Genomic DNA, 67,874 nt, shown 5'->3' on the forward strand with positions numbered 1-67,874 from the left:
ACGGCTGCGAGCTCGTGGCCGGCCTGGGATACACAGTGAGGCCCTGTCTCAAAACCAAGACAGCGTGAAAAGGTGCAATAACGACCCGTTTCTGGCTGGCTGGTCCGCCGTGGCCGGTGGACTGCGACCCTGGCCACCGAGTCAGAAACACCGGTAACCAGAGGTGCAAGCACGCAGCCAGGCCGGGCTCCTCCGGGCCACGCAACCGAGGCGTCCAAAAGCCCCGCCTTGCTGCAGAGCGGAGCGGAGCGGAGCGGTCCCGGGAGCGGTGGGGATGGCGGGAGGGGGGCGGGCGCTCAGCCGCCCCGTGGGCGGGGCCTCCCGGGCGGGGTCAAGGGTCAGAAGGCGGAGGCGTGCCCAAGATGGCGGCCTCCATGTGCGACGTGTTCTCCTTCTGCGTGGGCGTGGCGGGCGGTGCCCGCGGCTCCGTGGAAGTCCGTTTCGTGAGCAGCGCCAAGGTGGGGCGGGCGGGCGCGCGGGCGGCGCGGGGCGCGGGCGGGCGGGAGGCGGCCGCCCGGGTGCGGTCCCGGCCTCGGGGCAGGCGCAGGCGGTCTCCCGGCTGCCCCGGGGTGGCGGGGGTGGGGAGGGAGCAGGCACGGAGCGGCCTGCCGCCCCGGAGGGAGGGAGGGAGGGAGGCACTCGCTGAGTGCCGCTGCGAAGGGTTTTTAACTGGGGAGGGACTTGATTTCGTGATTTGTTTCAGCGTGCTTTGCTTTTGCTTTGTTTTGGAGCCAGGGTCTCACTGTGTAGCTCTGGCTGTTCTGGAACTCACTGTGTAGACTGGGCTGACCTTTGCCTCTCCAGTGCTGGGATTGAAGGCACGTGCCACTGTGCCCGGCTCTATCGTCGTGTTTTATTCGTTCCTTGTAGAGTAGAAAATGCACATGAATAAAGATAAAGATCACTCTGTTGTACTTGTACGCGCATGTGTATATTAAAGTTACATATTTTTAGGAGCTACCTCTGTGGTTTGAAATGAGGTCTTGATGTAGTCCAGGCTGGTCTTGAACTCATTCCCTGCTATTACCTCCCAAGAGCTGGGTTACAACCTGGTAGTGGCTGAAGCACACCGGCTACCCTGTCCCAGTACATGTTTTCAGTACATCTTTCATACCATTTAGCCCGTTTCTACTTGTTTAAAGACCTGATTGATAATGTTTCATGGGAGAACCGTACTTCACTCAACCAAATCCTTTTTTATAGCTCCTTTATGTCATATATTATTTATCACCCCTGAGAGCAAAGGTCTCTTCACTGCTGGGTTTCAGTGCAGAGAGATTTGTTCTCTCCAGCACTGCTTTTTCCTGCCTTTGCCAGTTGGCATATGCAAGATGGTATTGCTTAGTCTTAATTTTCACTCCTAAGGGTGACAGTTACGTTGAATTAATAGTAACAATAATGATGATAATAATGTGCATAACCTTGGTCCTTGGCCAAGGATGTTAGCCTTGTAGTCATGTGCTGCCACCATCTCTGTCCAGGTTTCCGTCCTAAACTTGTCTTGCTGTCTTTTCTGTCCCATAGGCTTTGGGAGCGCTCTTCTCCTTGGGTGGGAAGTCAGCTTCCCTACATCCTACGAATCTCCTGCCCCTCTCCTGCCTTCTCTTTCCTTCACTTCTCATTGGTTGTTTATTTCCTCCAATCTCCTTTCCCAGTTCTGTCCTAGCCTTCTCTTAGGACCCTAGCTGGTGACTGGGCTAGTGGCCCTGTCCTGTATTCCAGCACTCAGAAGTCTGAGGCAGGAGGACTGTTGTGAGTTCCAGGCCAGCCTGGGGTCCAGAGTAAAATCACATCTCAGACAACAACAGCGAAAACTCTTGTTCCACTGCCTACCCCCTGCCTTCTGCTGGGGAGACTCACCGTCCAGCGCAGACTTGTCTGCTGTGACAGCTGTAGCCATCTGGTGACCGAACTGTAACTTTTTTCTCCCAGTGTGCCATCTTCCCCAGGGTTACCATATAACACCAAAACCTGGCTTAGGGTAGAGTGGGCGTTACCTATTCTTTGAAAGTTTTAGAGAACTATCTCCTAGAGCATGATGGGAAGGGACAAGTGTGAGCATAGCTTTTAGCTGCTTCGCACCGCTTCTGTGGATGTTAATTGATTTCTAGATCTCTACGAATCGTTTTGCCAGAGACAAATCAGTGGGGACAGAAGCCTGACCTGAGGTTCAGTAGGTGCCAGTTGAAATCTTATACTGCTGTACACTAGCTAGATCCTGGTATGGCTTATTAATGTGGGGTTGCTTCCTTTTTGGATTATTTTGATTATTGTATTTTTCTAAAACAGTCACTTATGGAAGATAAGTGTTTTATTATTACTTGTGTGTATGGTATGCGTGTATGTGGACATGGATGCGTGTGTGCCACATCATGTGGAGGTCGGATGACAACTGAGTAGCTGGTTCTCTGTTTCCACTGTGGGATCTTCTGTGTCTGCCTTCTTTGGAGCTAGGGTTATAGGCGTTTTAGAGACACCTGGATTACTTCTGTGGGGACTGGGATCCAAACTCTGGTCCTCATGATTGTGGAACATCATTCAAGGAAAACGAGGTCTTATTTGCCCAGGCTAGCCCTGAACTACTGATCCTCCTGTTGTTCATGTGCTAGAATTATAGGCATGGGTCGCTATGGCAGGTTTGGAGCTGTATCTTATGTTCTCTGCCCTGTTAGGGAAAGGGACTGTTTGCCACACAGCTGATCCGGAAGGGAGAGACCATCTTCATTGAAAGACCCCTGGTGGCTTCACAGTTTCTCTGGAATGCACTTTATCGGTACCGAGGTAAGCTTATCTTGCCTGCTTCAGGTGGCAGTCGGGCCATCCATTTTGTGCATGGAAGAGAGCCTCACACATCTTCCGGCTAACCCTCTGGGTATTGGGAGGAAATGCTGTCTTTTCCTGGAGAACAGGACCTGAGAACCACACCTCTGCCTACCTTTGTGTTTGGGCCTGTGTACCTGCTATGGGAGGTGGACTCCAGAATGCTTCTTGGGGAGGATGCACTCTCAGATAGAACTTAAGCGTCTGCTCCCATAATATACACTTAGGTTCATCATACTGAAGGGCTCTGCACAAAATTAGATGTCCCTACCGGAAGGTGGCGCATAACCCATGCTCACTGAAGACTGAGTTAGGGGCCAGAGCAAGTGGGGTCCTTAGCTTTGCCAGCCATCGGCCTCTTCATACTTTTTAAGCTAGAGACAAACTAGAGGGAGCAGCAGTCTGAGGCAGGGGTCCCATGGACTGAGTCTGATAGAAAAGCGTGGGATCAGGAGGAGCTAGCCCTTGATGGAAGGGCCTTACTGTGCCTGGCTTCCCTGCAGCCTGTGACCACTGTCTTCGGGCACTGGAGAAGGCAGAGGAGAACGCACAGCGGCTGACTGGGAAACCAGGCCAGGTTCTCCCACACCCAGAGTTGTGCGGTGTGCGCAAGGACCTCCACCAGAGCTGCCCGCATTGCCAGGTGAGCACGCGGGGAAGGACAGGAAAAGGAGCAGGTCAGGGAGGCTTTAGCCTGGTCTTCACTGGCCAGACAAAGTCTCCACAGACCTGTGCATTCGTCAAGGCTCACAGTCCAGTGTGTAACGGTGAAAGGCCCGCCATTGTCCGCTTTTTTGCTGCCAGTGTCCGTCATCCAGAAAATAGGTCTGGAGGGGGTCAGAGAAGCTGAACGCCCTCTTCCCTTCGTGTAGAACAACCAGCTCAGGTTATCCACTGGGAGTTCTCGTTACAGTAAGAATGCAGTTAAATGAGGTGAGCACCCCAGGTCCTGGGGGCTGACCTGCACCCCGCCTAACAGGTGACGTACTGCAGTGCAGAGTGTCGGCTGGCAGCTGCGGAGCAATACCACCGAATCCTGTGCCCAGGCCCGTCCCAGGATGACCCCCGCCACCCCCTCAATAAGCTGCAGGAGGCATGGAGGTAGGGCCTCATCTTCCCCGTCCTTCATTGTAACCTCAGCTCAGCAGCTGTGGGAGCTTTCATGAGTTACATCCCCAAGATGCCTTCTCCATTGTTAAGTTTTCGGTTTTCAGCACCCGCCTTTCATCTGAGCAGCCAGCCCTACCATCTACAACCCTTTTCAGAGTCCTGGAGTCTACCAACCCTAAGGGATACAAAGTTGCCCAAGTACGGGCTTCCCCGGCTTTGCTGCCAGGGAGGGAACTTGTAGGCTACGTTTTCTCTTCCCCAGGAGTGTTCACTATCCTCCGGAGACTGCAAGTATAATGCTGATGGCTCGGATGGTGGCCACCGTGAAACAGGTGAGTCAGAGAAGCTCACTCCCCACCAACCCTGGCTCTCAGTCACCTGACCTTGCTTGGATGCCCTTGCTCCTGGGTTTTCCCGAAGGACAGCTGCTTGCCGTGTAGAGCCTCCAGTGCATGCTAACCAGGAAGCAGGCATAGGCTATGGACACTGAGATTGACTGATAGGCCAGCGTCTGTCACAGCTGAGAGATGCTGTGATGACCCCTTCTGTCTGTACTGTTCCTCCTCAGTGGCCCTCTGTTTTCTCAGCGTTCCGAGTCGGCAAGCCCCAGTCCAGTTAGGAAGTGGCTGTGTGGGTGGGGGCTGGGGTTGGAGGGGGAGAGGCTGGGGTTGGAGGGGGAGAGGCTGGGGTTGGAGGGGGAGCGGGGCACAAGCGCTTGGATGGTGCTCGTTCCCTTGAGAGACATAAGCCCTTTGTCCCACATGGGCACATGGCCCTTGTGTGTCTTTGTCCTACAGGCCAAGGACAAGGACCACTGGGTCAGGCTTTTTTCCCAGTTCTGCAGCAAAACGGCCAATGAGGAGGAAGAAATTGTCCACAAACTCCTAGGGGACAAATTCAAGGTTGGTTTTTCTCCTGTGGTCTCTTCCCCCCTACCCTTCACGTAGCCTGGGGTGTCCATGGTTACCTTTAGGGGACTAATTCCACATTTGTTCTCGTCAGCTACAGTGGGGGTTAAAGCCTGGTCTTAAAAATCCCTTTAATAATGTGTTCCTGGCCCCATTTACCTTTGTAACCTAACACAGACCAGAGATTGAAAGTAGGGGAGAGGGGTTGCATGTCCTACCCTAGAGTGCTCGTCGGGTGCGCCATGTGGGAAGGCAAGCCTCCTGAGGGGCAGCAGTAGTAGGCACATCAGGGTTTCTGGAGAATGGAGGGCTGGGGGTCCTCAGGTCAGGGAGTGGCGTGAAATTCCTGTGGTGAGAATAAGACACAGGACTCAGCCTTCCTTCGGAGCTGACGAAGTGGGGAGGCTACTAGTGGCTAGAGACTGTCCAAGAGGGTGGGTTTACAGCCGTGGGAGGATGTGTCTCAAAGGGTTACACTAGAGCTAGAAAAAAGGAGGGCCAGGTGGTGGCACACGCCTTTAATCCTAGCACTCAGGAGGCAGAGTCAGGGGATCTTTGTGAGTTGGAGGCCAGCCTGGTCTACAGAGTGAATTCCAGGACAGCCAGGGCTGTTATACAGAGAAACCCTGTCTCAAACAAACGACCAACAACAAAGAATAAAGAAGGAGAAAGCCAAACTGATCAGAGGCTAAGCAAATCTAAGGGAAGCTCCAAGGGAGGGTGAAGATGGATGTTTTAAAGTCGGTGCTGTCTCAGCCTTGCTGGAACAAGTACTGGAAACAGGAAGAAACTTGGGGTTCACACCCTCACTTAGAGCTCTGAGACAGCTGGAAATAAGTGCTGCCTCAGTCCCCAGGAAAAAGGCTTAGGCTGCATAGCTGGCTTTTTTCTCACCTACCTGGTAGTTACTAAGGAGAAGTCTCCAGGGCTGCAAGCATCCCTCTGTTTCTCTTAAACCAGGGCCAGCTGGAACTTCTGCGTAGACTCTTCACAGAGGCCCTGTATGAGGAGACTCTCAGCCAGGTGAGTGCCGGAGGAAGGGACCTGAAGCCTTTCTTCCAGTGCTCCAGGCCTGGAGTTAAGTGAGGCCAGCTCTCAGAAGCTTCCCACTGCAGAGCTGGGTTAGGAAGAACAGCCCGACGCTCACTTCTCTCTTCCAACAGTGGTTCACACCAGATGGATTCCGGTCTCTCTTTGCTCTTGTTGGGACCAATGGTCAAGGGATTGGAACCAGGTTAGGAAAAAATGGTCTAGACCTGTTAGGTAATCCCTCGGGGTTCAGCTGGGAGGTTAGCGTAGGAAAGTAGCCACAGATACTTTCCAGGTGGGTGGGATTGGGTGTTGCACCGCCCTGGCCGGGAGGAATACGGCAGGGGAATCTGCTGCTCTTTTGGGAATCTGGGGCCCTTACTCTAGAAAGGGAACAGGGCAGGGAGCTGTGGCCTGGTCTGTTTCTGACTGGGCTGCTGGGACTTCCAGCTCCCTCAGCCAGTGGGTACATGCCTGTGACTCTCTGGAGCTGAAGCCGCAGGACCGGGAACAGCTGGACACCTTCATTGACCAGTTGTACAAGGACATTGAGGCAGGTTAGTGAGATGGGGCTGTGGCTTTCCCCATCTTTGGAGCTTCCCTAGTCAGGTAGCAGACCCAGCTCTTGCCAGGGAGCACTAAGCTTATGGAAGGGGACAAGAACCCCAATGTGCCCGCTGGAAGCTTCGGATCTCGCCCAGGACATGCCGGAGGCTCCATGCTGGGAGGAGGGAGGGGGAGCGCCAGATAAAAGGTAGTGGTGCCGGCAGAACAGCAAGGCTGGCCCCAGAGAAGCTTAGGTAAACTGCTAGAGCCTGGAGTAGTGCGGGACGGCCGAGCTGCTGTCTGCTCTTGTGAGTTCACTTTCCTTTTCCCACTGGCATCTTTACTGTCTTACAGCGACTGGCGAGTTCCTTAACTGTGAAGGATCCGGTCTCTTTGTGCTTCAAAGCTGCTGTGAGTCTCGGCACTGGGGAGGAATGGGCCCACGTGTTTCTGCCCTTACCAGGTGGTTTTTCCCGGTTTGCCCTTTGGGGGCTGACCAGGCCAAGTCGACAAGTGGGTTAGGCCTGTGTTTCTTTGGGCATTCTCTTGGCAATTATTGCCCTATCAGTTCCATCCATCCATGCATTCACTCCCTCCCTCCCTTTTCTTCCTTCATCCATTCATTGTTTTTGTTTGTTTCCGGTGTTACTGGGAGCCAAACCCAAGACTTCATCCCCAGCCTTGTGCTTGTGTTAGTAGATAGTTATGGTGGGCCGTGTGCATGCAAGTGTGATGCACTGAGCCCCGCTTCTTGCAAAGGGAGGCATAGGCATTGCACCACCAGTGCCCTATGGGATGCGGTTCAGAAGCACTGGGAGAGCCTGAGGCCCATAGGATCTTGGGAGGGGGCCAGAGTGTCTCCTTAGCACTTCCGTTTCCACATCCCAGTTTCTCACCTATTGCTCGCCTCACTACTAAATAACCTCTGCTCCCAGGTTTGGTGGTCAGGGGTTCCAAATCAGCAGACAGAAATAACTGGTTTATTGCTGATGTCCTTTTGTGAGACAATGGGGTGTATCTGAAAACGTGGTCAGTTTTATGGGCTGGGGGTGGAGCTGGCAGTGAAACAAGATACATTGTATCAGCACTGTGGTCTTCAGGATAGAGCACTAGGTACGAGGACAGGAAATGAGGTCTCACACCTGCTCTTCCCTGCAGTGTAAAACCACAAAGAAAGTGACCCGGGGCTGTAGTGTTGGTGGTTTTTTTTTTTTTTTTTTTTTTTTGTTTTGTTTTATAAAGTTTTGAGACAGGGTCTCCTGCAGCCCAGGTTGACCTTGAACTTGCCATGTAGCCAGGGATGATTTTTGAACTCTTGATCCCCCTGGCTCCACCTCCTAAGTGCTGAGACTACAGACATGTCATGCCCAGCTTTTTTTTGTTTTGTTTTGTTTTTTGAGACAGGGTCTCTTGAGTCCTGACTAGAGTGGAACTTATTCTGTAGTCCAGTCTGGCCTCAAACTTACAGCAAATCCACCTATCTGGCTCATGGAGGTTGAGATTACAGGTGTGAGCCACTATGCTTGGCTTGAGAATATTAATCCGGTTTCATTTATTTTTGTATATTTGCTTGTTGTACTACCTCACTGCTTTGTTTTGTTTTTAACTTTTATTTATATACACAGGCTATGGTACGCATATGGAGGCCTGAGTCAGTTCTGTCTGTACTAAGTGGATTCTAGGATCACACTCAGGTTGTTAGGCTTGAAGCAAGCACCTTTCCTGCTGAGTCGTCTGCCTGCCCCTATAATTGCATTTTTGTTTCATTGGTTTATTGGCCTCCCCCCAACATAAACAGGGTTTCTCTGTGTGTCTCTGGGTGTCTTGGAGCAGGCTCTGTAGACCAGGCTGGCCTCAAACTCAGAGATCTGCCTGCCTTTGCTCCCCAAGTGCTAGGATTAAAGGTATGTGCCATTACTGCCCAGCTAGAATTACCATTAAAAACAAACAAACAAACAAACAAAACCCTGCTTTTCATTGCTGGGCATGTACTTGTGAGTCAGAGGCAAGAACATCACAAATTCAAGGGCAGTCTGACCCTGATTCAAAACTAAGGGCTGAGGGTGTAGACCTGTTGTGGGATGCTTGCCTCGTATGTGCAAGATCTTGGGTTCTACATACACATACTTCACTTGTTATCTGTCTTTTGTGACCCAGGCAACCACAGTTGTGTCCCCAATGCAGAGACTTCCTTCCCAGAAAACAACTTCCTCTTGCATGTTACCGCCTTGGAAGATATTAAGCCAGGCGAGGTAAGAGGACTGGGCAGCAGGGGTGGGCCTAGGGCCTTGCAGTGTCTCTCCAGGGAGCAGCAGTAACTAGCCGGAGCCCCTTTGTTCGGCTGGTGGGAGTCACCACAGCCACCAGGGCGTGGGTCTTTGCCCATGAGGATGCTCTAATCCCTCCCACTTCTTCAGACATCTTCAGAAAGCCTCAGATTGAAGTAGAGCTGTGTGCCCAGGTGATTTCTTTGTGACTTGAGCCACAGGAGTTAGTGTAGATTGAGGGTCCTGGTTGGTGGCCACAGCCTATTGAAATTTTCTCCATATCATACCAAGATTAACCTCTGGTCCCATTAACAGAATTTGGCTACTGGCTGGTTTCCCTCAGGGTCTGAGGCCAACCTCCATCTTTGTCTGTCTCAGATCCAGGTGGGAGTCTTGCCTGCTGGAGCCATGGAAATGGCTCCGTGTTGAAGGCATTGAAGACTTAGCTTCTGGGCAAGGAACAGTGGTTGACAATAGATAAGGCGGCTGTTGGGGGAGCTCTTTTCCTGTCTGATGGAGGGCATCGGCAATCATAACTTCCTCTACCCACAGGAAATCTGTATCAGCTACTTAGACTGCTGTCAGCGGGAGCGTAGCCGCCACAGCCGCCACAAGATCCTCAGGTGCCATCCGGGGACATGGTTGGGCTCTGGGCTCCTCCATCCAGCAGCTGCCTGACTTGTCCCCCTTACTTTGAAGGGAGAACTACTTGTTCATCTGTTCCTGTCCCAAATGCCTGGCAGAGGCTGATGACCCCAGTGTGACCTCAGAAGAGGAGGAGGAGGAGGAAGGAGAGCCCGAAGATGCAGAGCTAGGGGATGAGATGACTGACGTGTGATGTTACCCTGCCTGGAAGGGGCCCTGCCCAGACCCTGCTGGAAAAGGGGATCTGTCCTCCACAGATGTTGGAGGGAACATCCCCTCCCCCTCGCACCCATTGCCTGCCTTCTCCCTTCTGGCATCCTGTCAGAGCTGAGGAGAGGCTGGACCCGAGCACCACCCCCACCAGACCTCAGGCCCTGAGCACTGCTGCTGAGCTGCTTGGGTCCTGTGCTATCAGCAAGCCTTGTAGACCTGACCTTCCCCTGCCATGCTGCACTGCAGCCGTGAGACTGGAACAGCTCCAGGCCTCGTAGTGTCTTCCTCTGGGCCCCGTGGCCCATGCTCACCCATCCACCTAAGGCTTGGCCCCTCGTGACCGGCTGTTACTTTGAGGGGGACAACAAAATGGCCAATCTGAAAGCAGACTGGTTTCCTTGACAGAAAGAGGTGATGCCATGCCTTACCTCTTCCTCTCGGCTCATCTGCCACAGCTGCAGCTGAAGTAATGGCCTGCCACTTGCCAGCAAGAGGCAAGAACAACGGTCTAGGCCTTCAGAACACTTCAAAAGACTGTGCCAGGCATGTTGGGTTGTTCCCATCGGACACTGGGGAGGTAGAGATTAACTGCTCTCCAGGGTCCAGATCACTGTGCCTTGCCTCTTAGGCTCAGGCAAGGTGGCTAGCCCTATACGGTCTTGAAGAGGCCCATCTTCATCAGGACTGTAGCGGTATCACAGATGAAAGATTGCACTCTTAATTGAGGATGCTCCACTCTTCCCTGGGACCAGCTGAAATGGTCCAGCAAAGGATCTGATCTCAGACATCCACCTTCAGGATATCCATAGAGGAACCCTGAAGGAACTGGACATATGCTTGGACATGAGCCATGACTTTGTTCCCTCCTGGCCACAGGGATGGGCATCTTGGAGATGACAGCCACTGCTCCCCATCTTTCCCTGAGAGGCCTGCACATGGCCCTGCTGGGGCCTCCCAGGGAGGACCAGTGCCTATGCTACAGGCTCTTTCCAAGGTGGAGCCAGGTGGAACGTGCCTGACTGGCCGCCTCATCTGTAGGGCATACTCTTCACAACAGCCAACACCTCTCTCTCCCTCTGGTCTCAATAAAATGTGGGTGGTGATGATAGGCCTCTGCAGCAGTGCTGTGTGGACTACTCTGAGCCTGCGGTAGTCAAGGCGGGTGCAGAGGGCACAGGTCAGCCCAGTGGGCGGCAGGGAATGCTCCAGGTTTCTCAGTGCTTATACTGTCAGCCATGCTGGTGTGTAAACATCACTAGAGCAGAGTGAGGGTCTCTGAGGTTGGGTCTCAGTTGCAGACTCTGGGTACAGGAGTCCTCTTCCCAGAGGGCTGGTCCTCGACAGCAGTCTGTACTAATCCTACTGGGCTTGTGCCGCCAATGGCCTTCTGTGAGACTCCCGTAAAAGCAGCAGTGTGATGTAGGACCAAACAACTGAGTCTCACCACACCCAAGCACTGTTAGTTTAGGACACGTACAAACCTCATGAGCTTTATTTAGCTTTATTGCTAAGATGTAGGGGACCTTAGGCCCAGAACACCAGTTCTTTAAAGCACTCCAGCAACAGCTACAGGGTCACTGTGAGGAGGTCCTGGCTGTGGGAGGCTGAGACTGCGGGAAACTGCAGACCACCAGGCTGCCTCCTCCGCACCATTTGCTCCGACTGGAGCCAGAGCCTTGGGTCTGGTTCTTGCCTCTTACTGGAGCATGAGAGGTCCTTCCCGGCCCTAGGGAAGGGAAAGCCAGTGGAGTGGCTTCTCTGTCCCCTCCCTGGCTCCACTTGTCCTCAGAGTCTCTCTCCAAACTCCAAACGGCAGGCTCATAGGTGTCCTCTTCCTGGTGAGTCGCCTGTAGCTGTTCTACCAGAGAGTCCAGGGAGGCTGCAGGAGCTCAAAGGTGGGGACACTGGTGACATTGACCGGGATAGAGATGACAGCCCATGGCAGCCCATGCTGTTCCAGAGAGCGCCGGATCATGTAGCTGGGAGGGCATGAAGGGCAGTCACTCTCTCAGCACCCCAACATTGCCCTCTGCCCCAGTTACTCTGGGAGTTTCCACAACCTGGGGACTTTCAAGACAGTGTCTGTGAGAGGGGACTGGCAATTGCCTTTGACCCCACCAAGTCATGCACCCAGTTTAGTGTGGACAGCCAGAAGCAAAGAGCCCTCACCCATCTCGGCCAAGCAGGAAGAGGGCAGGGATGTCAGCTGTGCGTTGAGTACTGTCCTGGATCATCTCCACGTAGAAACTGTCATTGTCAACTGCATTGTCCGAGATGATCACAGCCCGCCCGCCATGCTCCTGTACCACCCTGGTCTTGGAGAGGAAGGAGCAGCCCCTGGAAGAGGTGGTGTCATATGGGACCAAAAGAAAGGCAGGTGCTAGCTGCCCTTCCTCACATCCTCTCTGTGGGAGAATGAAGGGACCACAGAGAACTTGTATTGAGGGTCGACAGTACAGAGCAGAGAGTAGACAAGACATTTCGTAAAGACCTGTAAGGGATGAATTACTTAAAAATCGGCATTTTAAGGTACCGTGGGCTGTGATCAGAATCTGCCCTCCCCATGTGTCATGCCTGCCCACTCCTTACCCCCTTTCCACCAGAGCGATCTGGTCCTGGATGAAGAAGCCGTTGCTGAGTTCCCCGCAGGCCTCTGGAGGTTCGGCAGGAACGAGGTGAATCTGTTCATACCGTGTGTGCTGGGAAACATGTAGACATTTGGACAAGTGAGAGTGTAGGAAACCACGGCTTTGGAACAAGCTAACAATCCCATCTTTCTGGGGCCTCATGGCCAGTGAAGGAAGAAAATGGAGTGCTTTCCCTGTGGCTGGTTATAATCCAGGGACAGGAGTAGTAGCCAGGGCTGACAGAGAAAGCTGGTGCCTTGGCTTTTCAGGTAGTTTCCACCAATGAAGGCAGTCCCTCCCTGGTTTACAGTATGCAGCAGCTCCTGGAGGGCATGGCAGAATTCTGCTCCCTGCCCTGTCCCAGCATAAAAGTGGGATGAGGGTCACCATGGCTCAGTGATGGCTACAGGGGGGGGGGGTGTCAGAGATGTGAGCATCTTTGAACTTACAAATATACCGCCGAAGTCCTTGGCAGGTGTGGCTGTAAAGATGTAGCGAATGTCCCCAGGACTCAGCACTTGGAAGTACAAGTAGTCATGGATACGTAAGCCTAACAGAAAGAGTACAGAAGAAAAGCCTCTTAGGAACAAGCTGGTTCAGGTGTGGATCATGGGATACCCTATGTCTTCAACTGGGTGGACGGTGGTCTGGGCCCACCAACTTATTGGATCCTCGGGAACATGAAAAGTTGGTTAGTTACTTTTGAATCCGTGTTTCCCTATGTAGCCTGGCTGGCCTCAAACAGATCCAATTGCTTCTGCCCCCCCCCCCCCACGCTGGCCCCTCCCAACTAGTGTTGCAGTAAAAGGTGTGTACTACTCTGGCAAATCACACAGCCCAGGCTGGCTTTGAACTAGTTCCGTTTCCTTGCTGGGCCTTGAACCCTTTCTCCTGACTGCCTCTCATACAGGCATGCATCACCAGGCCCAGCTGGAGACCTGGTTTCTGCACTGGGCAGGACAGACTGGACACGGCAGGCGAGCCACAAAGGCCCAGCTCTTGGGTTAACATCCTCCCGTGCTCTGAAGACCTGAGTTTCAGAGTGGATAGGGAAGCCTCAAGTTTCTGACCAGAACTGACAAGTTAACTCTGGGCTCACGGCCATCTCCCAGTACAGTCATTGTCATCTCTTGTCCTGACTGAGCTTAACTGGTCTCCCTTCCATGACTCCTTTTTCAGAAGGGGTGCATGCACGTGTGTGTGTGTGTGTGTGTGTGTGTGTGTGTGTGTGTGTGTGTCCGTCCTGGTGCCTACGGAGTCTAGACAGAGGTATCAGCTCCCTGGAACTGAAGGGACACACAGTTGTGAGTGGGCCCTCTGGAAGATCCAGTACTGTGAACTGCTGAGCTATCTCTTCGTCTCCTCCTCTCCGCTGTCCTGCTTGAGGTCCTGCTGCCACCCACTCCCTGTCAGAGCCTTGGTGTCCCCTTCACTGACTACAGTGTACCCTGCTGCTCACTGCAGACCCGACTCCCACCCTGCTCCAACTTTGTCTCCGCTTCCCCAAGTTCAAGCTGTACTGGCTTTTCGGTGTTTTCAGCTTTTTGGGGTCTTCCTAAAAGTTTACCTGTCATTTCTCAGAAAGATGTTGCCTTGTCCCTCCCTATATCGGTTCAAAATGCACTTTCTTCTGGCTAATACTTCTTTAATTATGGTGTACTTATGATACTCTATGTTTCTTCCACTACAGTGTTGATTGTAAGTGTGAGACTTCACTCAGTGACGAGTCCCCAGTGCCCGCGCGCGACACTGAGGCTGCTCAGCAAAGGTTATTAAATGAAGGAACAACTGCCCAGCTATGCTGTCCTGAACAACAGAACAACCAGGGGTTTGCTAGGATACAGAAACTTCTCAGCATCGAAGTTTGATGTTTTCCTGGGATTTGAGTCCCCAGATTCCTTAAGCCCAGAGAGATGAATGTTGATGGATGGAAGTCTGTTAGTCAATTCAACCAGGTTATCACTATGTGTGTTGTTGCTACTGGCTGTGGTTATAGCTGTTCCTGTCTGTGGTTCAAATCACACCATCCAGACACAGCTCTGGGGTCTTGCAGTTTTTGTCCTGAGTGTAGGTACACTCCATCAGATGGATACACCCCCAAGGAAGCCTTCTAGATTAACACAAGGCAACCTTTTTAAAGAAGCAAGCTCGTCTGGCATTTGGTGTGCTCCTCTCTTCGGGTATATACATGTGTTCACTTAGCGCGTAGGTGTGTACATTTATGTGCGAGTTGTGTAAGTGGGTGCCCGTGCGTGTGAGCCCACGTGTGTGTTCCTGCCTATATGAACGCTAGCATTTCTCCATTCTGGATCTCTAGCTGTCACCTGGGTCGCCCTCAGTAGGAGGAGGGCTGGAGGATCTTGCTTCGACGTGGGGAGCCTCGGGCTGCCCCTACTCATGGCCCCGGGGACCCACACCCACCTACGACAGCCGTCTGGCCCCAGGACCTGGCCGGCCCAAACTCGCGGGGTCCCCAAGGTGACCCGTGGCCCCCGGCCCGAGCAGTGCGCACGCTGGCTCTCCAGCCCGCCCGCCCGCCCGACGCCGCTCACCGTGGACCGCGACGCACGCGGGCAGCCAGAGCACGAGACAGCACCAGCCCGTGGCGCCACGGCTCATCTCCAGGCCCGCTCCCGCCGCGCTCGCTGCTCGCCGCTCGCCAGCCGGACTTCACCCTGACAGCTGCCCCGGCCTCCGCCAGGCCCGCTCTCGGCGCGGGTTGGAGCGCGGAACCGAGGCCGGCGGCTGATTGGCTGGCGCGCCTGCTCGTGGGGCCGCACTTCCCGCCCCTGCGCCCCAGGCTACTTCCTATTGGCCAGGACGAGTGGGGCCGGGAGCCGATTCGCCGAAACTCCTGATCGCGGCCGCGGCTGGCGCCCGCCCCGCGCTCCCGTGTGTGTAGCGGCCGGGTCGGGTGCGCTCCCCGTCGGAGGCCGGCGGCCCGCTTCTCTGCGCCTTCCCGGGCCGCAGGGCGCAGCCTCGGCCGCCCTGACGGGTTTCCCGCGCCCGCGGGCTGCACACCTGGGACCCGGGACGCCTCAGCGCCACGGGGCTGCGTGGGTGCAGGGCCCGGCGTCCCGGGGCGGCTTTGCACCCCGCGTGGATCGCGCCGTCGGGGCGCGGGACCCGGCCGCCACGCCCTCCCAGCAAAAAGCGCGTGGAACTCGGTGACCCCCATAGCAAGTGCGAGTTCCTAGAGCGTCCCTGCACGGGGGGGGGGCGGGGGCGCGGCCTCCGGCTACTCTAGCCGGCCACTTTTATTTGTAGCTAACCATAGAGTGGCGGCGGAAGTGGTCCGTCCCTTTCCTCTCCCCCGGCCTACGTCCAGCCGGAAACTTCCGGGTGCTTCTCCGGCGCGGAGCATTGTGGGCCTGGGTGGGCGGTTCCGAGGCCGAGCACGGACGAGCGTAGCGGGCTCCCGAGGCGGCTTCCAAGATGATGGTGAGTGTGAGTGGCCCCCGGCGCATCCGCCGCCATCCGCGGCCGCAGCGCCCGCGCCGGCCTCCCTGCCTGTGGGCGGCCACGGCCCGGAGCCGGGGCGGTTGACGACCGCCGACTGGGGCTAGCGGCTCCACCGGGCCCGGAGACGACGGGGCCTCGCGGTGATTCGGGCCGGGGCCCTCCCTCCCTCCTTCGGCCGCTCTCCCCGTAGTGGAGATGTGGGTTCCCGGGACCGGGGGCACGCTCCGCCGCCCCGGCCGGGAGCGTGTAGACAGCGCCCAGGCGGCCTGAGGACCCTTGGGCCGGGCCGAGTGGCGCCCTGCAGGCATGGCACTGGCCGCTTGCGTCCCCAAGCCCGGCTGCCGCACACCGGGAACTGTTAGAACCCGTTCGTTCGTTCGTTCGTTCGCGCTGGGCTGGATAGCGGGACGGTTGCGGTGCACGGCAGCGGAGATGGCAGTCTCTGAACGGTGTGCCTGTAGCTGTCCCACATCACCGAGCACCGTCAGTTTCAGAATCCTGTGCACTCACTCGGCATCAGTTCACACGCTAATTTTTGCTTTTCAGCGTCAATCCTTTGTCTGGATTGCTTGCTCTTGCTGTATCCAATTCGCTTGTTTGCCTGCTAGGTATCTCCCTTTTTTAAAATGTGAGTCCACCATGCTGTCAACATACTGGTCTCGGGTAGTCTACAAGGCTTTAGTATATCTATTGTCTTTCTGGCATTAAGTTGTGTATCTTCTCTCTCTCACATACACACACAGACATACACAGAGAGCTGGTCTTGTACAGAACATTAAATCTAACGGTAGTGGCTTTGTTTTTATTGTTTCAGGTACTGGGGGTTGAACCTAAGACCTCATTTGCTTTTTCTACCCCTTAGCTATAGCTAGACTTTTTTTATTTCAAATTTTAATTAATTTTTTTTAAAGGTATGAATGCTCTGTCCCTGTATCCCTGCATGCCAGAAAAGGGCATCAGACCCCATTATAGACAGTTGTGAGCCACTATGTAGTTGCTGGGACCTCTGGAAGAACCGCTGAGCCATCTCTTCAGCCCCCTGAGACTTTTTTTTTTTTAACAGCAGACTCTCTTTTGTAGCTCAAGGCTTATCTGGAATTCCAGGTGTAGCCCACTGTGGAAATTAGTTTTGTCAGCTTGACACCAGGGAAGAGAGTCTCAATGAGAGATTGTCTAGATTAGGTTGGTCTCTGGGGAGTTGATTGTTTGGGTTGCTTTAATTGGTATGGGAAGACCCAGCCCACTATGGGTGACACCAATCCCTGAGCAAAGGGAGAAAGCGAGCTGAGCTCTAGCAGATGAACAGCATGCATGTGTTCATCTCTCTCTGTTCTTGAGCAGCTGCTTCGGCTTACTTGGCACCCCACCTCCACTAAGTCGCTGGCTATAACCTGGATTTGTAAACTAAAATAAAACCTTTTTGGAGCATCCCCCCCTTCCCCTTTGGAGGCATTTCTTTGTGTATCCCAGGCTGTCCTGTCCTGGATCTCTTCCTATTTTACATGACCAGTCTTAGTGGATTGATGTATATTTTTAAAGTATTTATTTCAAATCTTTTGTTTTGTTTTTTAGGTGTGTGTGTGAGTATGTATGTATGTATTCATTCTTTCATTCATTCATGTGGCTATCTCTGTGGCCAGAAGAAGGCATTGAATTCGCTCTTGGGGCTGGAGTTACAGATGGTTGTGGTATTGGGAATCAAACTCCCTGTCCTCAGAGAGAGCAGGAAGCCCTCCTAACAGCTGAGCCATTGCTCCAGCCTCAAATCTATTTACATTTTACTCCTGATACCTTTTCTTAGACCAATATGACTTCATTTATTACTATTTTTACCTTCTCTTCCATTTGAAAGTCTGTTTGTCTACAACTAGTCATTTACTTTGAACCTGGCAGTGGTGGTGCACTCCTTTAATCCTGCACCCAGGAGGCAGAGGCAGCCCTGGCCTATATATAGGGTGAGATCCAGGACAGCCAGGGCTATAGAGAGAAAGCCTGGCGGGTGGGTGAGGACATAAAGAAAAAATTGGTCTTTATTGGCTTATAGCTGTCTTGTAGATTCTGTGACTTGTGCATACAATTTTGAGGCCAGCACCTGGTACTGTTGTTTTCATTCACTAAAAGATAATGCTTCTCTAACCAAGTTAGGAAGCAGTGTGTGGTCCTGAGTGCATCTTCATTTCTGTCTCATTGGACTGCTAATGTCTTTCTTGAATAGTTTTCTTTTTAAACTTTTTTGTTTTTATTTTGGGGGGGGTTGTTTGTTTGTTTGTTTGTTTTTTCGAGACAGGGTTTCTCTGTATTACTTAGGAGCCTGTCTTGGAACTAGCTCTGTAGACCAGGCTGGCCTCCAACTCACAGAGATCTGCCTGCCTCTGCCTCCCAGGTGCTGGGACCAAAGGCGTGCAGGTGTGTGAATCACTTGCATGTCTGGTACCTATAGAGTCTAAAGGGATTACAGGTGGTTATGAGCTGTCTTTTAGATGCAAAATCAAACTCCAGTCTTCTGAAGAGCACACAGTACTTTTAATTGCTGAGCCATCTCCTTAACCCCAGGCAATTTCTTTTTGCTGACCACTATGCCTGTTGTGGATCCCCTGTCTGCCATGTTGGGCAGAAACCATGCTTTATTTAAACATGTCTGAGACTGATAAATATGTATACCATTTACCAGTCTAGACTCAATTATAGACCCTTTGGTTTTGCACATGTGAACTGTAGTGTTTTCAGGGTTTAGGGTTCCTTCTAAATGAAGTTCAGGGCCTGTTTGAGTGGGTCTGGGATGCAGCGAGGCAGGTTTCTGATCTACTGTCCCTGGTGGTTATGTTGCCATGTGTCTTGCCATTGACCTGTAGCTTATGTACCTGTGTTGCTCGCAGGGGATTTCGAGTATGGTTCAAAAAATGTTCACGAAATAACCTAACAAAAAATTGAATAGTATTCTGTTTCCTTGAAAATTATACTTTTAAAAATATGGTCTAGTAAGCCTAGCCTTTAAGAAAGGGAAAAGAAGAAGCTGGGAGCAGAGGCTCACCAAGGTCATCGTCTCCATCTGACCCTGCTGGAGTTGAGAGGCAGGGAGGAGATAGCCCATCCTCTACTACATAGAGTGAGACTCCCTGGCATAACAGGCACAGAAGGGTTCAACAACGGGGCGAAGGGGGTCTGCACTTAGCAAGGAACATTGAGACCTGTGGTGCCTGCCCGTTGAGGAGATGGGCTGCCGTGAAGAGGGAATTCTCAGCACAGAGAAGGAAAGCTAAGAGTACCCCACCCTCTCACTAAAAGCCGCCTGTGTGTCCAGCCCACACGGGACATCGATCAGGGAATCCACATGATTGCAGAAACTTGCAACTCTCTGAAGCCCCTGACTGATACTCTGTGACAGTGGGATCTCTGACTGCAGTGTGAACAGGGATCAGGAGACGTGGCGTGAATTGACTGGCCGTAGGTGTGTTGGGGACTTGGAGCTGGAGCAGGGTCTGTTCTGTGTAATTGTAAGCAACAGTAGCTGCCACTGCCTCATGACGGTGGTTGTAGTGGACTTGGAGGACTCGGTCTGAGCAGGTTTTATTTAGCACAGTGAATTCCTGCAGCTCGTGGTACAAAGTGTGCGCTCCTCCCTGTGTTGCTTGCTCAAGTTTGTCATGCTGCCCAAACAGCTATGGATATTTTTTTGACCGGTGTTCCTCTTTTCTTTTGCCTTAGTTTCCCATCCTGGGCATTACCCCGAGCCAGTTGGTAGACACGAAATCTTTTGCCTGGAAACTTATCTAGGCCCCCTGGGGTGTTTGCTGACCCTCTTGTTAGCTGCCTGTGTTAAAGACATCTGGCCTGACTGTCCTTGTTGGTGCAGGTGGGACTTTATTGCCGACTTGTAGCTTTGCTAAAGTTTTGAGCTTGCTAGCTTAGAGTTCTTTGCAGTTAGCGTTCACGATTGTTCTGGCTAGGTTTTTATAATGTATTTATTTTTGTTATTTTATGTGCATCAGTGTTTTGCCTGCATGTATTTCTGTGTGAGGCTGTCAGATCTTGAAGTTGTGAGTTGCCACATGGGTGCTGGGATTTGAACCTGGGTTCTCTGGAAGAAGTCAATGCTTTTAAACTGCTGCCATTTCTCTAGCCCCCAGTCCTGCCTATTCTTATGTCAGCTTGAGACAAGCTAGAGTCATTTGAGGGGGGGATCCCCAAGTGAGAAAGTACCTCCTTAAGAGTGGGCTGCAGGCAGTCCTGCAGGTTTTCTTCATGATCGACATAGAAAGGGTCAGCCCTTTATGGGCTGTGGTCTTGGGTTCGGTAAGAAAGCTGGATGAACAAGCCAATATGCTCATTTTTTTCATGGCATCTGCATCAGCTCCTGCTTCTGGGTTCCTGACCAAAACAAAACATGGCATGTGTCAATAGAAAGACTCAAATTAGGAAATGTTCTCCTCTTGTAGTCAGTTCTCTGAGTACGTTTGTAGTGCTGGTGGTCATGAGCTGCCTCTGTGGTTGTATTGAAATGTTTCTCCTTCAATTTTAGCCAGCTTTGCTCTGAGGGCTCTTTGAAATGTAGCCCATGCTTTGTTGGGTTTTTGGTTTACTGCTGCAAACAACCTTTGTAAGGATTTACTTATAATTGCATATGTTGTGTGTTTGTGTGTGGGTATATACATATGAGTGTGGGTGCCCGTGGAGGCCATGCAGCTTTAATGATAGGTGGGTGTGAGCCATGTGATATGGGTGCTGGAATCCAAGCTCGGGTCCTCTGTAAGAGCAGTGTGGTGCACTCCTGATTGCTGGGCCAGGGCCATTTATGCAGCTCCCACTCTCAACGTTTGATGCAGTTTCTTTGCTTTGTGAATTATTTGTTTCTCTTTCTTTTTGAGACAGGGTCTCATGTAGCCCAAGCAGGCCTAGAACATGAAATGATCATACTGCCTCAACCCAGTAGTGTATGCACCTCTGTGTCCTGTAACAGATTTTTTTTTTTTTTTTTTTTTTTTTTTCCTTTTCTGAGATGGTTTCTCTGTGTAGCCCTAGAACTCCCTTTATAGACCATTCTGGCCTCAAACTCACAGAGATCCTCCTGCATCTGCCTCTCCAGTGCTGGGATTAAAGGTATATGCCACCATCATCTGCCAGATATTTTTAAAAATGTATTGAGTGTTGTGTTAAACTATTCATTAATTCCAGACTTTATACACTTGCGTGTGTCTTGCCTCCTGTTGTTCCGGTAATGACTTAAGTTGAATCACAGTGTGTGCTTCCAGAGCATTTTAAGTAGGAATACAGCCTGAACTTGCTGTGGCTGATCTCAAGTGTGTATGATTAACTTCCTGCCCAACTCTTCAGCTTTATTCTGGGCATCATCTTTACTGGCCATACGATGTTCTAGCCAAAGGAGTTTCTCAGTTATTGTGGATTTAAGCTCATGGATTACTAGACTCCGGAATGTGACTCCTTTGCTCCTTATTTTTAGATGGGAACAGTCTTGTACTTTTCCTTCTCAGTATCTGAAGTGAGCAAGGGGACAGTGGCATTCAACATTTTTATTGCATTGTGTAAATTCCAGTTGAAGTTACTAACAAAGCGTGAATATGCTGAGATGGTGGTCCCCCCAATTACTCCTACATGCAGGGTTAGTCCGGTACTGAGAAGATGACCTGGTTCACCACTTACTCCTGAAGGCTCAGGTTTAGATATAGGGTGCTCTGGTTTGCCAGCTAGTCCAGTGTCCGAGCTATTTCTTGAACACTGGAGAAAAGATACCTATCCTGGTTAGGTTTCTGTTGCTGTTATTAACACCATAACTATATTAGTTACTGTTCTATTGCTGCAAAAAGACATCATGACCAAGGCAACTTATAGAAGAAAACATTTAATTGGAGGCTTGCTTACAGCTTCGGAGGATTAGTCCATCATCATCATGGTGAGGATCATGGCGGCAGGCATAGCCCTGGAGAAGTAGCTGTATCCTGATCCACAGGCAGTAAGCAGGAAGAGAGACGCTAGGCCTGGTTTGGACTTTTGACACATCTACTAGTCTTCCCCGGGCAGTTCCACTAACAGACAAAGCATTAAAACATGAGCCCACGGGGGGGGGGGGGGGGGGGCTTTCTCATGCAAACCACCACAATGATGGAAGCAACTTGAGGGTGGGGTTTCCTTCGCCTTCCAGTTTGCAGTCCACCATAAAGGGAAGACAGCACAGGAGCTGAAGCAGAGGATGTGGAGGGACATTGCAGACTATCTTGTTCCTCATGCCTTGCTCAGCCCGCTTCCTTAACAAGACCTGGGACCACCTGCTCATGGGCTGGCACCAGCCCCAGTGGCCTGGGCTCTCAATCAAGAAAATGCCCCAGAGACATTTAGGCCAGTCTGATGGTGGCTTCCCTCAGTTGCTATTGCTCTTCTCAACTGACCCTGGCTTGTGTTAGCAAAGAACTAAGCAGTGCAGCCTCGCAGTCTCGCAGCAGGCCTCTGAACAGGCAGCACTCTTATCTTCTCACTTACAGCTTCTACAGTAGTTACGTAAAGACTGCCCATGCAGGGATGGTGGCCCTTCTGGGCCAATGCTAAAGAGAGGCAAAAATTACTCTTGAGTCACATGGAGGCATTTGGGAGTGGGTATTAGAGGTGACAGCGTTTTGGTGTGAAGTCAGTGTGGAATTGGGAGTACCTTCCCTGCCCACTGTCCTGTGAGGAGCAAATAGCAGACGATGATGAAAAGCAGTCATTTGCTCTCTCTTCTCCAGCCCACACCAGTTATCCTGTTGAAAGAGGGGACTGATAGCTCCCAAGGCATCCCTCAGCTTGTGAGTAACATCAGTGCCTGCCAAGTGATTGCTGAGGCTGTAAGAACCACACTGGGTCCCCGTGGCATGGACAAGCTTATTGTGGATGGTCGAGGTAAGTCTTCATGGCTTCTTGGGATTTGCAGAGGAGAAGAAGTGTGCCTGGGGGATATTTGGGGTTAGGGTTGCCATCAGAAATCCCATTGATTGTAGGATCTTCTAAGGAATTAATTGCAGGATCCTGTGGGTATCTGTAGGAGAACCTGGGCTCAGGAGTCTATTGCTTTCTAGGAAAGTATGACTTAGAGACATAAATAGAACAAACTGGGGGCTAAGGGAGAAAGATGCCTCGGTGGTTAGGAGAGCCTGCTGTTCTTTAAGGTAACCTGAGTTTAGTTCTTAACACCTATGTCAGGCAGCTCATAGCTGCCTCTGAATTTCCAATCCCCTGAGGGAGCTGTGTGCATGCATGCATACATATACCCATACGTACATAATTAAAACTGGAAATAAAAAAACACTGCTATACTCTGGGTCCTCTCCCATTGTAACATGCTGCTAACACAGAAAGAAAAAAATGCCCATTAAGCTGAGAGATGGCTCAGAGGTTAACAGCACCGGCTGTTCTTCTAGAGGTCCTGAGTTCAATTCCCAGCAGCCACATGGTGGCTCACTACCATCTGTAATGAGATCTGGTGCCCTCTTCTGGCCTAAGTCTTTTTTTAAAGCTGTATTGTACTGTCATGAGATGTTATAATATCCATTGTGTCCAAACTATCTTAAGTGGTTACTCTTACTTTGAGACAGTGTAGCCCAGGCTATTCTCAAACTGAATGTTGTGCTATGTCCCAATTCCAAGAAAAGGTGTATGTAGAGTCCAGGTTCAGTAAATAGAATTAAGAAACAGGGTTTAATTGTTACTGTTTTCTCTCTTAAGGCAAAGCTACAATTTCTAATGATGGGGCCACAATTCTGAAACTCCTTGATGTTGTCCATCCTGCAGCAAAGACTTTAGTAGACATTGCCAAATCCCAAGATGCCGAGGTAAGAAAGTCGGTCATAGAAAATTAAATTTAAGTGGAGGCTGGAACACAGTGCCTCCTTCGGTGCTTCATACTTTCCACTGGAGATTTTATTTTGTTTATTTAGTTAAGTATTTCATACTTATAAAAATAGTTACAGTATAAAACTTTTTAAATTTTTTATTTTTGTTTTTTGAGATAGGGTCCCTCTGTAGTTCTGGCTCTCTTAGAGCTGGCTATTAGACAAAGTGTTTCTATCCTGCCGTTCTTCTCTGTCTTTCCCCAGTATTACCATCCTGTTCTCTCATGTTCTCCTCCTCACGTCCGTTCCCAACTCCCGTATCCCCTTCTACTCCTCACCAAGCTCCCAATTTATTCATTCCCTGAATAGCAGAAAACATGTGTTCTTGCCATCTTCTTCCAGGTTGGTGATGGCACCACCTCAGTGACCCTGCTGGCTGCTGAGTTTCTGAAGCAGGTGAAGCCCTACGTGGAGGAAGGCTTGCACCCTCAGATTATCATCCGAGCGTTCCGCACAGCCACCCAATTGGTATGGGCTACGTGGACTCACTTGACCTTACACCTAGGCTCCTTCACATTTCTGTTGGGAAATGCCTTTCCTGGGTATGAAGGGACCACACAGAGTACAGCTATGTGGACATTTCCAGACCTCTACCCTTCAGTAGCTGTTTGATGAGACTGACTAAGCCTCAGGTTGGCATCAGCCTGATAGACTATTTTGTAGACATAGGCTCTTTATAAATGAGAGCTGTTTTTAATTATTTAGAGTGTACAAAATAGGGACATATGTATTAAATACGATCTATATTTATTTACTTTTTCATGTAGCCTAAGCTGGCCTTGGATTTGTTTGTTCCTCCCACCGCCACCCGAGTGCAGGATTGCAAGTGTGTGCCAGTATACCTGGCTCAGAACAGTTTTCATGCTTTTTCTTTTTTTTTTTTTTTTTAAGGTTTGTGAGATAGGGTACAATTTGGTTTCTTAGCAGGTACCTCATAGTAGCTTGCGGTTTGTACTGTTGAGTTCTCATAGTGTGACTTGTGACGTGTCACTTAATCTCCGTGGGCCTTTCTCTCCTTTTCTGTTCTCCCAGTGCTGACACTGAAATCAGGTCACATGTAAGGAATGCTTTGGCAGGGGATTTGCTGGTTTAAAATACTGGTTTATATATTACTTATGACTTGCAATATACCAAGTGCTAAATGTTGTCCACTTGTAAACCAGAGTTTGACCTAACCTGGCAAGCCTGTCAGTTTCAAGTCCATTGACAGTCCCAGAGACAAGTCCTAGAAATACCCGATAATTCTTCAGAACACTATTCCTGCCCAATCTTTCTGAGAGTTTTCGAGGTGGCAGAGCTTTACGTTTTCCCAGGCAGCTACAGGCCCAGGAGAAACGCTTATGATCTTGCTTGCCGCTTTGGATCCACTCCACTGCCCTGTGTTTAATGTGAGATTCACTCAACTTGTGTTTTTGGCAGGCTGTTAACAAAATCAAAGAAATTGCTGTGACTGTGAAGAAACAAGATAAAGTGTAAGTTTCCCATGGGCTTTGTCAGAGTCGTGATAGCGTGTGGCCAAGCTGGTATGTCAGCATGTTGTAGTGTCTGTACGGGCAGGAGGCTCTTTGTTTCTTTCGGACCCTGGGCTGTGCAGCATGGAAGAGCCGGCACTGAGGCGGGTGGGGTGTGGGTGATTACATCGGCTGTCAGTTGCCAATAACCCACCCTAACGATAGAAAAGGAGAAAGATGAAGAGGGGTGGGTGTTGCATTTTGAGCTAAAGGGAAAGTAATGGGGTGGTGTGTATGTACCGCTGCTAAGGTAGGTTTTTATTTAAATGATGGGTTTGATACTTGCTGTTGTCAAATGTGCATTTCTGCCGTACTGTCTAATGGCTAACATGTAGAGTATTGTTTGGAATGTACCATTCCTGTGCTGTAAGCTCAACACCAGTTGTGCCCTGTGCTGCAGAGAGCAGAGGAAGATGCTGGAAAAGTGTGCAATGACAGCCCTGAGCTCCAAGCTGATCTCTCAGCAGAAGGCCTTCTTCGCCAAGACGGTGGTTGATGCTGTGATGATGCTTGATGAGTTGCTGCAGCTTAAAATGATTGGCATCAAGAAAGTTCAGGGTGGAGCCCTAGAGGTGAGCCTGTTGTGTCCTCCCTAGACAGCAACAACTTCATGTGGGAGCAGAGTTCACAGCGTGGGCAAGGGGCACGCAGGTAAGGCGGCCGGGCCGATGTGACCACTTAGTCCATGCTGCCTGCCGTCTTCGGGTTGTTTATCATCAGAGTGGGAGAGTGGACCTGGGCCATTCAGAACCCTTTTTCTCTGTATCGGTTTCAGGGTTTTTGGAAAGATTGGTTTGGATAAATTACTTGAGAATTCTCCAAAGATAAATCCTAGCGGTATTCAGCAGTCCACTCTTAAGGGCTACTGCCAAACTTCCCCTTGTATTAATTTCTCTTTATAGTTTAAACCATAACGGGAGCTTAAGATTAATTGTCCCATTACCCCTCTACCCCTTAGGTAGCCATTGTTGCCACTCACATAGAGTAACCTAGAACTCTGTATACACACTGTGTGTGCATGCATGCCATAATAATACCAGTGGTTGCTTCTGATGCATATTGGTGTTCTGTAGTGTGGTTTTGTTTTGTACATTTAGCACTTTTGTAGCAATTGGTCCATGTTAGCATTGATAACCCCTAACTTGTACTATCCAGTACATCCTTCTGTTGAACAATAGCCCTTTCCATGTCTGAACACTGAAAATAACAGCTAATGTAACAAAGAAATTGAATTTTAAATTGAATCTGTTTTTATTTAAATAGCAACATGTGATTGGTGTCTGCTGTATTGGACTGAATAGCTCTGATTTATTTTTAACACAGGGACAACTATCTGGAAACATTTTTTGACATTAGTTTATCTGTGCTGTTTTTGTGCTTTCCATATCTGGCCTACTGTACTTTTGTTTTTATTATTATTATTATTATTTTTTTTTTATCGTTGTGCTTCTTGTAGTCTGTAAGCCACTTGTCTAGGAAAACTCTCGCATCTTCTGGGTGGAGGGGATGAACGGGACCATGGATATGCTACTTAGTGTTGTAATGCTGCAGTGTGCCCCAGGCCTAATAACTTTATCTGGGACACTTCTGTTCCTGGAGTGTCCAGCATTTCATCAAATTCACGGAAAAACTCTGGTTTTTGTTTTTGTGTGTTGTTGATGTTGTTGTTGTTATTTGTTTATTTGTTTAAGATTACATGTGTGTGTGTGTGACCAGTCTGTCCTCAAACTCAGTCATCAGCTGCCTCTGACTCCCCGGAGCTGGGGTTAAAAGTTAAAAGTGTGCACGTACAGGTCCAGCCCTAAAACTCTTGTTTGGTTTGAGATAGGATCTCACTACTAGTTCAGCCTGGCCTCAGACTTGTAATTTTCCAGTCTCTGCTTCCTGGATGACTGGGATGATAGGCTTATAGCACTGTGCTTGGCCTTTGTGAAATTCCTAAAGTGGCTGATAAGATGGCTCCTTATCCATCTTAAGGTTGGGAACCTTAGTATCCCAACCCTGTACAAAAGATAACCAGGCTCCCTGCCAGCCATTCAGCTGAAGTGTGGTGCTTTGGTTCAGAGGAAAGGCTCTGTCTCAAAACATTAGGTAGAGAAAACTGGAAAACTGAGAGATGGCTCAGTGTGTAAATCACTTGCTTCACAAGCCTGGGGACTGGAGTCTGCTGGGTCACCACAGCCCATGTTAAGAGCCTGGTGGGTGTGGCAGTAAGGGTGAGTGTCAGCCATCTTCTATCTTGATTGCTTAGGATCCATCCTTTGTGTTGCAGGGTGACGTGACGTTCCTGTAACTATGTGAAGCCTGCACGCCTAGACCAAGGCTATAGCAGGGCCACAGTAACAGTAGTCACTGTTATCTTTCCTCCCATTTGTTTATTCTTATTCTCTGATCCCAACCCAGCTATAAAGCACAGCCCAGATACCCTTTACCATGCTTGTCTCTCTACAGATTGAATGATATCTCACCTTAAAGGGGCAACTAAAATACATTCTGTGTCATTTAAAGAAAGGTGGCTTTGTCCCAGAGTTTGCGGTGATGATGACAAGACTACCACAGTAGTGGGAAGTGGGGTTCACTCTTCTGGGCTCATGGATGGACTGGATTTCTGGCTGTAACCAAATCATTGCATGTCTCGTCTTTAACCAGGAGTCTCAGCTGGTGGCCGGTGTCGCATTCAAGAAGACTTTCTCTTATGCTGGGTTTGAAATGCAGCCCAAGAAGTATAAGGACCCCAAGATTGCCCTCTTAAATGTTGAGCTTGAGCTGAAAGCAGAGAAAGATAATGCTGAAATCAGAGTCCACACGGTGGAGGTAGGGACCCCATCAGGGGTGAGGAGACAGGGAACTTTCTGGGTCCCTGTGGGCACCCTGTCTTAGCTCTTCCATGCCCGTGCACGGCTGCATACTCGGCCCACTCATTTTCTCTTTGTTCTACTTGAAGTCCACCTGGGTAGTTTAAAAGTGAAAACATTGAGCATCTGTGCTCTACCTCTTAGGGATGGGCGCTCCAGCTTGCCTGAAGTTTTCGTTTTGTTACTCTCTTCATAATAAGGTTCACATGCACTGAGTAGGGCTCTACTGCTGAGTTTCATTCCCAGTCCCTTGCCCCTTTTTAACTTTCCTTAAGATGAAATTCCTCTGTGTAGCCCAGTTATCCTAGAACTTGCTCTGTGGACCAGGCTAACCTCAAATACAGAGGCTCTGCCTCTGCCTCTCGAGTGTTGGGATTAAAGGTGTATAGCCCCCCCCCCCTTTTTGAGACAGGGTCTTAATATGTAGCTCTGTCTGTCCTGGAATTTGATATGTAGACCAGGCTGGCCTCACAGATACTTGTCTACCTCTGCCTTGCTAGTGCTGGGATTAAAGGTATATACTATTTGCCTTGTTAAATTTCTTAGGCTGGACTTGAATTTGTAATCTTCTTACCTTGGTCCTGAGCGGCTGGGGTGACAAGCTTGCCTGTATTTGTGATTCTCCTTGATTAGACAGGTCTCTTTCCCTCTTGAACTGTGTTACTACCATTGTGGTTCCCAAGGCTGCCTTTAGGAAGCAATGTTTCCCAGCATAGAATGCCCTTCGTGGTAGGAGAGGACGTTTTGGGAAATCACTAGGCAAAGCTCACTCTTTGGAAATTACTCTGTTTATTTGTGTTTGAAAATGTTACGGGATTGCTTTTAATGGTCCTTGTATGTTTGGACTGCTGGCCCCTCTGAATTCCCAGATGTTTTCTGTGGGGGGAGGAGTTGGGTTAGCCTTAGCCTACCCTGTTCACCAACTTCCATACCCAAACACCTTCGTCTTTTTTGTGATCTCTAGGATTATCAGGCAATTGTTGATGCTGAGTGGAACATTCTTTATGACAAGTTAGAGAAGATCCATCAGTCTGGAGCCAAAGTCATCTTGTCCAAACTCCCCATTGGGGATGTGGCTACCCAGTACTTTGCTGATAGGGACATGTTCTGTGCTGGCCGTGTGCCTGAGGAGGATCTGAAGAGGACAATGATGGTAAGCAACCCTTCACGGCCCTGAGCTGATATAATTGTCAGATTGTCCCTGTATTAACTGTTTGTCAAGAAATGCTCCATTCCAGTGTCTGTATACCCAATAATGGACTTTTCTGACCTAGACAGGTCAGGAAGTAGATGCTACACAGCAGCACATTGGTCAGTGGGTCAGGCTCAGTGGGCATTGCTTACAGCCAAGGCTTTCTCTCTCGGTTTCTCAAGTGGGGCCAGTCCAAAGAACTGTTCCTGAACAGAGTTGCTAGACCTAGAGTACTAGACATCAGGTCTCTATCTTCTTTGAACTAGACCCTTTTGCCTTTTGTGTGTTTGGTACTGTTTTGATTGCATCTTTTTGCAGGGTAGTGGGGATCGTCTAGAGGTTAGGGTAAAGAAGCTTCTGTGGCAGCCTCAGCATGGAAACCATCCTATTGAGTGGGTGGCAGGAGGACAGTTAGCCTCACTGATTTTTTTTTTTTCCCTTGCTCCTCAGGCCTGTGGAGGCTCAATTCAGACGAGTGTGAATGCTCTGGTTCCAGATGTGCTAGGCCGCTGCCAGGTGTTTGAAGAGACCCAGATCGGAGGCGAGAGGTGAGTCTATGGCTCAGCTCCCAGGAACTGCATACGTCTGCCCAACCCCTTTTTTGTCAAGTTACGGTTGTGGTATGTGCCTTGTACTCTTCCTTTTTTCAAGGCGCTGTTGGGTGGAGGGGTAGATAGGGCTCAGGTATAGTGTTACAGAAGGGAAGTAGTTCTAGTCAGATCTTAGATCTAATTCCACAAGCTTTCGTGCTCCAATGGTATCACCCCAGCCCTGCCTCAAAAGTACTCCCAAGGTTAGGGTTGACAGCCTCAATGAAGAAGCTGCTTCTCTTGGGAGGGCTTGGCAGGGAGGCCAGGCAGCAAGAGGTCGGGCAGCAATTCATGTGTGCACCGTTGTTCCTGACATAGGTACAATTTCTTCACTGGCTGCCCCAAGGCCAAGACATGCACCATCATCCTCCGTGGTGGCGCGGAACAGTTTATGGAGGAGACGGAACGGTCCCTGCATGATGCTATCATGATTGTGAGGCGGGCCATTAAGGTACCAGGAGTCCCCTAACTCTAGAGCTGATAACTTGTTCTTCCTAGGTGACATGTTGGGCTTTGATTTTCCCCTGCATACCACAGACAGACTAAGTTCTCATTTATCCCACAAATCACGGAGAAGTAACTTCAGCCTCACATACAGGCAGGCCATGCTGTTGTCTTATTTATTTTTTTTTTTTTTTTTTTTTTTTTTTTTTTTTTGGTTTCTTTGTATCCCTGGCTGTCCTGGAACTCACAGAGACCCACCTGCCTCTGCCTCCTGAGTGCTGGGACCCTGCATAGGCCAAAACTAGTTAACAAACTGGGGCTGATCTATTCAGCGGTCCTCCTGAAGTCCCCACGCCCAAGCCATCTGTGGTTGACCTTGACAGTGACCTTTTAGCTGAGGTGGGCTGGGTGCTAGCTGTGTCTGGCTGAACACCTGGAGCTTGGGGTGGGGACAGAACAAGAGGTATTCATTCACTTTCTGGGAAGGAGGGTTTGCTGTGTGGCCCAACTTGAAGCCTGGGATTGAGCCCCGCTACATTGTGAGCCATTTGGTTTCTGCAGAATGACTCTGTGGTGGCTGGTGGTGGAGCCATTGAGATGGAGCTCTCCAAATACCTGCGGGATTACTCAAGGACCATTCCAGGGAAGCAGCAGCTGTTGATTGGGGCGTATGCCAAGGCGCTGGAAATTATTCCACGACAGCTGTGTGACAACGCTGGCTTTGACGCCACAAACATCCTTAACAAGCTTCGGGCTCGGCATGCACAGGTGATTCCCTGTTCTGGGGTTCAGGGATTGGATGGGTGAGGGTAGGCTCTTAGGTATGTGCTGTCTGGCAATGTGGTCACTGCTGGGTATAGTGGACAACTCCCTGGCATAGTGGCCAGGTCTGGGAACAGCAGCTCTCTGGAAGGGCCTGGGTGCTTATGATCAGCATGCCCAGAGTTGGAAGCAGGTGTTGGCAGGTGGGGAAAGGTGCCGTTTTCTTCAGGTTCTCTTGGGAAAGTGCCATCAATCCTAAATTCCTGGCAATTGAGACCTTTGGAAGGTGTGCAGGAAGAGGAGAAGTCGTTCTAAAGTGCCTTCCTCCCTCTCTTTCAGGGGGGCATGTGGTATGGGGTGGACATCAACAATGAGGGCATCACCGACAACTTCCAGGCCTTCGTGTGGGAGCCAGCCATGGTGCGCATCAATGCCCTGACGGCAGCTTCTGAGGCTGCCTGCCTTATCGTGTCTGTGGATGAGACTATCAAGAACCCCCGCTCTACCGTGGATGCTCCCCCAGCAGCTGGCCGGGGTCGAGGCCAAGGCCGCCTTCACTGAGTGGCGGTCGCACCCCCTGATGAGGGAATTGGTGGTGAGAATACGGTTCATTAGTCTGCTGTGTTCTCCCTGGAGGTTATTTAAATAAAACTTAAGATTATTTGGTCAGTTTTTCCCATAAACTTCTTCCTTTCAGAATGAGATTGTCTGTAAGTCTCAGTGCAGGTGCAGTTCAGAGCAGGAGCGAAATGTGTGGTGATTCCTTTCCTCCTGGTATCGTCTGTAGTCCTAGAGCAGATTCGGCACACAGAATTACTTCCATCACTGTAGACGACTTACGTTCTGTCTGCTCTTTCCACGTCTCATGTTCTCTGAGCTTACACGTGTCCTTCCTCTTAAAATATTCTGAAATGAGAGATCTGGGGAAAGCGTTAGGACGTCATAGGATGTCATAGGATCTCTGCACCTTTACACGGCCTTGGAGCTGTTCTTCTATGCTCGGTCATCCCGAGAGTTTTTTTTTTTTTGAACTGGTATTGTGGGTTGAACCCAGGGTGAGTAAGCTGCAATGACTGGCTCATGCCTCCATCCCAGGTCCTGCTTTCTTGTGACTGGGGGCAGTTAATGGTGTTGGCACAGAAGACAGGCAGCATCTTCCCGTGTCTTTTCTGCTAACTGTCCCAAGCTAGAGCTGTAGATAGTGGCTATTAGAGCTGAAGGGGTTGTGATGAGTAACTGAACTTCTTGCTTCCTGAATCTGTGAAGGAATAGAGAATTTGAACCCTGCACTTAACAGTTAGATGGTCTTGAAGCAGGATAGGGTTTGTGGGCAGGTGTGCACTCTGGACTTTGCACTCTGGAGTGTGTGATCAGGTTGGGGCAGTAGGCTCTCAAGGATTATTTGTACAGTTTGCAGTTTATGATAGACACGTTTGAGGTGTGTGTGTTTAAATTTAAACAGGTGCTATTATGCATAAAAACCCATTATGTAAAATTGGGGAAATTAAGGCCAAGCTATACTAACAATTTGGTCTCTCATAGGTGGAAATGATTGGTAGCTAAAGCCTCCTGAAGTGGGTCTGTGGGGTGCAGTCCCTCTGCTTCTTACCCTGCAATGGAGGCTTGGTATATCTGGGCAGCAGAGCAGGCTTGAGCAGTCTCGGGCCTTTCTCCAGCATTGTCTGCAGCTCTAAGGGGGACGCCTGCGTCAGTGTCCATAGCTACAGAAGAGCCTGATGGTGTCTCTTGGTGGTGTGCTTGCCTAGTATGCATAAGGTGCCTGGATGCAATTCCCAGGACCACACAAATTTGGCAAGATGCACACTTGTACTCCTTGACACCTGAAAGCTGCAACTCAAGGCTGTCTTCAGTATTGAGTTTGAGGCCAGCCTGGGCTACTGTGACTCTTGGAAACAAAGGGTAGGGGTTTTCGTGTCTAACAAATAATGGCAGTATGTTACATCCATTTTTTTTTCCAGTTTCATCACCTTTTATTGGATACAGAACCATAAATTCTCTGATGCCCATGAATCCTTTTAAATACATATGCTCAATGCATTCGGCAAAGGGCATCCGGGTGACATGGAGCAAAGTGCTGGGGTGTGCCTGGGTGGGGCAGAAAAGTGGGGCCAGGGAGGCCCCTGGGGGCTGGAGGTACAGGCACCACTGTAGAAACACAAGTAAACCCTTCTGCCTGATGTGCAGGGAAGGCAGGGCCTGGGGGCCAGCTGAGATCCCTGCCAGGGGGCAGTGGACGCTGCGAGTCCCACAAGCCTCCCCGGGACTGCTGGCCTCATGGTGGGGTGCCTGCTTGATTGTCGGGCAGTCTCAGACTAAGGTCCCAAAGAGTCGAGGAAAGCCTAATGTTCTGCTCTTCAGCCAACCTGCAGCCTTGTACCTGGGCAAGACTACAGGTGAGCTCACTTGTCCAGGAGTAAGTATACACACTGCACAGTAATATATACAGAGACGCTGGCCTGAGCCAAGGCTGGGTGAGAAAGTGTGGCCACGGGTAGAAGGGCTGACAGGGTAGGCTCTACCCATCAGCGAGCGGTTAACTCCTGGGCACTGGGCCATATCCCACTCAGTCACACGTCTTCCAAGTTCACTGGAACTATGTCTTTGGCACCAATTGTCACTCTGGGAAGTTTTCTTTCAACTTAGCGCCTTACAGAGACTTGGGTTGACAGCTCACTGCCTGTGTTTTGAAGCATTCTACATTAAGGGCTGGGGACAGGAAAGCTCAAAGGCGCCAAACCTTGTGGCAGCAGGCCTTGGGAACAAGGCCTCTTTGTTTGGTTTCTGAGGCAATTCCTGAGAGGACTTGGCCTCCGTTGTCATAGGGTTTAAAAAAGAAACAACAAAGAGAGGTCACCTGATTGCTGGGGTTCTGGGCAGGAGCGTATACGCTTTTGCCATACTATGGGGAAAAGCAGCCTGCGCAAGCATGAAGTCCTCAAGCCAAACATGCTGCTTCACGGGTGCTCGGGCCAGGCTGTGTGGCGGGTGGGAGCGGGAGCGGGAGAGACGCCAGCTGGCTGCCACCCATGAGCCCTCCATAGACCCTGTGCTGCTGGAGCACCACAGCCCTCACACCTTTTTCTGTGCCTTGTAAGACACAAAGGGCTTCCCTTTGAGGGCCGGAGGATGGGCTATGGGGCTTCTCAGGGAGCCCGACGCCCCATCCCCAACTCTGGCTCTTGACTGCTAAAGACTGAAGTAAGCCCAGCACCCAGAAGCTGGGTTGGTCCCCTGGGGAGAAAGCAAAGGGACCACAAGTGGGGGTCACGCCTGACACCGCCAGGACACGCCGACCTGTCTCTCAGGTTGGGGATTTTCACTTTACCCACCTTTAGTCAGGGAGCACAGGTGAGACCTTGGGGTTTCTTGGAAACATCTTTTCAGTGGGCAGACTTGTGCCCACAGAAAGGGGCACATTTCCCTCTCCATGGACAGGAAGCAGTGTAGATACAATAGAGCCTTGCTTCCTGCTCTGATGGCAGTGCACCCTGACCTAGTTCCCTCGACTCCAGGCATTCTAGTGCCTCCCCTGCCCGGGAGATCTCCAAATCCTAGGGCTGAGGAATGGAAGCCCCTGGGGGCAGGCTTGACCAACCACCACATCAGCTTGTGCTTTATCCGGGAGACGGGAACTCCCCCCATGCATGTCCACCTCCCTTCTGAGCCACTGAAATCAGGAAAGTTGTGCTGTTGCCTGTGACTCCTGGGGACAGGGCTGGGAGGCAGCTGTGAGAGGCAGGGGCATAGGCACCACAGCCAAGGTCTCATGCAGGACGGACAGCCTTGGCATTTCAGGACAGGACAAGTCACGGTGATGGTGACAAGCTGGGACAGAGCCACGGGATCTGGAAGCATTGCGCAGGAGGGTGTACAGCAATGGAAGGGACTCGTTAGGCGACAGCCCACATCTAGGTTCATGCGCAGGCCAGCCTGTGGCACCGTTGTAGAAGACTGACAAGGGGTCCCACCTCGGACAGGAGCAGAAACAAAACAAAACCCAAGATCTGAATGAGACCAGATGTTTGAAAGATGTGCCCAAGTGAGGCATGCTAAGGCTCATGGCCTCGGCCATGAGTGAGAGGAGGAGCTTGCTTAGGGACACTCAGTCTGTGGCACTCTGGTGCTCACAGACTTTTGGATGTGGTACAGGGCCCGTGACAGCGTGCCCCAAGCATTCCACGTTTTCCACTGTAGCCTCAGCCCAGGGCTGTAAGGACTCAGGAAGCTGGGCTGCGTGCGGGATTCTTCACTCTCCCATGCTACCACGACCTAGCTCCTTGCCTCAAACAAGCTGTGAAGTAAAGCCAGCCCCCTCTCCCCAGAGCCTCAGCACCACAGAGAGCCCAGGGCCCCCCACCCCACCCCACCCCAGTCCTCAGCAAGGAGTGGTAAGTATAGCTAAGTTTTAAGCTTAGCTGTGGTGTACAATGAGAAGTCGTTGTGTTATTGTAGTCTCCTCTTTACCTGCTAGGGAGGTGTGGGCCTCATCCCGGGCAGTTGGAGACATTGTTTTGCCCTTTCAAACCCATCCCTACGGCCCTGCCCTATTTCCCCTAAGTGTGTACGTGGGTTCTTAGGCCTGGATCATCACTGGAGGATGTGGGCCTGGAAGAGAGGCCCACTCTCTGATGGGAGTGTCCTGCAGAGGGATTGCTTGGCCAGGCAAGGGGAAGAAGAGGCCTCCTTGCCATGTCCGAGCTGCCTTAAGTACCGTCTGGCTCCTGACCAGGAGCTGGCGGCAGGAAGGAGCCCCGCCTGAGCAGCTGAGGGACTGCTGGGGTTCCGATTCTGAGGCTGCTGGTGAGCCAGCTCCTTGCCTGCTGTGCCAGAAGGCTGCTCCAGCTGGGGATGTCCCGGGGGTCTCAGGGCAGCTTCTGTCCAAGCCCCTACCCCGGGGAGGCAGTGCTCTGGGTCACCTGTCATCTTGCTGTTCCAACTGGACAGGGTTACTCGACCACTGTCTGGAACCTGGTATAACTCTAGGCCTCCAAGGTCTAGTCCAAGCCAGGGTCCTCCCAGAGGTCCAAAGAGTGCCTTGGTGTGGGGCTGGCAGGGACCCTGCCGCCCCCTCACTCGGGTTAGCAGCCACCTTCAACTTTGACGTGCAGAATCTTCGAGAAGCCAGGCCTCCGACGCAGAGCCTAGAGATAGAGCCCTCAGGTTAGCTCTTCCTTGGCGCTGGGCAGGTGAATTACTGCCACCCTCACCAGCTCCAGCCAAGGGGTCTTTTGTGGCTTCTGAGCCCACCTCTCACCTGGAGTTTTGTTACCATATCTTCAAACAGCTTCTGGGCCTCAGGGCTGCTGGGCTCTTTAAAGTAATCAGCAATCCCAATCTGCACCACAATGGATCTGAGGTTCCGGCAGATGCCTGGCAGAAGGCAAGAACAGGGGATAGTGCTTGGTAAGGGCAGTATGCTGCACCATTTCATGAATGAAACGAGAGCCCCACTGAGAAACACACACGGGCCAGCCACAAGAACTAGAGTGCCAGGCCTGTGCTGGCTGCAGCTCATAAAGGACATCGTCAGAAAGCAGGCGAAGATACTCTGAGAAGACAAGTGTGTGACAGCAAGCTGCTCAGTGCCCCGGCAACTTACGGAAGGAACGGCTTGTACCATGGCCTGGGTACTTGGAAATCTCCTAAGAGGGGCAAGCGGCTGAACTGGGGCAGAGTGTGAAGTGGGGTGGGCGGGGATAGGTGGCAATCAGGCCTTCTAGAAGCAAGGGCTTAAGACACTGGCCGTGATGTCAGAGGTGGAGCAAGCTCAGGAGCTGGGAGGGACCCAGAGAGCATGATGGGGACTAAGTGAGCTCTGGTGGACTTATTCAGGTGGGTCTCCGAGATGACAAGGTCACAGAAACAAGATACGGTGGCCCAGGCCTGTCACCTCAGCTATTCGCGAGGCTAAGGCAGGAGGGTCATAAGCTCAAGGGCTGCCTGGAGAAACTGTCTCACACACACACACAAAAAAAGGCCAGGCATGGTGGCACATGCCTTCAACCCCAGCACTGGGGAGGCAGAGGCAGGCGGACCTCTGCTAAGTTCAAGGACAGCCTGATCTAGAAAGTGAGTTCCAGCACAGCCAGGCGCAGCCAGGCCACTGTAGAGAGATTCTGCCTCCTAAGGGGTGGGGGGCATGGCTCAGCGGCACAGCACTTAAAGCACTGGGTTTAACCCAATACTGGTGGGGGGGACCAAGGAACCTTCGAGCAGTCTGCACGGAGACCTCCCAGAGGCCAATAGCCCTGAGTGGTGGTCCACAGGGAAAGGCTGAGTAGATGGGATGATGTGGGCACACAGGAGTCAAAGTAAAGTCCTTACCCCAAGAAATGTCCCTGTGTCCTTTCATCTACCAACTAGAAAGTCAAAAGACGAGATTGCAGAATTCAGGAGGCAAAGTCATGGGCTAAAGAGCGGCATCAACAACCCTTGATGCTCTCTGCCTGTCTGCTCTCTGCTTCTCCCCCGGTGAGAGGCCCCATACACTGTGGACCAGCACGGAACAGTAGCTACCCTTGCAGGTAAACAGCTGGCACAAAATGCTGCTGGGCCTGGAGTGCCACCCTGGCCTCAGAGATGCTGAACACTGCCCTGCCTGAGCACTGGCAGTGCTGGTTAGAACAACAGGAAATAGTTGTACTGCCCGCTTGTGACAGAGAACGCAACAGCCATTACCGTTTCATCAGAAGGGACCCTCAAGATTGGTCTTGTTGGTCTTCCCTCATAGAATTGAAGAGTCATCAGATAAGCCCTCACCTGAGCTATCAGCATCCTCCCCTCCCCCAGTCCCCGCCTCTGCCAGATGTGTGCAATTTTGCCCCAGCTGCACTGTGGAGGCGTCAGACTCGGACCAGAGTAAGAGGAACACTCCACCTACGCAGCTATGGGGGAGCCGTCATCTGTGCCGATGAGACTTTTGAGTGGTACGGCTACTTTGGGGTAACCCACATTCTGTAAGAAACCTTCACCATGCTCTGTAAACGAACCAAATAAATTCCATGGTTCACCAAGCTGGAGTCTGGTGGCGCTATCTGGTACATCACAGGAGACCTTTCTGGGAGGAGCAGGCAACTGTTTGCATCTCCTCAGGAAAAGTTCACTCAATGCCAGTCCCCTGCTCGCACCCCCAAGCTCCCATTGCTCACTGTTAAAATGTAGCAGGGCCTTGGGGGTGACAGGGGTGGCCGTGAGCACCAGCATCTCCAGTCCTTTCAGGCCTTCCCGGCAGACCTCAGCCGCCACCTCCTGGGTAATCTCTGACACGTGGTCCAGTTCTAGGACCTGTAACCGCATGCAGTTTCTTGCTAGGAGAAGAAGAGAAGCCTGGTGACAAACTCCCTGGCCCACCTCCTGCCCAGCACTCAGTCCCTCGCCATCACCCGGGCTGCAGCCCCTAACTATGGGAGTTCATAGGCAGCATCTCACCCTTGCCTGCTTCTTATATGCCCACTCCAGCACCAAGGAAATACTCACCAAGTGATGCCAGGCCCTGTACCCCACAGCCAGCACCACCTACACCCAGAGCCCGGAGGTGGGGCCAACAGCGTCCAATCATCTGCAGGCAGCGGTTGCTGAACCGGGTAGGCTGCTGGCTGAAGAGTGGAGAGTGAAGAGTGGTCAGGGGGGCATTGCGGTCCCAGGTGAGATGCTCCACGGAGGATCCTTATGCCTTATGCGAGCACCTTGCCAACAACCCAGCTGCTCAGAAAACAGCTCATCTCTCACTCTGCCCCCTCCCCTCTTACCACATCTGGCGGCTTCAGAGTCTGGGGCTACCCAGAGAGAGCTGTAGACCAGAGCCCCACCCTGGTCTGCACCCTCTACCTGGTGGCCAGAAACTCATGAGGCAGCAACCAAGTGTCTACTGCAGCCGAGACAGCTGAGCCAGGCCCTGGAGTTCAGAGTGACAATCAAGACAGCTCCTACCCTCAAAGCTCAGACAGCCTATGACAAACATCTAGTATTCTGATTTTAATCTGTCCCCGTCGCCTAGCCTTGAACCGGCAGCGTCCCCCCTGCCTCAGTCTCCCAAGGGCCGAGGCTATAGACCACACCTAGCTTTCAGTACCTCTATGTTTTGTTTAGATTTTTTCTAAGAGTATCTCATGCAGCCCAAACTGAGCAATGTCCAACTCAAGATGCAACCTAGGATGACCTTGAACTCCTGATCCTCTTGCTTCTACCTCCCAAGAGCTGGGATGACAGGTGTATACCACTCTATCTGGCTCAATACACTCTTCTTAAAACTGACAATCTCCCCAGTGGCTTCCTGGTACTTTCCAGATAAGATGCACTGATCTGCAGCCAGGCCTTCATGACGGTTCCCAGCCTGCCTTTCTACCACTGCTGGCTTGCCTGCCCTACTCAGACCAGACTTCATCCCTCGACACCCATTCAGGCAACGGCATCATCTGTCATCTGACATGCCTGTGACAGCAAGGACACTCGTAGAGCCCGCCCTGGGAACTAAGTCTAGTGGAGGAGCCCGATGCAGAATTACTACAGAATGGACGATATTCAGGACGAGGGGCTGTGGGAGCCCACTAAGGGACCACAATGACAGACTCCACCAGGGTGTTAGAAAGAGCTCACCAGAGAGCCTGGGGGGAGCTGGCACAACAGCAGGGCAGGGAGAGAGAAGCCTGGGAATCCAAGCAAGTGCTAAGCAGGGCAAGGGATGACCCCCACCTGGGGTTCGCCAACAACAGCTAGATTGCTCACGCAGGCAGGTCTCGAATTCTCCATCTGAGCTCTGCGGTAGCTGAGGTGACAGGTGTGTGTGAGACACCACACCCAGTTCCCTCTGTTACTTACTGACTTCCCTGACCTGCTTTTACTATGTCAGCTAGTGTTGACTGCGCACATGCTGTACCGACTTCGCAGTTTCCACGGACAGGGCATCGTTGAGCCAGTAACAGCTCTCATGTAATCTAAGCTGCAAAACTAAGGTCTGAGTGGCAGTGCTGGTCCAGCTTAGTGGGTAAAGGTGCTTGCCACCACGCCTGATGACGTAGATTTGATCTCAGAGACTCCAATGTGGGCTCCTTTAAGTCGTCCCCTGACCTCCACACAGATACTTGATTCCCACCTCCCCCCCATAATAATAATAAAAAAAAAAAAATTAAGCAGCACTGCCAGCAAGCCAGAGGGAGACTCCGTCTTCCATATTACAGCCCTGCTCCTCATTTACACAACACACTGACCAATGTGTGTAACCTGTCCCCACGAGCTGAGCTGCTCGGTCAGTGCTCAGCCCCAGCCCAGACCCTGCTGTCCCCTCCCAGCCCAGCCCATTCCCTAAGCTTACCAGGGGTGAAGAGGTGCCACCTGGAGGGAGACAATCTCCCTGCAGCCCGCGCCCAGGGCCCAGATCACCTCGTGGCCGACCGGGTCTGTGGCACTCCTGCGGAAAAGCCAAAGCTCAAGTCGCCACCCATCTGGGTGGCCTCTGTTCCTGCCAAGAGCCATGCTTTTGGGAGAGGACACCCACCTGTAAGTGACAGCCTGCAGAGCACGGCAGTAGCAGCTGGCCAGCCACAGTGACCGGTCAGTGAGGATATTGGGGCAGTGGGAGATACGTAGGATCAGCAGGTTCCCACCAGCTGCCTTCAGCAGGGACTCCAGCCCCGCTTCCAGACAGCCCCTGAGGACGAGCAGAGAGGTCAAGGGGGTGCTGGTGGTTACCCCCTCATCTGAGAAGCATTCCCACTAAAACTCCGGGACGCCCACCCACTGCAGGCCTCACCTCGTGCTCCGGGCGTATTCCTCCTTGCTTTCTTTCTTTCCCCGCTGCCGGGGCTTCAGGTTCTGTAAGGTTAATGAGTGGGCCTGGGTGCACCATTGAGCCAACATCGCCAGGAACTGGGGGGGAGATCAGGTGATATGAACAGAGACAGACTCAGCTGGCTGGTGACAGGTTAAGCCCTGAGTAGCAGGCACCAGGAGAGCATTTGGGGGAACCAGGGCAGAAAGGGCGACAGATCAAACTCCTACTGCTGGTAAAGGCTGGGGTCCCCGGGAGGGACAGGGCCAGGCACCTTGGAACAGACCCGGGCGTTCTCGAGCAGCACTCTCGTCCAGACGGCAGGATGGCGGGCCACGAAGCGCCAGTCCCGACAGACCTCCGCAGCATGCAGCAGGGTACGGGTATCCAGGTAGGTGAAGATGCAGAAGAGAGCAGCACGCATCTTGAGGATCTCTGGGCTGATGACCTCATTGCAGCGCGAGGGGCTGCCTCTCTCCACCCGACGGCCTCGTCCGCTGCCTCCCTCAGGCCGGGCTGCAAGAACACCAGGGCCAAAGGACACAGTGTGGAGTAAAGACCAGTGCAGGGCTGTGGGTAGGGAGCTGGGAGGGGGAGTGAGCACGAGACCCAGCTCCCAGGGGAGACAACAGGTCCTCCTCGGCATTCCCCTTCTCTACGGCAGCCTACATTTTGTCACACACCCAAAATCGTACTCAGACGCGGTCTCGCGTATTCCCGCTTAGCCTTGAACTCACTATGCAGCCCAGGATGACCTGGTAACTTCTGACTATCCTGCATTTGCTGCCCAAGTGCTGGGAACAGAGATGTGTGCTACCATGTCCGGTTTGAGATGATAAGAGATCGAAGTCAAGGCTTCACGGGTTCTAGACAAGCACTGTACTAACTAACTGAACTACATACCCAGCCCTACACTTTCCTTTTGAGGGTCACCCTGACTCTTAACTCTCTAAGCCTCCCACATAAGTGCAGGGCCCAAACCCCTGCTCTGTGCCAGGCGCTTCAGAGCCTAAAGTGAACACTCAGGTCTTCTGCCCGACCTGTGATGGATCCCACCGTGTGCACAGAACCCGCCCCCGCCCCTGCCCTTAAATGGAGCATCCTTCGGTCACTGCAGGCCTGCCCTGTGTCCCAAGAGAACCCAGTACCCTGGAAGGCTGGGTTCTTTACCCACTTTCCCAGGACTTACCTGAGAGCCGGCAGCTGTTCAAGGGCCCAGCCACAGCAGGTCCAGGGTGTGGGACATCCGAGGGGCCCTCAGCCTCAGACTCGGTAGTTCGGGAGCCCACATCTGAGACGTCACCCTCCTCCCCCTCGGTGCTGTGACGGCGTGGTCGGCGCTGCCAGTTCTGGATGGCCTGTCGTCGCAGGCCTGAACTACGAGGGGGCTGGGACCGCTCTGAACCACCATTGGTAGCCTGGGCTCGTGAGCCCAAGCCCCCGGGGCCACTGTCCTCCGAGGGCCCTTCCTCTGTCCGGGGCAGCTCCAGACTGTCACTGTCATAGCAGCCTGAGCTCTGGGATGCGGCTGGCACACGGCTGGAGGCCCTGGGGTGGGTGGGGGAGTCCATAGTGAAGGCTGAGGGATCCCAGACTGCCCCGACTCCCAATGTTCTCCTTACCACCAGCCAAGGACAGCCCACTGTCTGGCTTTCCAAAAGTTCCCCGAGCATGGAAAGTCGGACTGTTGCCACCAGGGGGGTGGGCACGGAAGGAGATGGGCCTCTGACGGGCCAGCGGACCTTCCAGGGTGAGGGGAGGCTGTGCGGGGTGGGCCAAGCCCCAGGCTTACCCTGTGCTGGGAGAGGAGCCATGCCGTGAAACGGCGTATGTGCTTGGCACAGCTGGGCCTGCATGGTGTTGTCGCTGTAGCCCCCAGAGCAGAAGGGAAAGGAAGCGTGGGCAGAGGAGGCCAGAGAATAAGGCAATAGTGAGAGAGAGAGAGGATGGAGAGGAGAAAGGACGGAGAGGAGAGAGAAGAATAAAGTTGGAAAAGATGGACGAATGGACAGACAGACAGTCCAGACAGGCAGGCTCCCAAATCCCTCCCAGTGCCCCCACCCAGCCTCCCAGGGCCCAGCTTGCGGTTCCTAGGCTCTCATTTGCGGGGGTGGGGGGTTAATACACAGATGGGCTTCTGCAGGCTGGGGCTATGGACGCAGCCTCGCCATAGCATCCCGCCCTGTCAAGAATGGACCTCCCTCCCACTTCAGGCCTGGGGTCGCTCCTGGGGGAACAGGCAAAGAAGGCAAGTTGGGGTAGAAAGCCGAGGGGGTACGCGAGTGGGTGAGAAGCCAGGGCAGGAACACACTCACCATCCTGCCTGGGCCTCGTGCCCCAGGCCCCGAGGCACTGCCCCCACCGCCTCGGCCCAGGCTGGTACTGGGTGTGCTACCACAGCTGCTGCTGATGACCTGCAGCTGGCGCTCGGCCCTGTCTGCACGCTCCAGGAGCTCCTCGATGAACTGTTGCAGCCGCAGCTTGGCACTGGCCTCCCGAGCCGCTGTCTCCTTCAGGAACTGATCGATCTGCACCACCTCCCTGGGCCGGGAGCAGTCTCTTACCCCAGGTCCCTGGTCTGACTGCCCTCAAACCTCCCACTGGAGGAAAGCCTGGCAGTGGCCTAGAGCATCTGCTCACGGTCCCGTGGACAATGCCCAGCCTGTTTCCTGGCTATAGACACTCCTTGACCAGCTAGCTGCCTCACACTCTTAAGACTCCACACGCCCTTCCTGACATGATCAATTGTCTTCCCAGACTATGGGCTAAAGGAAACCCTGCTTTCCTTCAAGTCGCATTTTAAAAATGTAATTTCATTATATGTGGCAGGAGAGATCATTCCGCCACTTGTTGCTCTTGTAGGAGACCTGAGTTTGGGGGGGATGTACCCACATACTGGCTCACAGCCATCTGTAACTCCATTTTCAGGAGACCTGACAACCTATTCCAACCTCTGTGGGCACCAGAAGCCCTACATTCAAGCACAATGCTCATACACATTTTAAAAAAAAAAAAAAAAAAAAAAGAGTAAAACGTAAGTCTGAAACAAGAGTGTAACAAATCTGTGCAGAGGCTAGAAGATGGTTCTCTCCTGCCACCATATGCCACCAGGAAACAAACTTTCAGCCCTTTACATTGTGTCAGGTATTTTGTCATGGCAACAAGGAAAGTAACTAAATATACGGGGTCTTCAAAGCCACAGTCATGGGTATGCTAACCCTGTACAGTCAGTCACCCCCAGGCACATGCAGAGTCCCAGAAGCAAAAGCAGACATACTCAGCTCCCTGTGGTCTCAATACACAGCCTCCTCACACAGTTACACGCCCAGGCACACTGAGAACCTCATAGCTATGAACACACATCCTCACTTAGCCCCATACAGGTTCCTGTAACCACGCTCATCCTCATGGCATATTCTGAAATACATTAAGAACCATGGAGACTCAAGCCAACCTTAACCCAGCAACCCAGTCTCTCTCTCTCTCTCTCTCTCTCTCTCTCTCTCTCTCTCTCTCTCTCTCTCTGTGTGTGTGTGTGTGTGTCATATGCTCTCAGAAGTATCAGAATGCACTGACTCATACCAACGGAGAAACATTAAGCACTCCTATAGTTTACCCCAGCATCCAAGAAGTAAGTAAACACACAGCACACTCAGTTACCTGCATGTGTGTATATACCCCAAACACATTCAACTGTTCATGCATTCGCTAAACACTTAATACAGGTGCCAGGCGGGCACTGTCCCAGATACCCGGGAAACATTGCTGAACAACAACAATACAAGCGAGTCTACAGAGTCGTAAAGCCTCATCACAGACTAGAGAAACGAAGAGGCTGTGGTCAGAAGAGATGGCTGAGAAGGAGCAAAAGTAGAACAAAGCTAAATGTGGAGCGTGATGGTATTCATGAGGCTGAGGAAGGACGACCAAAGGCTACACAGTCAGAGTCTACCTCAGATACTGTGTAGATGGAGCCAGGGCCGTGATGAACAAGAAGTTTACTGAGGACACGGAGACAGAGCTGGGGGTGGCAACCTGATCCCAGACGGCAGGTTCAGGAGAGAAGCAGGAATGCAAGAAGCCGTGAGCAAAGAGGTAGAAGAGTAAGAGGAGGCATGCTTATGCTACCTGGGAAAGACGCAACTCTACCAACTGTATCTGCATGCTTTTACGAAGTACAAGACGACACGAAGAACTGGGCTGTTTCTCTCCATAGGCTTAAGGCTAAAAGGACCAAAATGCAAGGGCTGCCCGGCCTGGCTCGATATCGAATGTGAAGAAACACACGTACTCCAAGGTGCCAAACCATCACCACGACACACTCAACTCTCCGCACAGAGACACCCCAGGCACGTGCGGGGATGAGTGAGTGACACCCACGGACACCCACCCTCTGGACGCCCAGGGTCTACTCACTGTTGCTTACGGCTCAGTTCCTGTTCTTTATGCACCAGGTCTTGCTTAAGAGAGGCCAGCAGCTCCACGCTCACATCCACCTGGCGGGAAAGCTCAGATGCGCGCTCCTCCAGCTCCTCCTTCTCGCGTCCCAGCCTCGCACTCTCCTGTCGCGCCGTCTCCAACTCGGCGGCCTTGCGTTCCAGCTCGGCCTGCAGCCGGCCCACCTGCCCCGCGATCTTCTGCTCCACCTCCTCGCTTAGCCGCTCCAGCCTCCGGTCCACCTCCAGCTTCTCCAACGCGCGGATCTTGAGGCGTGCCAAGCCCTCTTCGTAGGCGACATCAGCGGGCGATGGCGACGCCGGCGATGCGGAGGCGGGCCCGGAACAAGGACCAGGGCCAGGCCCGGGTGGCGGCGTCGAGCAGGCCGAAGATGCCACGGACTTGCGCGCGAACAGCTCGCCGAGTGGAATTTCGATCTCACGTAGAGCATAGCGCGCGGCAGGCACGAGCCCCGGCTCGGCCAGCTCCTCGCAGGGCAGGCTGGCGGGCACCAGGTCTCCGGGGAAGTGAGCCAGGGGCGCGTGGTGGTGATGGTGGTGGAGCAGGTGCGGCCCCGCGGGCGCCGGCCCTGCCGCCTGCTCCTTGCCCTGGAAGGACGTGCTCTCGAAGACCTCGCGCCGGGCCCCGGGCACCGCCAGCAGAGCGGCGGGCTCAGGCGCCAGCGGGAAGCCGGAGGCTGCAGCAGCCGCAGCCGCAGCCGCGGCCGCACCGTCGCAGATGCTGTTCGTCTTGGACAGGATGTAGAGCGTCTCGTAGGTGTGGCTGTATTCCAGGTGTGCGCGCAGCGACGACAGGCTCCGGAAACGCTTATGCTCCCCGCAGCGCGGGCATCGGTAGGGCAGGTCCAGCGAGGCCATGGCCCCGCCGCCGTCGGGGCGCGCCGGCTCCACCGCGGCCGCCTCACCGGTCAGCCGGGCGCGCTCATGGAGTGCCGCGGGTGCGCCCGGCTTGCGGGATCAGGACCGCTCTGGTCACCGACAGCCAGGGCCCAGGACGCTAGAAGAGAGAATTGAGGATCAGCGGCCTGCAATCTCACCCGCCATTCCCAGGTTCAGCAACCCCGTACCCTGGCTCCATGGATATGCCTAGGGTAGAGGGCTCTGGGATCCGTGCATAGAGTGCAACTCCTCCCCCCCTACCCCCCGTTGATTGTTTAGGACAGATTCTAGACTTGCTGGCCCAGAACTCATGATTTAATTCAGGCTGGCTTCTGAGTTTCAGGAATCCGCTTTTCTTAGCCTCTTACCTGCTGGGATTACAGACATGATCCACTTTGCCTGGTTTAAAGGAATTATTTTTTAATTATTAAATTATTAAAGGAACTGGGCGGTGGTGATGCACTTCTTTAATCCCAGCACTCAGGAGGCAGAGGCAGGAGGGTCTCTGTTGAGTTCCAGGCCAGCCTGGTCTACAGAGTGAGTTCCAGGACAGCCGGGGCAACACAGAGAAACCCTGTCTCAAACAAAACAAATAAAGGAATAATTTTAATTACAATGATTCCTGACCTAGAAAGATGGGATTCAAGTGTGGCACCTATCTTCAATCCCAGCACTCCGTGGGCCAGGCAAGTGAACTGCCACATGAGGATTGTCACAGAATTAAGAAGATCCCAAACGAAAACAGATCAATTGTATATTCATAACGGAGTGCCATTCTGTAGTAAGAAAGGAAGTAGTATCCATAACAACAGATGAATAAGTGTAGAGTTAGTGGAAGGAAGCCAAACAGAACACACTGCGAGATCCCAGAGTTGGAAGGCAAGAACGATTCAAGTCAGGATAGAGGCTGTGTTTCTAGTGAGCTGGGCAGGGGTGGGAAGGAACCCTGTGCTCTTTTGAGAGTGTAGCTTAACCAGGAGTCTCAAGTTTATGCCTGTGTGGATACAATCGTCAAGGCATGCATATAAGCCCTGGGGGTAGTGATGCTCGCGAAGGTTCTCAAACAGATGCTTACTTTTCATCTTACGAAGATCACATTCATCATGCAGGCTGAACTAAGCTGGGAGGACCAAGATGCTCGCGTAGTTATGATGCCTTAGGTGGCGCTGTTCCCGTGCCCGCCACCCAAGCACTTCGGGTTCTTGGGTAAGGTTGAGTTTACTTACAGTGAGTGTTCTTGCTCACACCAGTTCTGGCAAGGAGCCTACGCATTCTTACACCCAGTGTCCTCCCTCCTCAACTCTTGCTACCCATCCACCCTTCTCCACTTTTATCTCACAGACCTCCTTTTTTAAACTGCCTGAATTCAGGCTCCCTGAACAACCAATCGGTTGTCATCGAGATCCTCAGCCCCTTTATCTGTGAGCGGGTGCTTAACTGTTTCATCTTCATAGACTGCCATGACACTGTCCAGGGTGGATTTCCTCCAAGTTCTGTGAATTTCTGCTCTTAACGGATTCCAGCCTTTGTGGGGTGATCCCCATGGCCTTCCTCTGCTCCTGCTCAGTCATATCTTGAGGCTGCTTTTGGGTCCACCTCTCCTTCCTAATGAGGTCCAGAGTTCGTGCCTTCTCCATTTCCTCAGGGATATAGAGAGGCATTTCTTCCCATGGCCTGCCAGCGCCCAGCCTTCTCATCTGTCAGCACTCTTGGGTAGCTGCCTTCCTTTCCCAGTTTTTCAGTCCCTCCATGCGGTCTGGGGCACATGATCAACTCCCCCTTTTACTTACAATGGGTCCGTGTTCTTTGTACTGGGAACTGGGCCTCTGAGGAATTTTGATTTCAGTTGTTAAGGTGGAAAAAAAGCTGCCCACTGTGGGTGGCAACATTCTCTGGGGGATTGTGTGAGTACAGGGAGAAGGACCTGAGCAGCAGCTTGCTCTCCGTACCCTCTGCTTCCTGATTGCACAATGCTCAGCTCCTCCTGTTCCTGCCCCCTTGACTCTCCCACCATGATGAACAGTACCTTGAACTTCAAACTAAACTTTTCTCCCATAAATCGTTTTTGTCAAGAGTAGTTTATCATTACAAGAAGAGAAATTAAGATAGGGGTTGTAAAACTATCATTTGCTCACTCTTCAGTCAAAAGTTGGTGGATGCATGCCTTTAAGCCCAGCACCCAAGAAACAGAGGCAGGCAGATCTCTGTTGAGTTGAAGGCTAACTGGTCTGCCTAGTGAGCTCCAGGCCAGCCAAGGCTACAAATTAAGACCTTGCCTCAAAATACAAAGAAACAAAAAGTTTGTGAACCCTGTCACAACAGCAAATCCACTGATTAAACTGTCATTCACAGCCCCTGGAGCTGAGCCCACATCCTACTACACTGGCAGAAAGCTTAGGATATTGTTAGGTGCAGTGGTCTTTCCTGTGGCCTCCCCACCCCAGGAAAGTCAAACAAGACCCACTTCAGCAGAGCTCAAAGCAGGAGAAAATAGCTTGCCTGTAGAGGGCCCTTCTGCCTGGGGCCAGTAATGTAATATGGCTGAGAAATAATGAAGAGCCGGTTCTTAGCTTTAAACTAAAGTGAACTCAAGCAAAGAGAGAAGGCAGGAAACTCAGAGGGAGGGCAGTCTGGGGCCTGCCTGCTCTTGACTCCTCTGGCCCTCCTGTGTCCTCTCCATGGAAACATCCATTATAAGCAAGCAGTCTTCTGTGTGTGTTGGGGTGCAGGGTAGGTGCAGCTTGAGTAGAAAGAGCCCAAGGAGCTGGGGCCTTTATTGCCCCTTGGCAGGGGGCCCTAGCTAGAGCCCTCCTTCCAAGACTGGACTCCTGCAATGGGCAGCATGAGGGAGCCCGTTGCTAAGAGACAACTCCTACCCCTACTCCCCACCACCATCAGGGAATCCATTCTAGAGTTACAACTTCCAATGAGGTCTCTGGTTTTGGGTAAAAACTCTGGGGATAAAGAAGGCCAGTTGATGGAAAGCCCTCCTGAGGACCAAGGCTAGAAAAGCCTGGAAAACAAGTTACTGACCCCCGAGACTGTGTACGCCCTCTCCGTCCTCCTCTTACAAATAGCCTCAGAGCACCGAGGATGCAGACTGCACCATCCGAGCAGTTGGCTGGGGAGGTCAGAGAATCTTGCTGCAAGTCAAAGGGGTGGGCTGTGGACTGGGTGTTTTTCCGCCCTCCCCCTCTCCAGCTGGGTAGTTCTGTGGTCTCTCAGCTATCCAGTGTTCCCTCTATCACTGTGTTCTGGCCACAGACTGCAAGACCCTGAGGCCTAGATTACTACTTAATCGGACACAGCACACTACTGTAGGGGGGTGGGCGTGTCTCGGGGTGAGAATGTGGGCTTGCTTCTTCTGGAGACAGGACAACTATTGTGTAAGTTTGTGACCGATGGCTGCACTGGGATTAACAGGAAAAACAGTCCAGATTATTCAACTGTTAAGTAGAAAGCCCTGTGTCTAGTAAAGCACTCTACTGCTCTACCTCTTAACTCCCAATGCTTCTAAGAGAACCGTTTCCCACCAACTCTTGAGTTGGTAGAGCTGACCCAGGCTGGCCCTTGGCTCCAGGGAAGCATGTGTGATCTTACTCTGTTGTCAGAGGCCTGGCCACCTGGAGAGAAGGCATTCCTGCACCCCAGGACCTGTGTGCAGCTGGCAGGACAGGAACCTGGGGCTTAGGTGGTCTTACTGTCTTCTTGTGGTGCCACTTGAACGGTGGCACCACAGTGCTCAAAACCGCGGTCTTATCGACGTGTCTGTGACTGCAGGCTCCTATGTGCTGAAGCATGTGTGTCACCACGGCTCCTCTGTGCCGGGAACATGTGTGTGGAGGGCACACGACAACTTTTACGAGCTGGTCTTTGCCTTTCCATTTTCTTACATGTAGGCCCCAAGCTAATCATGAGACCATCCTTGATCCCCACCATATTCGCCGAGGCAGGGTCTCTGTCAGTCCCAGAACTCACTGGGACATCCAGTTTTGCTAGCCAGCCTGCTCTGGGGAATGCCCTATCTCTGCTGGAATTACAGGCAGGCAACCATGCCCCCCTCCGTGCATTTATGTGGGGGGGACCCAAACATCAGTTCTCACATTTGTGTGGCAAGACACCACTAAGCTGTCTCCATCCCTCCCTTACTTTGGTTTACTGTTTGTTTTGTGGCTGTAAAAGTCAGACTAGCTGGCCTGACAGCTTCTGGACAATTCTCCTCTTTCTACCTCCTCCCATTTTGTGGTGGGATTACAGACGTGTACCATGGCACCCAGCTTTGACACAGGGGGCTTTTACCCACTGAGCCATCTGTCCAGTTTACATGTTTTGTTTCTTTCCCAAATGACTCCTTTGAACTTGTTGCCAATCTCTATTAAGGAGACTCTAAACCTCTGGGCTGAGACCCCTTTGGGGATCAAACAACCTTTTCACAGGGGTCGCTTAAGACCATCAGAAAACACAGATACTTACAATTCATAACAGTAGCAGAATGAGCTATGAAGTAGCAACGAAATAATTTTACGGTGGCGGTGGGGGTCACCATAACATGAGGAACTGTGTTAAAGGGCTGCAGCCTTAGGAAGGTTGCAAACCGTTCTGTGACGCTGCTGGGCTAGCCTTTGGTCTCACAGCTCTTTCATCCTACATAAGGAACTGGCCCCTCCTCCCCCTTTCTTTCTTTTCTGTTTTTGCTTGTGTTTGTTTTTGTTTTTTGGGTTTTTCTTTTTTCTTTTCTTTTCTTTTTTTTTTTTTGAGACAGGGCTTCTCAGTGTAATGCCCCAGCTGTCCTGGAACTAGCTCTGTAGTGATGGGAAATATCATTCCGTAAATATGTTTCTCTTATTGGTTAATGAATAAAGCCCTGTTGTCCAATATGAAAGCAAGATAAGTGGGACTAGGAGACGAGGAGAAAGGAAGAAGTAGGGAGGAGATTCAATATGGAGGGCTGAGAGAGCAGAACGCCAGGCCTGCTCTCTGGTAAGATAAGACCACGTTGAAACATTTAGATTAATAGAAGTGGGTTAATATTTAAGACGGAGAGAGCCAATTAAGTAATGCTAGTAACTGGTCAACAGCTCTATATCTAATACAGCGTCTCTATGTTATTCAGGGCTGGTTGCGGCTGTGGGTCCAGGCTGGCAGAAAAACCACTCATAACACCGTAGACCACAGACTCACAGAGATCCACCTGCCTCTGCCTCCAGAGTGCTGGAATCAAAGGCGTGCACCACCACTGCCCAACTTTTCCTTTTTAAAACATGTACTGTTTTTGTTTTTGGAGACAGGATCTCACTCTAGCCCAGGTTGAGCTGGCCCATTGTTTGTGTTCTTCCTGGGACCACAGGCATTTGCCTCCACACTCAGCTCCTGACCTGTCTTACTGCAGATGATCTCTCTTCAGAGCTCCTCTCCTGGCCCCCACTGCCTACCCACCACAGGCAAATGCAGCTTCCTGCCTGGCCTCTACCATGCTCTTGCAAACTTGGAACCTGGTGTCTTCGCCCGAGTTTCTTTGACTGTGGCCACTTTCCGGCCATTTTCCAGTTGTCTGTGTCTTCAGTGATTTGACCATACACTGCGCTATGGGGGATGGCGATTAAACTATATTTACTTACCCGGTGTGTGTGCGTGTGCGCGTGCGCGAGTGCGCTGGGAAGGGTACGTATCTGTCACAATACACGCGGAGGTCGGAGGGACAACGGGTGGGAGATGTTCCTGGGAACTGAATTCAGACTATCGGCTACAGCAGTGCTAATACCTACTGAGCTATCTCAGTGGATCTAGTTTTTTGAGACGGGGTTTCACCATATAGCCCAGGCTGGTCCCAAACTAGCTACAACCCTCCTGCTTCTGTCTACCAAGTGCTGAGATTACAGGCACTGTCACGCCTGGCCCTACTGTACTCATTTTTACACTGAACATTTGTATCTCCTTACTGATCTGCAAAGGCTCTTTTATAATATTGATCTCTTGTCCTTTGTGTGCTGCAGATATTTTTCTCGAGTCTGTTGATTGGCTTTTACTTTGTCTTTTATTGATATGTTGAAAGCACACCTCTGTAAAATTTGAATGATTTCTGATTTTGCTGTTATGCTTAGCAAGTCTGTTTCTGCCAAAGGCTATAGCCAATTATGAATGTGTTCTTTTAATACTCAGGACTTTATTTTTTCTTTATTTTTTTCTAATTAAAAAAATTATTTTATGGGTATGAATGTTTTGTCTGTATTGATGTCTCTGCACTACCTAGGTGCCTCCAGAGGCCAGCAGAGGATGCTAGAGTCTCCTAAAACTGGAAACAGATGTGGGCCGTCCTGTGGATGATGGCAATAGAACTTAGGTCTTAATTACTGAACCACCTTGTCAGCCCCCAGAATATATTTTAAAACAGGGTTTTTTATTTTTTCATTGTATTTTTTTTTTTTTTTTTTTTAGTTTTTCAAGACAGGATTTCTCTGTGTAACAGCCCTGGCTGTCCTGGTACTCACTCTGTAATCAGACTGGTCTCTAACTCACAGAGATCCTCCGGCCTCTGCCTCTCCAGTACTGGGATTAATGCGTGGGCCACCACCCAGTTTAAATAAGGGTTTTAACCAAAAAACCCAGCTACCACACCGGACAGGAACTAGGAAGTGTGTGGCACATCAGGCTGTACATGCCCCTCTTTCATGTTTAGACTCACATTTGGATTGTTTTTCACACTTAGACCCATCAAGAGGATTTTTAAAAAAAGACATTTCATTTTTATGTATATGTTTGTGTCTGTGTGTAGGACACAGTATGAGAATTGAGAATGCAGGTATCTGGGAAGACAGAAGAAAGAGGTTGATACTCTGGAGCCCGAGTTAAAGGTGGTTATGAGCTGCCCAACACAGGTGCTAAGAACAGGTGTTAAGCACTCTTAACTGATGAGCCATTCCCGCAACCCCCTTCTGTCAATTCCTGACCTCCCTGCCTCCATCTCCAAAGTGCTAAAATGCCAGGGCTTCTAGGCAACACCCAACTCAACTGGCTAACCTCCTTTCCTCTTTCATTTTTAACAAATATTTGGTAATTAATGCTGGCCAATAGCTCAGTTGGAAAAGCACATGTCTCTCACACACACAAGCCCTGAACTCAATTCCACACCATACGAGAAATCTAAGGCCATTAAAATTAGTGCCAGGTAGCCGGGCATTGGTGGCGCACACCTTTAGTCCCAGTGCTTGGGAAGCTGAGGCAGGTGGATCTCTGTGAGTTTAAGGCCAGCCTGGTCTACAAGAGCTAGTTCTAGGAAAGCCTCCAAAGCCACAGAGAAACCTTGTCTAGACAAACAAACAAACAAAAAATAGTGCCAGGCACAGTACAATCTAAAGATTAGCCAATAGAAGTAAATTCAAAAAATGGCTTTCTAGAAAACACACACATATAACACTATAATGAGAAGAGGGTTGAGGCTTGCATGCAGATAATTTTTTTTTCAATTATGAAAATACTACTAGAAACAAGTCTTGGCTCAAAATCTTGAAAATATGAATGAGCTGAAGGCTTTTCCAGGAAAATGTAAAGCTTCAAACTGACTCAAGAAAAACAAGACCTTAAACAGGCATGGGCCCATGCCTGTAAATCCCAACACTCCAGAGGCAGAGGCAGGTGGATCTCTGTGAGCTCAAGGCAAACTAGTCTGCGGAGACAGTTCCAGAACAGCCAGGGCCAAACCCAGAGACCCTGTGTGTATGGGGGAGGGGGGGAGACCTGAACAGATCCCCTACGATAGGCAAGACAGACGAAGCTGGCCAGTGTGGACCAGTTTCCTCTGAAATTGAAACATTCTATCCTGGAGCGGGGAGGGGGAGGCTTTAAGCTAGAAGGTAAACAACTCAAACTAGCTCCAGCAAGACCTGAAGCTCACCATATTCATCAGGCCCCCCCCAATATAAACAATAAAGACCGCTGACTCATTCTCAGACAAGCCAAGCGCAAAGACCCGACACCCCACTAGCTGCCTGGAAGAAGCAGAAACCAGCTGCAAGGTTTCAGCCAACGGAGTCACTCTCCCCAATCTGCTGCGCTTCCTGCGGGCTGTGCAGTGTGCTTCCGGTTCCCTGCTTCATGCTGGGGTGGGCTTTGGTAATGAAGCTGCCTTTGAGGCATTTCTGCCCCTGTAAGTGATCCCTCACCCATATTCTGTAAGCAACCCCAATAAAACTCACTTGTCCACCCAGTTGGACTTTGGTGGTGTCCATTGTGGGCTCCCTGTCAGGGGTGAGTAAACATGTATGTAGGGACTCCCCAAGCAAGGTTTTGTCAGACAACAGTGGGCCTGGAGAGGCCAAGTTTACATACCCAGCTGGTGAGGAGCAGAGCTGATATGTGTACCTCTATCTGCCCCAGCTAAGTGCAGCTGCCTCCTAAGTGTGTTTCCGACCGTCTCCCTTCCCTTCCCACTTGTGAAGAACATTGTTTCAGCTTTCATAGCACCCTACTAGCCAGGCTCCAAGAAATCAAGGAGAGGGAGTAACCTGGGGGGGTGGCAGGCCTGTGGGTGAGCACCAAGGTGTACGGGAAGAGCGGCTACTGATGTCCCAGTAACCCTTTACCCGAAGCTGCCCTACCGCACCCAAGAGATGACTATTCTTGAGAATATTTTTGTCTAGACTCGCACACCTCCGCGTGAGTGTGAAGCTTTCCCTGAATGCAAGCAAGAAGGTGACGGGGTTGGAAAGAAGGCACAGCGGCTGAGCACTAGCCTGGCCAAGTATGAAGCTCAGAGTTCAGATCCCAAGAAACCCACATAAATGCCCAAGTGGGCATGGCTGCCAGCCTGTAATTCCAGCATCAGAAGGCAGACACACAGAGGATCCCCGGAGCAAGTTGTATTGCAAGAGCAGACATCAGAGGGCTCCAGGGTTGTTTGAGAAGTTCTGCCTCGGTGTCTAAGGTGAAAGCGTTAGGGGATGGGTCTTAACATCCATCAACGTTTGGACATGCTCGTGCACACGTGAGTGCCACACACACCAAAATATACACATATACTCGCACACAGGGGGGGGGGTGGTGACGGAAGACAGTGTAGGGTGAGAAAAGGAAAAAAGACGAGATCCATCGTCTGTGTAGATTCCAGCCTGTACTCTCTGCTCTGACCATGGCAGAACAGTCACGTTTTCGTTTGTATTGTTTCTCCCAACTAAACAGCTACTGCAGCCCCCAGACCCGCCCCCATTCCTGCCCGCCTCTACCCCATTGCCACCGACCGATAGGCTGCTTCTCTCATCCGAAGTGTGGGTCCAAGCCCAGCTTAGTTCTCTTTGGCTAGGATTCTACAGGCTGAACTCAACTGGAGGGATTTTACCCATTATCTATCTATTTATCTATCTATCTATCGTGTTCGGGCTTCCAGGCCCGTCTGAGCTGAATGTCTCCGAACAGCCTCACCTGTTGCTACTGAGGAAGCATAGCTGGTCTTACTCTATGGCATCCACTACCATGTGGACCCCGGTGATCCCTGCGGTAGACACTTATTTTGAGCAGCTCACTATGTGCTCATGGCAGCATCCGTCTTAACTTTTCTTTGGTGAGCTGCCCCTTCACACGCCGTGTGCTCCACTACCATATTCAGGGTAAGTGGAGACATGACCTAGTCCCACGTCTGTGGATATAATGACTGACCAAGGGATGAGCACATGCATTCCTCAAACTGAGCCACTGGAGTCCTTCAGGGGGAGACTGGCGGGGAGGGCCTTTTCCTTTTGGTATCATATGCTAGGAAACGGTGCGATTTCCTCTGAACTGTGGCTAAGAAAAAGGGATGTCAGCGGCTCAGGCTGACTGACCACACAGAGGAAAGTCCAAGCATAGAGGGGGAGACAAGCCAGGAGCTGGACAGTCGTCACCTGCATGCAATTATGCCAAAAGCCCGTTCTCCTCCGCTTCGTAGTTACGGGAAGTGTTACGAGTTCGTTTGAAATTGGGGGCTGGCGAGATGGTATAGTGCATACAAGTTCTTGTCACCAAGCCTGAGAAGCTGAGTTTGATCTCCAGGATCCTCATAGGTAGGGAAGGGGAGAACTGACTCTTTTAAGTTGTCCTCTGACCTCCCTCTTCTAGGGCCGAACACACGCACACATAATATAATTTCAAATAAGTAAACTGGATTTGCCACTTATAATAAAACCCAGTTCTCACCAACAAAGTGCACACTTCTTATCCTGGCTGTAGTTAAACATGAATTCACTCTGTTATGCTTACAGAGAACCTGTCCAGTGCCGTGCACTTCACAGGCGTTGTGCTATGCATATGCAGGTCACACAGAGAAGGCCTAGTCCTTTCCTCCAAGTAGCTGGTGACCTCCTGAGGCAAACCCGGGTAGAAGACGGTGTGATCAAAATAGTAGGGGAGGTGAATAGAAGGCTCTGCCATCAGGAGCACACACTGCTCTTGCAGGGGACCTAAGTTCAATCAGGCAAGCCTATAACCACATCTAACTGTGGCTCCAGGGGCTCTGATGAACTCCTCTGACCTGAAGGCAAATACAAACCCAGCATACACAGAGTTGGGTACAGTGGCACAGGCCTTTAATCCTAGCATTTAGGAGGTAAGGGCAGGTGGTTCTTTGTGAGTTCACAATCAGCCTGGTTTACTAAACATAGCAAGGTCCAGGCAAGCCGGGGCTACAGAGTGAGACCCTATGTCAAAACAAAAACAAACCCAAAAAGCAAACAAAAGTGGGGGCAGGGCCGAAGGGGTGGCTCAGTAGTTCAGAGCACTTGTTGATCCTCCACAGGACCTGATTCCCGGAACCCACATGGAGGCTCACAACCATGTGTGACTCCGTTTCCAAGGGATCTGAAGCTTGCTTTTTTGGCCTCCACAGACACATGTAGTGCACACATGCAGACATGTGCAGGCAACACGTGGATGTACTTAATAATGGCAATGATGCAAAACAAATGCGAAGTTACCTGTGCCCACATAGCAGTATGCAGCCCAAAATACACTATTGGGACAGTAAGGCCATTCAGTGGGTTCAGGTGCCTGCTACCTACAGTCCTGGTAACGGTAGCCCACATGGTGGGCTTTCCACACCGTAGAAAGAGAAAATGGACTCCCACAAGTTGTCCATACGTACATTCCATTGCATGCACTCATACACAAATGAGTGCAATTAAAAAAAATTAAATACATTACTGACCAGATTTAGTGTAGTGCCTGTAACCCCAGCAGTTTCAAGGCAGAGGCAGGAGGATCCTGAGTTTAAACTCATTTAAAACAACACAGCAGGTTTGAGGCCAGCTGAAGCTACATAAAAACATGGCTCAAAATTTTATTTAACTTAAGCATTTAAAAAAAAATTTAGGCTTAAACTGAGCAGTGGTGGTGAGTGCTTTAATACCAGCACTTGGAAGACAGAGGTAAGTGGATCTCTGAGTTAAAGGCCAGCCTGGTCTACAAAGCAAGTTCCAACGCAGCCACCATGGCTACACAGAGAAACCCTGTCTTGAAAAAAAAAAAAAAAAACAGGCTTACTTGTTTCTATTTTATGCGTATGAGTGTTTTGCCTGAATATGTATCTGTGCACCATGTGTGTGCAGTACCCTTGGAGGCCAGAAGGGAGCGTAAGATCCCCCTGGAACTATAGTTACAGATGGTTGTGAGCTGCCACGTGGGTAACAAGCACTCTTAACCACCCAGCCATCTCTCCAGCCCCAACCCTACACATTTAAAACAAATAGCACTGGGAAAGCAAGCTCAGAGTGGCAACGCAGAGAAAGAAAAGAAGGAGGTGAAGGAGAAGACGGAACCTCCAAAAGGCAGAGGAGAGAGAAGAGCCAAGGAATTCTCACAAGAGTTCCGCAGCAGACTTGGGGAGGTGCAGAAGTAATCTGGAAGGAGTGGGCATGCTCACACAGGGCAGGAGCTGAGGAGGGCCTGCCACTGAGATGGCTGCCTTAATGAGCCTGGCTGCTGTGCCTGAGGTGTGAATAAGGGTTCTATTTCAATGCCAGCAGCCAAAAGCTTAAAGTAACTAACACTAACTCAACTAATGCACACACTCTAAAAACCGGCCCTTCTCACAATTCTCAACCAACCCTCCTTATCTACTCAGCACCCTGGACAGCGACTGGCCTCCGGTGCCGTGTTCAGACTGCAGAGGGGTGGACTTCCTTTTCCTATGGGCGCTGTCGCTGTGCAGACCTCTAGGGTGGGCTCTAACTCACTCAAGCCTTGTACTTCTCAAGCCTTTTTTCCAGTATCAACCCAGTCTTGTATGCCATTTTTAATGTAAAACAGGGGGCGTGGAGATTAAGAGCATTAAGATCTGAGTTCAGAGCCTCACATAGAAGGTTCAGCGTGGTAGAGTGCATCTATAACACCAAACTGTGAAGGCATGGACGAAGGGATCACCGTGAGTCAATGCCCGTCCTACCAGGCCCAACTAGTAAGCTCTAGGTTCAGTAAGAGACTCTGTTTGCTAAAAAACAAACAAACAAACAAAACCCAAAGAAACAGCTAACACATGTACACACAAACATAAATGAACATATACACACATCTCACACATGCCAAAAAAAGAAAAAAAAAACCCCAAATAATAAGTAAAATAATGTCTGAATAATGAATGGCCTCTTCCTTCCCCTTCTTTGAGATAGGTTCTTATGTAGGTAGCCCAGGCAGGTCTGTGTACTCGGGGACCGTCTTGAACTTCTGATACTCCTGCTTCCCCCTCCTGGGTACTGGGATAGTACCAGCAATCAAACTCAGGGCTTGGTGCATGCTAGGCAAACACTCAACAAACAGGACAGATCCCCAGCCCCAGGCTAGCAGATCAGAGGCAATGCACACCTGTTAGCTTGTTTTCAAGGGTGGCTCAACCTAACCAGCTCTCTGGGCTTTGCCAGCGCCAGCTGTTGTCTCTGTTCCTGTTCCACGCATACTGTTGTCCACGAGCTCCATGAGGGCTCTGTTCCACTGGAAAGCTCTGGGCCCTTCACATCCTCAAGTGGAGGCTCAGGCCGGCCTTCCTTCTTGGGGCTCTGTCCTCCAACTGGGCCCTTTTCACAAAGCCTTTCCCGGACACCCTCCTCCTCCTCAATCCCCATCACAGCCCAAGTCCTTCCTTACTATAACCCCTCATACACAGCAGGCCCTACAACTGGGGATCACCGACTTGCAGCTACACTGCGTCCCTCCCTACTTATATACTACAGGTAGAAACACTACAAATGGCCATCTCCACAGTGTGCACTAATACACTATTAGAAGAATTACCAAATTATAGATAAATTAAATTCCATGTACCCGAAGCAATTTTTCTAAAATGAAGTTTTAGAAAGGATTTATATTTTGCTCTAGGTGTGTTTTGTCTGCATGTATGTGCATTTTCTGATCAGGAGAGGGCAGGAGGGCATTGAATCTCCTGGGACTGCAGTTCCAAATAGTTGTGAGTCATCATATGGGTGCTGGGAACCAAACCCAGGTCCTCTACGAGAGTAACAAGTGCTCTCAACTGCTGAGCCATCTCTCTAGTACCCAACCAAAGCAAAACTTTCAATGCTTACCATCATGCACCTAAATAAACTTAGATAAGCAAATCCAAGAATGAACTTATAGGTGCCTATAGTTTAATAAAACAGCAAACCTGTGTCTATTAATTATTTCTGGTACACTATGGTGCTCACAATAATACTACCAAGGTGCTGGAATGCTTTGATGCAAGGCTCAGGCTCGTCAAATCATGTCTCCTTGTCAAATCATGTCTCCTTGACCTGTAACAAATTGTTGCTACCTGAGGATCTCCAAGGAATCAAGTCTTCTAGTGTTGCCCTAATGAGGTTCTCTCCTATACTGTTTTAGAGCGAGGCCAAAGGGACATCAGCAAGCTTCATGCAAGCATTCATCACATAAGCTGTTGTCCATCAGTACATGTCATCTTGGAACATTCTCTAGATCCCAGCTGTCCAGAATTGTCTGAGGCTACTGTGGAAGGGGCCCTGGGAGATGAGAGGCCACCTTGAGAGGGTGTGTATGTGATTGCAGGTGACATCCTCAGATCCCATAGCCACAGGCAATTCGTAGACCACAAGACATAGTGTCACTGCTAGCGGTGACACACCTGGAACCCTAGTTAACTGTGAGACAGGCAGACTGCAGCTTTAAGTTCAATAGCAGATCATTTGCCTAGTATGTGCAAGGTCGTCCTTAGTTCAATTCCCAGCCCTGACATAAGTAAATAAATAATTGCTACTCAAAGTTTCTAAAATTCTGGGGGGGGGTTGTTTGTTACACAGTAGTGAGTAACTAAAACACTGACAAACAAGGATTTGAACACAGCACTTCCTGCCTGACTCATATGCTGTGCTACATTTCTTCTGGCTGAGAGTGGGGTGTTTGTACTGAGGAAGGTGGACCCACAGCGGTTCTTGGTGAATGTGTTGAATACACAAAGCTTTCTCAGAGAAGAAGTTGTAGGGAAACACAGAAACAAGGTAACTACTACATTTTGACAACCTTCACCAGCCCTTACAAACACTCCCTCCCTAAAAGCTAGGCACTCCTACGTGTAGGAACAAATGTGTACCTATCACAGCTCCCTGTCCCCTACCCCATCCTTATATTCTGATCAGGCAAAATTGAAAAGCTGGCATAGTTTGTTGTTTTAGGGTTAGTTCTCCAGCTGGCCCCCAACTTCCTGCCTGACCTACCCATGGCTTCTTCTCTCCCTCCCACGTGGTCTTCAGGGCCCAAGAGCACTTGCCATCCTCCATGTAAAACCCACACAGAGGAAAGAAGCAGAGACAGACAGATCAAACAAGGGTTGGGTGTTGTTAGTTGAACTCAGAGGCCCAAGAAGCTCTAAACTAGGGGTTTTCCGGAGGTCTCTGCCAGCAGGTGAAGGCATTCTGAGGATGAGGCGGAGATGTCCACATTACACTTCCATTATGCCCCAGTGGGTGGAGAATAAAGGAAGGTCTTGCTTGTCTAAATCCCTCCAACCCTCCAAGAAGCCCAGGCCTCCTGCTCTACAGCTACAACCCCAAACTGGGTTCCCGCAGAATAGTCCCTCAGCCTAGTAAAGATCCACAGGAGTCATCACAGAGGTCTGCTTCCTGTCCACCCCCCACCCTGCCTTTCTGGTCCTGCAAACATGCACACGCCTCCCAAGGTCACACACACAGACTCCAGCACCTGGATCCCACATCCGGAAAACCATATGAGCCCCTCACCGCAGGCTCAACCAAAGGGAGGGGGCAGGCCTCAGTCGGTTCTCTAGGCAGACTGTAGGCAGTGCACACGGGCACAGCACCACACACACATGCAAGGCGATGGAGTCGAGCCCACACCTCCGGAGACACTGGGCACAGGCACTGGAGTGTGGGGAGGCAGAAACATGCGTGCACACATATGAACACCTCCAGACGATCACACGTGCACGCCGGCACGCACCGACAACCGTACAGGTGCTCGGCCGGGCCTCGAGACCGAGACCCTCCCCCATTCCATCACCAGCAGGTGGAGAAGGTTGCGGTTTCAGGGCACTCCCCCTTCTCCCTCTCCAAAGTCCAGAGTCCCAGTGGGCTTTTTTTTTTTTTTTTTTTTTTTTTTTCCTCTTTTTTCTGGCGCCCGCCCCCGCCCCCCAACAAGGCTAGGGCAGCGGCAGGCGGGAGGGGGGAGGGGAAGCCTGGTCTCAAACCCGTTTTGGTTTTAATTCCTTAAATTAACCCCTCGGCTCCCTGGAGCCTACCTAGCCTGCCCAGGATCCCTCCCTGTTCTAGCGGCCTCGCAGCCTCGGGAGGGCAACCGGAAAGAAGGCAGGGGAGGAGGTGGCGGCGGCTGAGGTCCTCCCTGCCTGTCTTCTCCAGGAGCAGTCCCGCAGCGCGCCCCAGACTTGCCCTTACCTCCTCCAGCCCGCGGCAAGGCAGGGCGCCGCGGCCCTGGGCTGGGGGCACAGAGGCACAGAGCCCGCGCGCCCGGTCCAGACGCAGGGCCGCCGCCGGGCCTCGGATCTCCGTCCCCACTGCAGCCTAGGGCGGCCGCCGCCGCCGCCTCCCAGTCGGGGCGGGGGCGGCCGAGGGCCCCCAGCCCGTCGCAGCGGGAGGGGCTCGCGATGCGATCACGGGCGGGTACGCCTGGAGGAGGGGAGGAGAGGAGGGGGCGCTCGGCCGGGGCGCAGCCAGGAGACAGGGAGGGAGGCGGCGGGGAGGTGGGGCGGAGCCGGCCCCTCCTCCGGGGCGGGCTCTCCGGCAAGCGGGGAGCGGCAGAGGCAGCCAGGAGCGGCTGCGCCGGGACCCCACGTTTTCCCGCAGAAGCTGGTGGCTCGGGTGGGGGATGGGTCCCGCTGGGGCGGGGTGGGGGGAGGTGGGGCTGCAGCCTTCACTGCAGGGACCCCCAGCCAGGCATTCCTGTGCCTCGGAGCTTCCAGCAGTGGCGTCTGCCGCCCACCTTTAATCAGGGCCTATCCACTCGAACCCACCCCGTGGGCTTGGCCTGCACCCACTGGGGGGGGGCACATCTTGGATGCGGGATTCTGAGGAACGGGGAGGGGGGAGGCTGGCATGGGCGCACACACATCTCAGTTCTTTAGCAGCCACTTGGGCTGAGCCCAAGTGTGGGCAGGGCGCCCAAATACTGGCGGTGCACTCTGACCTCAGGTCAGAGGTGTGGTCTTTGGGAAGATTTGGCTGCACTTTATGGGGTCACCTCCATTCTCTTCAGGGCTTACGAATGGAAAGAAGCAGGGAGTATGCGCTAGTTTGTTCCACAAGAACCCACCACTTCCATAGGATAGGCCCCAGGATTCCTGAGCCAGAAGCATCTAGAAGGGCCTACCAAGCTGTCCTAGGCTAGAGGAAGTCCTGGGGCTGAGGTTGAGCTGGGGAAGGTAAAAACAAAAAGGCCACCACAGCTCCCCGGCTCTGCAGTAAATTGGGGGCTTTGGATGACTTCCACTACTCCAGAGGGCAGAAGCCCCAAGGACACTCGGTATACGGAAGGGTCTGTGGCTTGTCCGGTGGTTTGGGGGAAGGATAAATCTAGCAAGAATTGATGGTGCCAAACCGATGAAGCACCCTCTCTGTTTCTTCCAGAAGCTCTGATAACTTCCCACCTTCAGGAAGTCTTCTTACACTGATAAGGGAAATCACTTCTAAGACTTAAGTAAGCTCCTGTCAATCAGGAGCCAGGCATCGTGGCCAAGCTAACGATCATTTTACTACATACCATTCACTTTCCAATAGAGTAACCAAGCAGAAACTGTTCTTTTCATTTTTTTTTAATTTTGTATTTACGTACATTGGTGTTTTGTCTGCATGTATGTCTTGTGAGGGTGTCAGGAACTCTTGAAATGGAGTTACAGTTGTGAGCTGCCATGTGGGTGCAGGGAACTGATCCCTGGTCCTCCAGAAGAACAGCCAGTGCTCCTAACCCCTGAGCCATCTCTCCAGTCCCCACTGTGATGGTACACGCTGTCTGCCAACTTGATTGGGTTTGTATTCACCTATGGGTCTGTCTGAATGGGAGTTCGAAAGAGGGGTTAATTGAGAAGGCCCGCACCATCCCATGCTCGGAGGTCTCAAACGAGCAAAAAGGAGGAATTTAGTTAAACACCAGCGTTCACTTCTGCCTGCTCCCTCACTGGGGACAGGTGACCAGCTGACAAATACTGCCACCACCATGCTCTCTTGGACGTGCCGACTGTGTCCCATCAAATGGCGAGGCAAAATAAAGCCCTCCGTGCCTGACGTTGCTCATGTCAGGGTTTTTTGTTTTTGTCACAGGAATGATAAAATGTGCCCATTTCTGCAGATGGAGAGGCTAAAGTTCAGCGTTCGAGGAATGGCAGGACCAGGATTTGAATGCAAAGTACTCAATCCATTCTCAGATCACCCCACAGTACCCTGGTGCCATCTCTTTGCTACAGTGGCTTTCTGAAGCTTGCTTCTGTCCAAAAGCAGACTTGATTATTTCACCTGTTTTTGTAGCAAGCCGGAAGTATCTCTGTACCATCACGGTTCCACCTTTGTTGTGACACTGCCTTTATTCTGTGCTTGTTGCGAATACACGGACGCAATTCACTGCAGGGAGTGTGCCTGTAAGTGTTTTGTGTATGTGTACACACGGATTTGTGTGGATATGGAGGTACATGAGCCTGTGGCCGTATACAGATGCACGTGTGTACTTGTGAGGGCATGGTTATGTATGCAGGTGACTGTGCCTGTGTGTTTGTGAAGGTGGCCGTGTTGTCCTTATGCACACAAGCACACACAGGTACCCCACATGTGCACACGTACATATGCATGTGCGCATGTGTGACCATGCTATATCTCACAGACAACAGTTCCTGCTTGGTTGTTATGGGAACCGCTGTTCTAAAAATGTGAATCCCACTCCATGTGGGCCAGAGAAACGAAAAGAGAGGGAGCTCAGTGACAAACACATCTAGGGCTCCCAAGGCCAAGGCAGGGAGCCCTGAATTAAGAATCAGGCAGGTCCCAACTACTCCCAGGTACAGTCCTGTGCATAGGATCCTGCCATTGTGTTAGGGCTTTCTGCCCTGCATCTTCGCATCTCTCCATCTCTCCTCAGCTTCATGCTCTCTGGCAACCTTCTCTTCGTTTGTGAACTACTCAGAACACTGATTAAATCTTTTTGTGAACTGGGTTGACTTGGTGAGATGGAGGTCGAATGCGTGGGTCAAACAAGGTTTCCACCCCAGAGGGAGCTCAAAGGAATATTCGGGTACTAGAATGGGAAGGGAGAGGATAAAGAGATGGTGGAGGGAGACAAATTCAGATATGGAAGGGATTTAACCCACAGTGTATATGCCCTCAGTGGCCAGAAGACAGCATGGGATCTCCTAGAGCTGGAGTTACAGATGGCTGGTTATGAGCTGCCATGCGGGTTCTAGAGACTGAACTTAGGTCCATTCCAATTGCAACAAGTGCTTTTAACTACCTAGCCATCTCCCCAGCCTTTATGTATGCAACGTTGCTTTGTTTTTGAGGATATAGCTCAGTGGGTAGAGTGCTTGCATAGTTGGCAAGAGGCCTTGGGTTAGATCCATGAAGATAGAAATGGATGGATGGATGGATGGATGCAAACTCCATAAAGGGAATGCAAGTGAGAGAAAAATGTCAGTGCAAAAGCATGAGGTGTCATGGGGAGGGAGTCTACTGCCTGTAGATCCCTTGGAGGAGGAGGAGCTGCCACTGAAAAATTGTAACTACTTATATGAGCTTGGAACAAGAACGCCAAGTAAACAAATTGTCAAAAGATTCAGCTGGGTGTGGCATGGCGACCAGCACTAGGGACGCAGAGACTACACAGTAAGCTTGAGGAGATCTCGGGCTACATGAGACCCTGCCTCAAAAGAACAACAAACAGAAAGGCTGATCACCACTGGGGCTGGTGCTCTCAGAGTGCTGGGTCAGGAAAGCACACTTTCAACCTCGGCCCAGAGTGCTGTTGCCCATATCAATCCCCAGTGCTAGGCAGGCTCACAAGCGTTTTAAAAGCCGGATCACAAAGGAGAGTGAACAGGACATAAAGGAATGGCAATGGGCATCTGGAGAGACCACTCGCTGCTCTGACAAAGGACTTGGGTTTGATTCCCAGCACCCACATGGTGGCTACCAACCGCCTGTAACCCCAGTTCCAAGGGATCCAGTGTTCTTTTGACAGCCCGACTGCTGCACAGGCATGGTGCACAGACATATACGCAGGCACACATGTATGCACATAAATTAAAGTAAGTAAATATTAAAAAAAGAATGCCAATAAGGTCCATTGGGTATAAGCAACAGTCTGGACATATGACTACAGGGAGGGTAAAGGTGAGTGGCAGGGAACTGTCACTGCTTAGATGAGTCTAGAGAACCCAATAAAGGATTGTCATTATCAACGAGCATTGAGACTATGGAAAGATGAGCTGATTTTACATAGGTTATATTTGAAATGATGGCAGGACACTCAAATGGAGGAGGTCACTAAGGCGCCTGACTTAGAAGGAATTTTGTAGGGATGAGTGAAGTCTAGAAATGAATGTGCTCTTAGACACAGGAAGTAGGAGAGAAAAGAGCTAAGATCCGAGTCTGGACTGCTGACTAGCGGTAGAGTACTTGGCCAGCATGCAAGAGGGCCTAAGTTCAATTCCAAGTCAAGGCGAAAAGGAAAAGAACTGAGTCTGAGGAAATGTCCTCATTTTCGAGTAGACAAGAGGATTTGTTTATCTGTTTCTCTCCTATCAGTAAACACATTGATTAAAAGACATCTTTCCACCAAGTATGGTGGCTTGTACCTGGAGCCCAGTTCTAGAGTCTGGTGTAGGAAGATATCAACATAAGTTCAAGACCAGACTCAGCCAGTGTCTGTCTCAATAAACAAACAAAACCCCAAAAACTAATGACAAGAAAATCCCAAATCAGGAGGGAGGACTCAGTGGTTAATTGTGTACTGTTCATGCGGAGGACCAGAATCCGGTTCTTAGCATCCACATGGGGCAACTTAAAGCCACCTCTAGATCTGTCTTCCTGTTCTGGCCTCTATGGGAATTGCATTTGTGTGGTACACAGGAATATTAGCAGGCAACACAACCACACATATAAAATAAAAATAAAGCCGGGCATTGGGTGGTACATGCCTTTAATCTCAGCACTTGGAAAGCAGAGGCAGGCAGATGGATCTCTGTGAGTTCAAAACCAGCCTGGTCTAGCAAGTTCCAGGACAGGTTCCAAAGCAATACAGAGAAATCCTGTCTCGGAAAACCATAAACAAACGAACAAACATGCATGTGGGATATATGCACACTTTTTATCCCAGGACTCTAGTTCAAACCCAGCTTGGTCTACACATGTTGGGCTCCAGGACAGACAGGACTACATAGAAAGCCCCTGTCACAAACACACAAGCAAGTTGGAAAGATGGCTCAGTAGTTAAGAGCACTGACTGCTCTTGCAGAAGACACAGGTCCAGTTCCTACATGGCAGCTGGCAAGCATCTTTACAGTTCTGCTACAGTCCCAGGGGATCCAACACCCTCACACAGGCATGCATGCAGGCAAAAAGCGCCAATGCACATAAGATGAAAATAAATAAATAATAAAAAACAAAGTGAGTTAATAATAAAATTTAATTAAAAATCCAAAACCATAAAAAACAAGCCAGAATGAAAATGAGCGGACAGCTCCTGATTGGTGCGTTTGGAGTTCTAGATTTGTGTTTTCCCATCATTGGTCTAACACTCTCTTCCTTCAAAGTCCCAATGGGATCCCCACTAAATGGAGACTTAAGAGGACTTCTTGGTTCAAATTCCTCGGACCAGGCACCAGGGTTATTACAGTCACTCCTCTGGAGTTCCCCTTTTTAAGTTCATTGCTGTTTTGCTTGCTTTTACATCTGTGTGAGGGCATCAGATCCCCTGGAACTGGAGTTACAGACGGTTGTGAGCTGTCATATGGGTACAGGGAATTGAATCTTTGTCCCCCGGAAGAGCAGCAGCCAGTGCTCTTAACTGCTGAGCCATCTCCACACCCAAGTTCCCCCTCCCTCTCCCACTCTCTTTTTGAGACAGGGTTTCTCTGTATAACAGTCCTGGCTGTCCTTGAACTCACTCTGTAGACCAGGCTGGCCTCAGACTCACAGAGAGCCACCTGCCTCTGCCTCCCTAGTGCTGGGATTAAAGGCGTGAGCCACTATGGACAGCCTCTGAGTTCACTTTTCCTATCACACTAAACTTAGTAGTAGGGTGTGAGGACAATCTAGGACAAAGCTGGCCACAGTGATGGAACTCAGCAGAAGCTGGCAAGTGCTCTTGTTCAGAGCTATCTTGTTGACAGCCTGTCTGTGTGTCCTTTTCTTGTTCAGGTGGTGTGGTTTGGTGCTGCTTAAAATATGGGCCTTTATGCTCTTCCTTGCCCTTCT

The 67,874-nt window shown here is 51.2% G+C and overlaps 5 protein-coding genes across 5 annotated transcripts; 2 read left to right on the forward strand and 3 right to left on the reverse strand.

Moving 5' to 3' along the window:
* Positions 1-319: 319 nt before the first annotated feature.
* Smyd5 (SMYD family member 5) lies at positions 320-10,622 on the forward strand. Its single transcript, XM_051203002.1, has 13 exons — positions 320-458; positions 2,673-2,781; positions 3,324-3,463; positions 3,800-3,921; positions 4,193-4,262; positions 4,728-4,832; positions 5,799-5,861; positions 6,002-6,072; positions 6,318-6,424; positions 6,768-6,824; positions 8,571-8,665; positions 9,233-9,303; positions 9,380-10,622. Exons 1-13 carry the CDS (start codon positions 363-365, stop codon positions 9,516-9,518), a joined length of 1,245 nt encoding a protein of 414 aa, XP_051058959.1. The 5' UTR covers positions 320-362; the 3' UTR covers positions 9,519-10,622.
* A 453-nt stretch (positions 10,623-11,075) lies between these two features.
* Pradc1 (protease associated domain containing 1) lies at positions 11,076-14,817 on the reverse strand. The gene is made up of 5 exons (XM_051203076.1): positions 14,718-14,817; positions 12,615-12,715; positions 12,128-12,237; positions 11,708-11,875; positions 11,076-11,517 (listed from the first exon to the last, which is right to left on the reverse strand). Exons 1-5 carry the CDS (start codon positions 14,782-14,784, stop codon positions 11,397-11,399), a joined length of 567 nt encoding a protein of 188 aa, XP_051059033.1. The 5' UTR covers positions 14,785-14,817; the 3' UTR covers positions 11,076-11,396.
* Positions 14,818-14,835: 18 nt separating this feature from the next.
* On the reverse strand, positions 14,836-15,343 carry LOC127235810 (putative insulin-like growth factor 2 antisense gene protein). The gene is made up of 2 exons (XM_051203250.1): positions 14,971-15,343; positions 14,836-14,927 (listed from the first exon to the last, which is right to left on the reverse strand). Exons 1-2 carry the CDS (start codon positions 15,341-15,343, stop codon positions 14,836-14,838), a joined length of 465 nt encoding a protein of 154 aa, XP_051059207.1.
* Positions 15,344-15,506: 163 nt separating this feature from the next.
* On the forward strand, positions 15,507-31,527 carry Cct7 (chaperonin containing TCP1 subunit 7). The gene is made up of 12 exons (XM_051202801.1): positions 15,507-15,606; positions 22,362-22,515; positions 23,338-23,444; positions 23,847-23,972; positions 24,924-24,976; positions 25,416-25,587; positions 27,665-27,829; positions 28,835-29,023; positions 29,513-29,610; positions 29,971-30,103; positions 30,658-30,864; positions 31,198-31,527. The coding sequence occupies exons 1-12, from the start codon at positions 15,601-15,603 to the stop codon at positions 31,417-31,419; spliced, it is 1,632 nt and encodes a 543-aa protein (XP_051058758.1). The 5' UTR covers positions 15,507-15,600; the 3' UTR covers positions 31,420-31,527.
* Positions 31,528-36,071: 4,544 nt separating this feature from the next.
* Positions 36,072-46,099, reverse strand: Fbxo41 (F-box protein 41). Its single transcript, XM_051203055.1, has 11 exons — positions 45,062-46,099; positions 42,961-43,186; positions 42,438-42,511; positions 41,835-42,193; positions 40,920-41,161; positions 40,628-40,743; positions 40,373-40,525; positions 40,190-40,285; positions 38,356-38,474; positions 38,028-38,186; positions 36,072-36,249 (listed from the first exon to the last, which is right to left on the reverse strand). The coding sequence occupies exons 1-11, from the start codon at positions 45,958-45,960 to the stop codon at positions 36,083-36,085; spliced, it is 2,610 nt and encodes an 869-aa protein (XP_051059012.1). The 5' UTR covers positions 45,961-46,099; the 3' UTR covers positions 36,072-36,082.
* Between the last annotated feature and the right edge of the window lie 21,775 nt (positions 46,100-67,874).

The sequence above is a fragment of the Phodopus roborovskii genome, unplaced genomic scaffold (genome assembly GCF_943737965.1).
Source record: "Phodopus roborovskii unplaced genomic scaffold, PHOROB, whole genome shotgun sequence".
NCBI lineage: Eukaryota > Metazoa > Chordata > Mammalia > Rodentia > Cricetidae > Phodopus > Phodopus roborovskii.

Excerpts from the sequence above, each read along its gene's own strand:
- Smyd5 (XM_051203002.1), top strand. The coding sequence starts at position 363 with ATGGCGGCCTCCATGTGCGACGTGTTCTCCTTCTGCGTGGGCGTGGCG. Across the intron at positions 4,263-4,727 it reads TGGTGGCCACCGTGAAACAG|GCCAAGGACAAGGACCACTG; the intron begins GTGAGTCAGAGA and ends TTTGTCCTACAG. Across the intron at positions 8,666-9,232 it reads AAGATATTAAGCCAGGCGAG|GAAATCTGTATCAGCTACTT; the intron begins GTAAGAGGACTG and ends CTCTACCCACAG.
- Cct7 (XM_051202801.1), top strand. Across the intron at positions 24,977-25,415 it reads GTGAAGAAACAAGATAAAGT|AGAGCAGAGGAAGATGCTGG; the intron begins GTAAGTTTCCCA and ends CCTGTGCTGCAG. Across the intron at positions 30,865-31,197 it reads TTCGGGCTCGGCATGCACAG|GGGGGCATGTGGTATGGGGT; the intron begins GTGATTCCCTGT and ends CCTCTCTTTCAG.
- LOC127235810 (XM_051203250.1), bottom strand. The coding sequence starts at position 15,343 with ATGGGGGTCACCGAGTTCCACGCGCTTTTTGCTGGGAGGGCGTGGCGG. Across the intron at positions 14,928-14,970 it reads CTCGTCCTGGCCAATAGGAA|GCGCGCCAGCCAATCAGCCG; the intron begins GTAGCCTGGGGC and ends CCCCACGAGCAG.
- Fbxo41 (XM_051203055.1), bottom strand. The coding sequence starts at position 45,960 with ATGGCCTCGCTGGACCTGCCCTACCGATGCCCGCGCTGCGGGGAGCAT. Across the intron at positions 42,194-42,437 it reads GGCTCCTCTCCCAGCACAGG|GGCCTCCAGCCGTGTGCCAG; the intron begins GTAAGCCTGGGG and ends CACCCACCCCAG. Across the intron at positions 41,162-41,834 it reads GAACAGCTGCCGGCTCTCAG|CCCGGCCTGAGGGAGGCAGC; the intron begins GTAAGTCCTGGG and ends GTGTTCTTGCAG.
- Pradc1 (XM_051203076.1), bottom strand. The coding sequence starts at position 14,784 with ATGAGCCGTGGCGCCACGGGCTGGTGCTGTCTCGTGCTCTGGCTGCCC. Across the intron at positions 12,238-12,614 it reads AGGACTTCGGCGGTATATTT|CACACACGGTATGAACAGAT; the intron begins GTAAGTTCAAAG and ends CATGTTTCCCAG. Across the intron at positions 11,518-11,707 it reads TTCCTGCTTGGCCGAGATGG|CTACATGATCCGGCGCTCTC; the intron begins GTGAGGGCTCTT and ends ATGCCCTCCCAG.